The sequence below is a fragment of the Helianthus annuus genome, chromosome 13 (assembly GCF_002127325.2).
Source record: "Helianthus annuus cultivar XRQ/B chromosome 13, HanXRQr2.0-SUNRISE, whole genome shotgun sequence".
Taxonomy (NCBI): domain Eukaryota; kingdom Viridiplantae; phylum Streptophyta; class Magnoliopsida; order Asterales; family Asteraceae; genus Helianthus; species Helianthus annuus.
In genome coordinates, this window is record NC_035445.2 from 144,084,766 (window position 1) to 144,156,854 (window position 72,089).

Sequence of the window (72,089 nt, forward strand, 5' to 3'; positions counted from 1 at the left end):
TGCCAGCATATAACCACAAGCCTTCAGTGTCATCATCACCTTGACCTTCATCCTCATTAACATAACTGTATGGTACATCATTTACATTACAACTCCTCGAAAATGGTGGCCCACATAGTCCATTGTTCCCTTCATAGATAGACAAGTCATCTAGAGTTTGGATCTGATTTCCAGCTGGAATTTGGCCAGATAAGTTATTGAATGACAGGTTCATGTAGCTTAGAAAGTTCAAGCTAGTCGAACTTTGAGGAATCCGACCAGATAACTTGTTCATCGATAAATCTAAAGATTCCAATTGCTTTAGATCTCCAATGCTAGTTGGAATCTGTCCTTTTAGAAGGTTTCCGGAAAGATTCAAATTCCTTAACCCCACAAGATTCATTAGTGTATCAGGAATTTCTCCAACAATATTGTTGCTTGAGAGGTCTAAGTATGTAAGAAACTTTATTGTCTTGGTGTACACCCACTGATTTCCCTTCACGGAAGCTAATATATTTTCTTCATAATAAGACATATAATACTCTGAAGAGGATACCCATAAAGTCGTGATCATCATGCCACTTAAATTTCTGAAGCAACGAGGGATTGTTCCTGTTATGTTATTATGGGCCAAGCTAAAATATTGTAGGGCATTAAGTTGACAAAGTTGTAACGGAATATTGCCTGTAAACTTATTCGACTCAAGATTTAAAAATACAAGGTTTAGTAGCTTTTCACCAATCCAGAAAGGAATAGCACCCATGAGCAAATTGTTCCCTAAATCCATAGTGACCAAATTCTCCAAGTTTTGTAAGGACATCGGAATATCCCCCTCAAATCTGTTGTTGCGAAAGTGCAACGAGCATAGTTTTTTTAGAGAGCCTAATGAACTTGGGACAACACCAGTTATGTTGTTATTTGTAAGAACTATCACAGTCAAATTAATCAAGTTCCCTAAGCATTCAGGAAGAATTCCTGAAAACTTATTTTGTGACAAATCTAAAACCTGGATGCTAGGAACCTTGCACAAATGTACCGAAACGCTTCATGTGAAACGGTTTTTTGAGAGATTAACAACTTCTAGATTTGGGTTCATTGTTCCATCTGTTTGAGGAATATGCCCAGAGAATAAGTTATCTGAAAGATCCAAATATCTTACATTTGATGGAAATGTAGCTAGTGATCCCTCAAATTTGTTCGAATTCATCTTCAGGATCTGGTTACTACTATTGCCATGAAACCGTGGCAGCTTGCCACTGATCTGGTTATAGGACAAATCCAATTCTGAAATACGAGATAATATATTCTCAAACCATTCTGGAAGTGAATCTCTAATACTCGAGTTAGAAAGATCTAATCTCTGAAGATTTGTTTGTGTTTGAAGCCAGTTTGGGAAGTGGGGTCCAATGTTGCAAGAACTTGCAAAAAACATTTGCAGTTGGAAGGGAGGAATCCATCGTGAGCTGAAATTTAACGCTAGCGAGTTCGACGTCAGTGCCAGATAACTCAGATTGTTTAGCTTGGTGAAGTGAGTTTCGGAAAGAACCCCAACCAATGAATTATGGGAGATATCTAGATTCTTTAGCTTTGAAAGTTGGCCAAGACTCATGGGAATGTTCCCACTCAATTGGTTATTATTAAGATACAAGTCTTCTATCCTCAAGAGTAGTCCAAGGTTTGCAGGAATAGGACCAGAAAACATGTTTCTTGAAAGCTGCAGATGAACGAGGCTGCTCAAATTACATAACAGATCTGGCGTCAAAGTATTAAAGGAATTGGACGAGAGGTCGATTGATGCAAGTGCGCTGAACGTTTCAAGAAAGTCAGGAATTTTACCATGGAAGTCGTTAGAATAAAGGTTAAGATGCATGAGGCCCGTAAGGTTTGATAACCAGATAGGAATGGTGGAACGGATGCCATTTATAGAAAGGTCTAATGAATTAAGAGACGTGAAGTTGACGGATTTAATGGAAGGGATATCGATATCAGACCATGCAAGGTTTAATGTACGCAAAGAAGAGAGCATGTTAACTGGATGGAACCAATCAATATGTTTACCGATATTTATACCTGATAAATCCAAGTGCCTTACGACGATAGCGTAGACACCCATCCCAACCATCCATAATAGACACTTCTGCGAATTTCACAATGTTGCCCAGAATCTTGATAACGAACAATGAATATCACAATGAACGAAATAAACACAAACTAACCTTGATTGAATGAATACAAATCTTGAATGTATTTACAAGTGAATGAATAAGAGAGTATATATTACAAATGAATCTAACTATCCCTACTTATAGTTTCCTACGGGTACGAGTGAATAGACGCGTCTCTTCGTGAAAGGTCGTGTCTCTTGGATGTGTGGTTGAGATTGAATCTTGAAGAGGTGCGTTGAATGTCGTCCACATGATCAACAGTCGCGTCTTTCTCCTTGTTGCCTTGCATCGATTGGAATGGGTGTGTGTGTAGAGACACACCTATTCGGTTATTGATGGAAGTTTCCAACTTCCACTTTGTCAACTTTGGTCCTTCAACTTCATAACCGCCATGTCTAATATTATTTTCTAATTATATAACTAACTATCTACTAATTACATAATGAACCCTAATACTTATAGGATGTGAAGAGATTATGTTTTCATTCACCCCCTAATCTCGAACATCCTTAAGTTGCACCTTGATCTTTCTCCATGTCTTGCTTGCCATTATGTGCTTGTTGAAGTAGATCATTGCAGTCTTCTTTGATTGCCATTAGGAGAGTTGGTTCCTCGTCTTCCTGCACCAGATTTGTTTCTTCTTCTCTTTGATTTGACTCAGGACAATCTGAGGCATAATGACCAAACTTTTGGCAATTGTAGCATTTAATCTTGCTTAAATCCTTCCCGAACTTCCTTTGGTTGCTTCTACTCTTGTAAGCATCATGTGATGAATCTTCATTATCTTCTTCTTCTTGTTGTTTGAACTTTCCATCACGCCATTTGCCTTGTGATGAACTGAACCTTCCTTGTCCATTGTTCCCAAAACGCCTTCCACGACCATAGTTCTTGTCACGTCGCGTATACATAAGTCTCTCTTGATTATATACCGGGTTTTCATCCACCAAACCGGTCCTTTCTTCATAGGCTTTCAACCTTCCAATTGTCTCGTCTAGCGTCGTTGTTTCTAGATCAGCGAATTGTTCAATGGTTGCAACAATTTGAACGAACCTTTTCGGTACAGAACTCAGAAGTTTCCGTACTAAAGTTGGTTGATCAAAAGTTGATCCAAGACCACTTGCCCTCGTGACAATGCTATTTAGTCTTGCAGTGAACGAATCGATAGTGTCTTCCTCCTTCATCTTTAACATCTCAAACTCTGTTTTGAGCGTTTGAAGACGTGCCTTTTGCACTCGATCTGCACCGACGTGTCTAGTCTTTAATGCATCCCAAATTTCTTTTGCACTCTTGCAACTTGCAACTTGTATTATCATATCTTCCGGTAGTGCTTGAAATAAATAAGCGGTCGCCATCATATCCTTCTTTTCATCCGCTTGCGTATTTTCTTTTGGTTCTATCATTTCCCATAATCCGTTTGCCCTCAAAATGGTTTTTATACGGATTGCCCATACCGTATAATTTGTAGACTTTAAAATAGGACACTGAAACTGGGAGAACGAACTACCCTCTCTAATTACTACCGCGTTTGACGGAGAGGCTCCTCCTGAATCCGCCATAATTTCCTTTCCAACAATTTTCACTTTCTAAACTTTGGTTTTCTCCTAAAACCGAAGTCTATGATTCCAAAAAAATTCACACTAACTTTCTAACGTGGAATCAAAACAATTTCTAAACCTTATATAAATTCCAGAAAAATAGAACGTAGAACCTGGAATTTGCGAACCGACCGACTTCTCTTATCGTGATTCTCCGCACGGTTTTCTGACTTTTCTTAACAACCCTCTTGGCTGCGTTTTTTTTTTCTTTCTGCTTGATTCGCGACTCTCTAAATACAAACCAAAAATCAGCCCCAAACCCGCTTGATTTGCGACTAAACTTCTCAAACGAACACCCTCTTGATGCTTTGATATCACAAAACTTCTCAGATTTTGTGTCTTTTGCAAATTTCAAACAACCCAAACTTCTCAGATTTGCGATTGCTTCTTCAAACCGGAATACAAACTTCTCAGATTTGCTTCCGTCTTCTTAACCCGAATCGTAGCCTCTTGCCGTGATTTGAATTAACAAAAAACTTAGAATCCGAACACCCTCAGTGATGATCAGATCAAAATCGAACACCCTCCTGATGACCGATTAACGAACGAACAACAATCGTACCCGCTTGATGCGATTGATGTTAAAACTTAACAAAGAATAACCCAATCAACGCCTCCTGCGTGAAGAATTGTCAGGGAATTCAACCACCCGCCTGATGATTATCTTCCCGAAACTAATTTGAGCCCTAGGCTCTGATACCACTGTTGCCCAGAATCTTGATAACGAACAATGAATATCACAATGAACGAAATAAACACAAACTAACCTTGATTGAATGAATACAAATCTTGAATGTATTTACAAGTGAATGAATAAGAGAGTATATATTACAAATGAATCTAACTATCCCTACTTATAGTTTCCTACGGGTACGAGTGAATAGACGCGTCTCTTCGTGAAAGGTCGTGTCTCTTGGATGTGTGGTTGAGATTGAATCTTGAAGAGGTGCGTTGAATGTCGTCCACATGATCAACAGTCGCGTCTTTCTCCTTGTTGCCTTGCATCGATTGGAATGGGTGTGTGTGTAGAGACACACCTATTCGGTTATTGATGGAAGTTTCCAACTTCCACTTTGTCAACTTTGGTCCTTCAACTTCATAACCGCCATGTCTAATATTATTTTCTAATTATATAACTAACTATCTACTAATTACATAATGAACCCTAATACTTATAGGATGTGAAGAGATTATGTTTTCACACAAAACGGGTACCTGTCTGATGATGATCATAATCGATGCTGTCTAGGACAAAACTATTCCTGAGATCAAGATATTGTAACCTTGAGAGATTTCCTAGATGATGTGGAACTACTCCACCTAAACCTGAGCGTGACAAGTTAAGGTATTCCAAACATTCAAACGATCCTAAGAATTCAGGAATGTTTCCTGAGAAATCTTTCATGCTCAAGTCCAAGTAGCGCAAATGCTTCAAATTCTTTAACGAAGGACTTAACTCACCTTTGAGCAATTTGTCATCATATCTTTCCGTATTCAAGGATGTTGGAGCTCGAAGATCAAGTTTGACAACATGACCTTTCCGACTATCACACCCAACACCCTGCCATTCACAACATTCTACTCCTCTCCATGTTGACAGAAGATTATGTCTATCTGTGAGGCTTTGTTTGAACACAAGAAGGGACTGCCTCTCTCTTTCGATACATGTAATGTTTGAAGAAGTCGAAAGCATGGTGTTTCGGCTTGTGCCAAATCTTTGGAAGAAGAAGATAGTTAAAATGATGAGAAAACTGGTTCCCATTTTCGAATAAGGTAAAGTCCAGTCTCACCAAGCAGTGGTGGATGTATTATAGTATCTCATAATTTCCTTTTTTTTAATGTTTAAAAATAAAATATAGATAAATAATAGTAATGGATACCCGATTTTTTAAAGTCCATAAAAGACTTTTCTGTTTAGACTTTAGAGTCATTGGTCAAAGTCTTTCAAGAGTTGTTGGCTAGACACATACTTGTAGTTATTGGTGGACTTTGACTTAATTGTAGCTGGTTGGCTGCAGTTTTTGCACGAAAACTTTCCTATCATTTGCCAAAGGTTTAAGTTTCGATTGAATGACATTTTATTAATTTTTTAGCTGATTGAAAATTGTTTTCAAGGGCTAATTGCATTTGATTTGGTATCATCTAAGAATTTAAATTTGATAATCTCAATCTCATACCCAAATGTAAAATTGTATCTCATATCTGGTGGCTATATGTTAAGTATAGAGTGTACCTGATAGTTTGTTACAAATTACGTTGGAATTTTCAAGTAAATTTCTTAGTACTTTCACTTTTATATAACTTTATTACCTAAGGAATGTTAGTATACTTTAGATAAGAACAGAGAGATACATAAAAAAAAGTTTGTGGGTATGGTTTAAATGAAGGGTATGTATCAGGAGTAATCGGATTAGGTATCATCTAATACCATAACCGTCACATGTCCGAAAAACCTTTAAAAGTATTCTCATACCCATCCCATTATTAGTCTTGACTCTTGAACGATTCGAAATCTTAGATGAGTTTGAGTTTGTATGTCATCCCAGGGCCGGCTCCGTAGACTTGGCAATCTAGGCACGGGCCTAGACCCACCAAAAAATAAGGGCCTTCAAGTTTTTAGAAAGTTTTTATATATAGTATATATGTATTAGGCCCAAATAACTACGTTTATTTCAAAACTAAACTGGTTTTTCATTAAAAGAACCCAAAATGAATATTGTTTAGCAAACAAATGCCAAGTTTCAAAACCCATTTCGCCTTGATTTCCAACTATTACAACACAACAACCATCGATCTAATCATCAATATTTAGCGGCCTAAAGCCCCTAAATATAGCCGCAATCATCGCTCTCACTTCCCATCACAACCTGCTTTCAATTTCTAGGCTATCGGCTATCACTAGATGAAAAAAGTAAGGGTAATCACCCATTACGTCGGGTTTGAAGGAGAGTTTATCGGCGAAATTAGGGCCCCTACTTCATAGTTCGCTTAGAGTCTCCAAAAACGTAGGAACGGCCCTGGTCATCCCTAGGTGTGGGTGCCATTTTCCTATTCACTTGGAAGCTTGAGGCACCTCCACCAACTTCGTTAGAGCAAAAATGAAGCATCACTAAACTCTGTTTTCATACATAGTCTCATGGGGCGGACATACCTAGATAGGAGGGGTAGCACCCGTACCCTTCAACTTTTATGATGAAGTGCAAAATTTATTTATTTATTTATTTTTATATTCTATTACCCCTGAAATAAATTTTACGTTACCCTCAGATTAATTTAGGCTATAAATTTGGGCTTTTATTGAAAGTCCAACCACAAATTTATCTTCAAAAACCAACTATAATTTAAACTCAATAGCCCGTATAAATACAAAATATTAAAAGCCCATATGATTGGTTAAAAGCCCACATGACTTGGGTTAATGAGTTCTTTTAAAAGCCCCTAAAATAAAAATAAAGCTCATTTAGTTATTGAGTCCGAACTCGAGCCTGGCATGTGAAGTTCGTCATCCCAGATCCCACCATCATGTTTTTATTTTTGTTTAGTTTACATGTCGAGCCTGGCATGTGAAGTTCGTCATCCCACATCAACCATGGCCGAAGTGGTGGTGGTGGTGGTGACGTGATTTGAGGTGGTGGCGGCAGGATGAGGTGGTGGTGACAAGATGTGATAGTTAGGGTTAGGAAATTGGGGAAGATGAAGTGTATATGCAAATTTTTTGGTTTTATTTTTTTAAACATTTAAATAAAAGCATGAATTGACCAGAATACCCTTAAGTGAATAAACTTAACTAAAAATTTTAATCGGGTTAGTGCTTAAGGACGTATAGTATAACGAGTTTTACAAATAAAAATTTGTGACTGTAATTATTGAAGTTAAAGGCTATCCGTTGCAATCCGCGACAAACATAAAGGACGAAAAGTGTAATTTACCCAAAAAAAAACCATAAAAGACAAAAAAAGGTCATTATTTATAAGACCTTTCATTAATTGTTATACTAGTTTTTTTTTACGTCGCACGTTGCGGTGAAACCGAACAAATAATAATGTAAAACAATCGTGATTTGAAAATAAAGCATGTTGTTTATAAAGCCAAACCATTATAACGGTTTAGTTTATCATCGTACCGTTTTGTAATACCAAATAAATACTTTATTTTGAGTACAACTTCGTTTTTAACAAAACTTATAACGGAATGTCAGGGAAAAAATCAAGCACAACTACGTACTTAAGTTTTTTAGAAAAAAGTTAAAACGTAAATTATTAAAGAAGTATCAAATTAATAGATAATTTAATATATGTTCTAAAAGAAAAGAAAAAAGAATTATTAAAAAAAGGAAATATATGTTCTAAAAAACAATGGTAAAGGAAATATATGGTTTTATAAAAAAGGAAAAATGTTATTAAAAGTACATATAATAATAAACTATTATATTATATTAAATAAAAAATAATAACAAGCTTTATATTATTATAAAAATAAAGTTACTATTCATCGTCATATATATAATAGTTGGATTCCTCCGGCGCACGGTTGATTATAGTATCATAACGATACCGACAGTCGGTATAGCAATTAAAACGTGTTTACATGGATTGAAATCTATAAAAACGAATGCTCTAACCCGATATCGGTGTTGTTTGATCGATATCGGTTCGGTTCGTTACGATACCAGTATTACCAAAATAATATTCTTTAACATGTTTAAGGCTACAAGTAAAGATAATAATAGGATGAGGATCGTTACAGAACATTAATTATTGAAAGAACAAAAAGAACAACTCTAAATCACTAAATTTTGGAATTTAAGATTCTTATTTTTAAATTTTATGTTTCTTACATTCATATGTGTACTATATATACACATATAAAAACCATATATTTTTACCTACACATAGCCTATATATATGTAGATAATTTAACCTACACATAACCTACATATGTGTAGGTTATATGAAAACTGATATTTTTTCCCATATATTGTTTTGAATTCTAGTGTAAGAAATAATAAATCTTACATTTGTAACATTTTTATTTACTTTTTAGGTTTTTATGATTGAAAAAATTAGTGATTCATTTTTTAATTTTGTTCTGTGTGTTCTTGCAATATATAGTGTTCTGCATAGTATCTTTCCCATAATAATAAACAATTATAATATTAAAATAAAATAATAAACATACTAAAAAGCAATATACTATTAAAAAACTAAATTTACTATTCATGAAGCCTTTCCAGTTATATATAAAATATGGTGGGACTCATGCGCGCTTCACTACAGGCCTTTGGTCATTATCGTTCTGATTCATTACAGTACCAATACGATATCGGCACTCGACATAACAATCGTCGCCAATCGACACGTTTTTTACATCAATTGAAAACCCATAAAAACAAATACTCGTACCGGTATCGGTGTTGTTTGGTCGGTATCGATCCGTTACGATCCCGGTGGTTGTACAGACACTCGATATAGATTACAATACCAAAAAATACTTTATTGCGAATATTACTTTGTATTCAGTGAATTTTATACTGCCACGTCGAGATTCTATAAAAACGAATATGGTATTTTTGGATGTTATTTGGTCGGCATATGTTCGGTTTGTGATGATAAAAAATCAACTATATATGACCCATTAGAATACCGATGTTGTTTGGTCGGCGTATGTTCGGATTGTAATGATAAAAAAAATCAACTCTATATGACGTGTTCGAGTAGAACTTTTATCAAATCGTACATAGTAATACGCACATGATGACATTAATAATACAAGTTATACCAATGTTATACGGTACCGGTACCAATGTTGTTCATGTAGTATCAGTAATATTAAAAAGGAAAATCATTAAAAGTTAAAATTAAAAATATGTTTAAGGTTAAAAGAAAATATAATAATAATATATTGTAATATTGAAATGATAAAAATATGAAAAAAAAACTGTATACAATATTATAAAAATCAAAGTACTATTCATCATCACTTTCTAATTATATATATAGTTGGAATTTCGCGCTTCGCTGCGGGCCTTTGGGCATTATCGATACAGTTTACTACATGGCCAGTTTGATACTGGCACTCGGCATAGCAATCGACAAATATTTTACATCCACTAAACACCAAAAAATGCAAATATACGTGCTGGTACCAATGGTGATTGGTTGGTATCAGTTTGTTACGGTACCGGTATCATATAGACACTCAATACAGCTTACAATACCCAAAAAATAGTTTGTTGCGAATCTAACTCTGTGTTCAACAAATTTTATGCCGCCACGTCGAGAAAACTATAAAAACGAATATGGTGTCGGTACTGATGTTGTTTGGTCGATATATGTTTGGTTTGTGATGGTAAAAACAATCAACAATATATGACCCGTTAGAGTAGAATTAAATCGTACATAACCATAAGCACATGATGATGATATATTCGAATTTTATAAAATGTTAATGAAAAACATACTGATGTTATACGGTACCGATACCGAGGTTGTTTAAACAACATCGATAATATTAAAAAAGGAAATCATTAAAAGTTAAAGTTAAAGATATATGTTTAACATTAAAAGTAAATATAATAATAGTTTAAAATAATATTGAAATGATAAAAATATGAAAAAAAACTATATATTATTCAAACTACTATACATGGCCACTTTCCAATTATATATATTAAATTCGAAATTTTATAAAACGTTAATAAAAAACATAGCGATATTATATGGTATCGGTACCGAGGTTGTTCAGACAACATCGATAGTATTAAAAAAGAAAAATCATTAAAAGTTAAAGTTAAAGATTTACGTTTAACATTAAAAGTAAATATAATAATAGTTTATTATTATAATATTGAAATAATAAAAATATGAAAAAAAAAACTATATATAATTATAAAAATCAAACTATTAATGAAAAACATACTGATGTTTATAATTATAAAAATCAAACTATTAATGAAAAACATACTGATGTTATACGGTACCGATACCGAGGTTGTTCAGACAACATCGATAATATTAAAAAAGGAAAATTATTAAAATTTAAAATTAAAGATATATGTTTAACGTTAAAAGTAAATATAATAATAGTCTATAATAATATTGAAATGATAAAAATATGAAGAAAAAAAAAACTAGATATTATTATAAAATTCAAACTACTATACATGCATGGCCACTTTTCAATTATATATATTAAATTCGAAATTTTATAAAATGTTAATAAAAACATAGCGATGTTACCGACACCAAGGTTGTTAGACAACATCGATAATATTAAAAAAAGGGAAATCATTAAAAGTTAAAGATATACGTTTAACATTAAAAGTTAATATAATAATAGTTTATTATTAATATATTAAAATGATAATAATATGAAAAAAACTATATATTATTATAAAATCAACTATTAATGAAATATATATATATATATATATGTGTATATATATATATATATTATTGAAACGATTACAATATAAAAATGTAAGTATCTATAAAAAACCCACTTTAATTTAGAAAACTCGGGAAACTCAAAGCTCCCAATGTTTTTTTTTTCTTGAAAAATTTTACACATGTTATATACATGTTTTTAAGGGTTTTGGGCAAAAAAAAAAATCAAAAAAGCGCCGAGTAGATATTTTAAAAAAAATAAACAAGTTTTGGTGTAACACATGTTACAAATATGTCAGATGAATGTAACATGTGTTACACCAAAACTTGTTTATTTTTTTAAAAAATATCTACTCGGCGCTTTTTTGATTTTTTTTGCCCAAAACCCTTAAAAACATGTATATAACATGTGTAAATTTTTTCAAGAAAAAAAAACATCGGGAGCTTTGAGTTTCCCGGGTTTTCTAAATTAAAGTGGGTTTTCTATACATCCTTCCCCCAATATAAAAACTATATATATTATTACAAAATCAAATTACTATTCATACTCAATTTTCAAATATATATATAATTTTCAATTATATATATATATATATATATAATAAATTACCTCATGGAGAGATTCATACCATATGATGGGTTAATATTTTGGTAAAGGAATTATGGTTATGTATTATACTAGGTTAGAAATTGTGTATTACTTGAGTGAAATAAATGTATCTCAAAGGCATTTAAAAAAGTTTAAAAAGTAAGACTTATGGTGTGATCATATTATTTACTAAAACAAAGAAAATCATTATTATTTAATATGAGAGGAAGATGGCAAACCCGGCCCAAGGGTAAGCCAGATGAGGCAAAAGCTTTGGGCCACCATTTTTCAAGGGCCTCACTTTCTATTGTCTTGTTAGTTGAATAGTGGTACAAGTAAAACTAGGTTTGAGAAGTTGTGAAGGAATGAATGTATGAAAACCCAACCGTTCTCTCTGCAAATCAATGGATTATGATATGAAGAGGCTTTTTTATTATTGATACTTAAATGAATGAATACAAGAAAAACACAGCCATATTATATAGGCAAGACAACGATGATCTAAAAAAGAAAAACTGAATATTTGATGGCTGTTAATTTGAGAGGAATGGAAACCGAATATCCTCTACTAGAATAATGGGAGATGATGCAATTGTCCACTAATTTCGCTGATCTATATCCTTTCCTTTTAACACTCCCCCTCAAGTTGAACAGTGGGATTTCCAAAATTCAACTTGCTTAGACATTCGTGTAAGATCCTTTCATTAACGGCTTTTGTTAGGATATCAGCGAGTTGATCTTCTGACCTTACAAACGGAAGTGTGATGATCTCTGCCTCCAACTTCTCCTTGATGAAATGTCGATCTACTTCTATATGCTTTGTTCGATCATGGTGTACTGGATTTTCGGAAATTTGAATGGCTGCTTTATTATCACTCCAAATTTTACTAGTTTCTTGTGGAGGATATCCGATCTCAGTTAGGAGTCTTCGGACCCAAAGCACTTCAGTCAATCCCCTCGCAATACCTCGGAATTCAGCTTCAGCACTTGAAAGGGCAACCACCTTTTGTTTCTTGCTTCTCCATGTAACGAGATTCCCACCGACTAGAGTAAAGTAGCCTGATGTCGACCTTCGGTCTCCTTTATCCCCTGCCCAATCTGCATCAGTGTATAATTGAGTTTCTAGGTGTCCGTTTGATTTGAACAAGACTCCATGCCCTGCCGTTCCCTTGAGATACCGTATAATCCTTAAGACCGCTTCCATGTGAGCTTTTTGTGGTTGATGCATAAATTGACTGACTACTCCCACAACATATGCTATATCAGGTCGGGTGTGTGATAAGTAAATCAGCTTCCCTACTATCCGTTGATATCTCTCTTTGTCAGTTAGGTCTGCCTTTTCCTCCATGTAGAGTTTCTGATTTGCAATCATTGGAGTCTCAGCTGGTTTGCAGTCAATCATGCCAGTCTCTGCTAGTAAGTCTAGAACATACTTTTTTTGGCACATGAAGATCCCATGTTTTGATCTCAAGACTTCAATTCCGAGGAAGTATTTAAGTCTCTCTAGGTCTTTCATCTCAAATTCTTCGAACAAGTTCTTCTTTAGCTTGGATATTTCTTCTTTGTCATCCCCCGTAATGATCATGCCATCAACATAGATTATCAAATAGGTTATAAAGTTGCCCCTCCTTTTGAGGAATAGAGTATGATCTGAGTTACTTTGCGTAAACCCATAGTTTTTCATGGCTAGAGTGAACTTCCCAAACCATGCTCTTAGGGACTGTTTCAAACCATAGAGAGATTTCTTTAGAAGACACACTTCTCCTTTTCCAAACTTGTCCTTGAATCCATGTGGGGCTTCCATATACACTTCCTCTTTTAGTTCTCCGTGTAAGAAAGCATTCTTCACATCGAACTGGTGTAGAGGCCATCCTTTATTCGCTGCCACAGAACAAAGAACTCTGATGGTATTAATTTTAGCGACCGGGGAAAAAGTTCCAGAGTAATCGATTCCGTATGTCTGTGTATAGCCTTTAGCTACTAGTCTTGCTTTGTATCTTTCAATCTCACCATCAGGTTTGTATTTAATTGTAAATACCCACCGACACCCAACAACTTTCTTTCCAGGCGGTAAGACACATTTTTGCCACGTGTTGTTTTTTGTGAGGGCTTCCATTTCTTCCTTCATTGCACTTTTCCAGTTCCTCGACTTTAAGGCCTGTTCTACATTAGCAGGGATCTCATTCGAGTATATAGATGCAGAAAAAGCCTTGGCTTCTTCAGAAAGATTTCCTTTGGCTATGTTAACCATTGGATATCTACTTCCTCTGGATTCCTTTTCTGGAGAGTATCTTTTCGGTGGGACTCCCCGATTTGCTCTTGGTGGTAACACATATCTCTCGAATGTTTCTTCTTGTGTGAGATGATTCTCTTGCTCTTGTATATGTTCATTATGTTTTCCAGGAACATTATTTTCATGTTCTTGTCTATTCTCATCTTGTCCTGATGTGTTAGTATCAACAGTATTGGATATAGAGAAAGGTTGGGTGTTACTTACCTCGGGACTTAGGTTGGGAGCGGTCTGGGTGACATTGACGTTTGGATCTTCAGGTTGTGTGGAGAGATTAGACTCATCTGGAGTTTTGTGGTTCCTTCCCTCTTCATATTCAACATATCTCACCCAACTCAGTGTGTCGAGACATTCCCTCTCCCCCTGACTACTGTGTTGGGAGGCATAGTAATACTCGGTTTCAAGAAAATCACAGTTCATGGTAGTGAACATCTGGCGGGTTTTTGGGTTATAGCAACAGTACCCCTTTTGAGTCATTCCATAACCAACAAAGACACATTTCTCAGCACACGGGTCTATTTTAGTTCTGTGTGTTTTTGGTATGTGAACAAAGATGGTGCACCCAAAAATTCGTGGTTCAAGGGTGAGAACAGACGGAGGATTGGTGTATTCTGTAAGGACTTGTAATGGGGTTTTAAATTTCAGAACATGAGTGGGGAGTCGGTTAATGAGATATGCAGCTGTAACAAGGGCTTCTGGCCAAAAAATTTTTGGAACTTTTGATTCTATTAGAAGGGCCCGAGTTATTTCTAAAAGGATACGGTTTTTTCGTTCTGCGACACCATTTTGTTCCGGAGTGTGAGGGCATGTGGTTTGGTGGATTATCCCTTTGTTTTGGAAAAAGTATTTCATGTTGGAGTTAACAAATTCTCCTCCATTGTCAGATCTGAAGACCTGAATGTTTTTTTGAAATTGTGTTTGGACCATGGTGTAGAAAATAATAAATTTATCAAAAACTTCGGATTTATTTTTTAATAAATACACCCAGGTCATTCGAGTGCAATCATCCACGAATATGACAAAAAAACGAAAGTTCTGACCCCCAATGATCGGAGCAGGACCCCACACATCTGAGTGAATTAACGAAAAAGGTGAGTCGACCCTTGTATTATTAGGTTTGAAAGTCTTACGATGACTCTTGGCTAACACACAAGTTTCTCAATGTGACTTACAACCGGAAGGAAACAATTTAGGAAATAAAACATGTAAATAACTGGTGGATGGATGCCCCAACCTTCTGTGCCATAGCCATGCTTCTCGTTCTGCTGTTCCATGAGAAAGCATTACAATACCGTTTTGAGTCACCTCATCCACATAGTACAACCCCTGTCTTTCAGTGCCACGCCCAATGATCGCTCCCGTCCTGATATCCTGTAAGATACAAAAAGTGGGTTGCATAAGAACTGAGCAATTTAATTCCTTTGTTACATGGCTTATTGACAGGAGTTTGTGTGACAAAGCGGGGACATAAGACAGTTCGAGAGCTTAATTGTCGGTGATATTTCGATAGTTCCCCCATTTTTTACAATCATCTTCTCTCCATTTGCCGTTTGAATATATGACTTTGTCGGTTTGGTGGGTATGGCAAAATCTGATAAGTCATAAGTCATTGTATTTGTTGCTCCGCAATCAAATAGCCATGACAAATCCCGTCTCGTAATGTTATGTTGAACTATATTTGCCATACCACTAATAAGGGACCTTTTTTTGCAATTTTTAAAATTCTCTTATATAAAGTAAACAAAAGATGTAATACAAGGTGGTAACCCTTTTAGATTTGGTAGGGGTCCTTTTTGAAACATGAGGAAAATATCTTTTTGATGTATTGTAAAAGGAGAATGGGGGTTTCGAGACACATGGTCTCTTACCCCCTGTACCTGTTTGCACATAAAAGGAACCATCATCTTCTTCTTCACATACGGTTGCCGTTGCCATCCCTCCGAATCCAGTGGGATTTTTCTGATCGGTGCCATCGCCAGTCTCTTTGGTGGTAACCGCGGCGGAGGCTTTGCCTTTTTCTGGTGCATAATTTTTGGTGCTCTTCTTATGGCCATCGGCCCACCAATCGGGGTAGCCGACCAGACGGAAGCATTGTTCTTTGGTGTGCTTTGTCATACCGCAGTGGTCATACTTCAGGTGTGATTTATCTTATTTTCCTGACTGTCCGACTTTCTTTCCCTCAGACCGTCGATACCCCTTTGTTGATAATCCCGACCCTTCTGTTTTGGTGGCAATTAATCCAGCTGCTATGCCATTTGAATCGTTGTTAGTTACTCCCAGAATATTCTGGTGAGCGGCTTCCTTACGAACAACAGCGTAGGCCGCCTCCGCAGAGGGAATGGGTTCCATCCGGAGTATTTCCCGTTTAATGGGTTCGTATTTTCGGTTGAGGGCATTTAGAAATTGAAACAATTTTTGTTCTGACCTGATGATTCTTGAGTATATCTTGATATCCTCTGGACACTTCATGGGATTTGGGTCAATGCTGTCAATCCCCCCCCCCTACACCCCCTGTAATGCAATCCAGAAATCTTCAAGAGGGTTGTCGTCTTGTTTGATGCCGTTGGCCTTGACATGAAGGTTAAAGGTTTGTAATTTGTCTCTTCCGCTGCTGTAAGTAACCACCAGGGCATCCCACAACGTTTTCGCGGTGGGATACTCGGTTAGGTTGCCTGCGAGTACGGGTTCGATATTCTGAATAAGCCAAGAAAAGACAATTAAGTCTTCTTATTCCCACTGTTCATAATCTTTGCTTGTTTGGTCTGGGGGGTCTGAGGTTAGATGTGATAACAGAGATTTGGACTTTCCACCTATGGCGACTCGGATCATCCGAGTCCATAGTGCGTAATTCTGACTGTTGAGTTTGAGGTTGATTTGGAGATTGTCGGATAGTTTTGGGTTTTGAGGCTGCTGATTGAGGCTGTTTTTTAACAAGTTCGCAAGTTGTAATGACAACTCGGAACCCGGGTTGCCGTCTCCGGACATGGTAGCTTGGTTGGGTTAAACGGTATATGATGAGCAAGCCTGCTCTGATACCATGATATGAAGAGGCTTTTTTATTATTGATACTTGAATGAATGAATACAAGAAAAAACACAGCCATATTATATAGGCAAGACAACGATGATCTAAAAAAGAAACTGAATATTTGATGGCTGTTAATTTGAGAGGAATGGAAACTGAATATCCTCTACTAGAATAATGGGAGATGATGCAATTGTCCACTAATTTCGCTGATCCCAATATATCCTTTCCTTTTAACAGATTATCTCTTCATCTTCACTTCTTCCTCTTCACATTTATAGTCAAGAAAGGTATCAATCAATTATCAATGGATTATCTCTTCATCTTCACGTCTTCATCTTCATCTTTATCTTCACTTCTTCCTCAGGTATCACACGAAACTAGTCTTGATCGTGTATATTTTTTTATCATATTTTGAGGATTGTGTGTTTTTAGTCATGATATGATGATTTTGTGTTTCTAAACCTAATATGTTGTCAATTTTAGGGTTCTTGTTGATTGTTACTTCGATGACCGACCCGCTTCTTGTTGATTGTTCACTTCTTCCTCAGGTATCACACGAAACTAATATGTTTGTTATGACATTTTTATGGATCGTTACTTTGGTGACCGACCAACTTCGTCTATTTTGCATGTTATATGTTTGCCCAACTCATTATAAATTATAGTTTTCTTTTTTTTTTTAAAGAAAAAATGCCCTAATTCTTGACTTCGCTTTAGGCCTCTAAAAGGGTTGAGCCGGCCCTCGAAGACGGGAAATCAAAATCTAGAATTTGACAGATGTCTGCATGTGTCATCCAACATTTAATAGGAGAGATCAACGGGAAAACCAACTTTTAGATGACCTATAAAACTGACACGTGTCCCCCATTATTTTTATTTATTAGAGATAGAAAATAGAAGAAGAAGATAGAAGATTTTATTCCTGTTTTAGCTGATGGTAGAGTCTTTTCTCTTTTGCCTTTGAGAGAGAGGGCTATTGTTCGATTCCTGACATGTGATATGGACGACTTGTGAGAAATATGACGTAATTTAGGAGTAGAAGCAAGGTAACATTACATGTGCGTTAAAAATGCATTTTATATTAAATAAAATTTTGAAAATCCCGTTGTCGAGTTCAATGTGACCAATAAGCCGATAAAAACGGTTAGTTCAATCACTGGTATAACTTTTTTTATCTTTTTTAAACATTCATGATAGGTGAACATGTCGAGGGTTTACCTACCTTTTCCTTCTTGGTTTTACACTTTGTCCCTCAGTTTTATTGTAAAGAGGAACGAAATTTGTATTAAAGTTTTTTATAAAAAATTATTTAGAAAACTTCACTTCCACTCAAGGAACCAAAATAAAGGGTAGTGGTTTATAATTTTTCTTGTAATTAATTGAAAAGTTGTCCCTTTTATTGTAAGGCTTAAATTCTAATCGGTTTTTTTTAATGAGATAACTATAAAACAATTAACTTTTTATCCTTTCAATATCGTGAAATATTTATTAGTTTTCATTGGATTTCTGTTTATTTTATCTAATAACTCAAGTTAATCAAATTTCCCCCTTTTTATATAATTCGTTATATATTTTTCTTTTTCTAATGTTCCTTCTTTTGAGGACAGTTTCTCCTTACGTGATTTAATATGTTTCAAGTTCACAAGAAGAAGAAAAAAAGTAACGATACAAAACCGTGCACCATAGTTATGCGGTGAATTTCATTTCATCTTATTAAGTTAAGTGAACAAACAAAAGCATGGAATTTATAGACCTTTGATTTGTTACCCTTGGCAACTTGATCTAGCCCGACTGAAATAAACCAATCTAGATCCGAACCAGTTGGATTGTGACCGGTTTGGTCTTCGGTTTAGGACTTTTCATGTATATGGTCTTGACATCGGCCTAGGTAATGTCAGTTTGGTCCAGTATGACTCGTGAACAACCCTATGGATTCAGGTTGCAACAATATAAGAGAGAGTAAAAGATAATTTAGCTGAAAACACATATATTATCATCTATTTTTTTCTCCTTAATATATTATTTAATTATACAAATACTTTTTATTTTTTTAATTTATTTACATATCTTCATTCTCTTTGTCTTTGATACATTTGGGTTTCTTGTCTTTGAAGCTGTCGGTTTCCTAGGCAGAGTGTAGCGGATCATCATCATGCACAACAATTTATCGACGTCAAAGATCCATAGCTTTGTTTACTGTAGGATCAGCTTTGTTATTTAAAAGAGGGTTGCAATGCAACTTGTTGTCCGTTTACCTGTTATTCTACTGTAAATTTCTGATTGTTTTTATCTAATAAAAAAATTAAAAATCTAAAAAAATAGTTAAATGAGGATTCTCATACAAAAACAGTGTTATGTATCATGGTAATGTAGTTTACTATCTCTTCTCATATTTAACATGTGCCAAAAAATATATTTAAAATGGAAGGTCAAAATTTAAAGAGAAAAATGCCTGGATAGTCCCTGTGGTTTCATATTTTTTCACCTATAGTCCCCAACTTTCTAAAATTACCTGAATAGTCCCCAACTTTTCATTTTTTGTTCCCGGATAGTCCCTGGGTCTAACTTCAGTTTGTTTTCTCTGTTAAGTGGGTGTGAAATGACCAATTTACCCTTTCCTTTAAAAGGCCAAACCACAGGGACTATCCGGACATTTAATAAATAAAAAAAATAAAAATCTAATTAATAACTCAAATTTCAAGTGGGCCCACAACTTACCCCACCCTCACCCTACCTCTATCATCATCTTCTTCTCAAAATCTATCACCCACCTGCAAGTTTTGATGTGGAAATTGATGAATTTAAAGCCTCTGGGTTTGGCATGGATTCAACAGGAAACCAGTTAGCTTTTTGAAACGAATTTGACAGTTAATAAAATCACCCATAATGCCGTTGAACCAAATCCCCACAAGCTCTGTTTCAATTGCTGGTGAGTATGCTGTTCACTGTGAGAATTTCTTCATATCTATACTCACACAAGAGTTGAAGTCCAATGCCGGATTACTACCATTACCGTTAGTCTGTTACCATCAACTGACGATTGATGAAGTGTTTTGTAACACCGGCGATGGTGAAATGAGGTGGTGTGGATGATCGGAATTCAGGCGGTGAGTTGGCCGGAGAAATAATAAGAGTGAAAGTTGATGATGTCACAAGAAAGAGAGACAAGAGTATGTAACCGATGTCTTTTTCAGCTTGATTTCCACGTGTCTGGTCATACTCATGTAATCCTTGTTCCCCACAACCTACCCCACCCTCACCCACAGGGACTATGCCGTTGAATCGGAGGTTGGTGATGAGTATGTGAAGGAATTGGAGGTTGCTGTGAAAGTTGTTCATGTTGCTTGTTTGCTTTGTCAGAAAGTTCAGGAGGATTTGATATTTAATGAGATGTTGAGAATTTTCAAGCTAAAGATGATAATTCCCCTGTTACAACAATTGCTGGTGAGTTTCAATGTGAAATTTATTTGTATTGAATTGAATTTAATATTCTGAGTGTTATTTGTTTGAAGATATATGATATGATATGATTTGCCATTGAATCCATGCCAAAACTTGCAGGTGGGTGTTTTGAGAAGAAGACGATGATAGGGGTAGGGTGAGGGTGGGGTAGGTTGTGGGCCCACTTGAAATTTGATTTATTAATTAGATTTTTATTTTATTTATTTATTAAATGCACGGATAGTCCCTGTGGTTTGGTCTTTTAAAGGAAAGGGTAAATTGGTCATTTCACACCCACTTAACAGAGAAAACAAACTGAAGTTAGACCCAGGGACTATCCGGGAACGAAAATTGAAAAGTTAGGGACTATTCAGGTAATTTTAGAAAGTTGGGGACTATAGGTGAAAAAATGCAAAACCACAGGAACTATCCGGGCATTTTTCTCAAATTTAAAACAAGGACTCTTGAAGATCTGGGACGGTGGTCTCATCACCGTGCACTATTAGCCATTGATTATATTTGAAGTTTGACTTTACCTAATGTTGACTCTCATCCAACGGCCCGTATGATTTAGTTCAATCCTTGATGTACCGCTTGATCATCCAGAAAAGTGGTGGTGTACTATAGAACAATGGAGAAGCACCCAGGGGCTTGATACTATCTATATACAAAAGGTTATTTTGCACCCTGTACTATGGGTTCATGGCTTTTTTTGACCTATGAACTATATAGTATTGAAACTTTTGGCTATGTAAGCTCTAAGTTAGTAAGTTGTAATGTAAATCCAATGCTACTTTATAATTGTGTAGGAGTGAATGAGAACTACGCTAAGTAGCTAAACTGGTTGACGACTTGACGTTATTCACGGTTAGTTCGGTTTGGATAGTTGGAAAATCACGATGCATGCTCTATGAGGCAGTAGTGATGTGATGTTCAAGAACTTAGCACAAACACTGTGAGGTCAATGACTCACTATAACACCTAAGAAAATATCATATTAGTCATTATTATGAGTCATGTCAGGTGTTAACATGTATTGGAATTGTGAGCCAATTTTGATACTCTTGGACAAACCATACAAGATGGTGGGGGGGGGGGGGGGGGGAGGGGGTTACCATAAACGACATTGTTGTTAAAAGTAACGGGTATATACGTGTCATGTTGAAAATGGTAATTTTCTTAAAATATAGTACGAAACCAAACTACAATGACTTGTTTGTCATTTTGCTTCCCAATTTAGACGTATTTAGTTTTGGTTTGAGGAAAAGTCATCCATTGTTCAATTTAGAGTTTTCGAGCAACTATATATCTAGGGCATGCTTGGTAAGCTTTTTGAATCAACTTATTGACTTATTGGCTTTGTAAAAAATCATAAGCTTCAAAATGATGTTTGGTAATGAGGGTGTATGTGAAGGGAAAAAGTCAATAAGTCACTTCATACTGACTTTTCCAAAAAGCCAATAAATCAATAAGTTGTTTCAAAAAGCTTAGCCAAACATGCCCCTAGTTTGGTTTCCAATAATTTTTATTAATGACTTTGGATCAGGCGGTCAATGATCTCTCTATCAAGTGGTGAAAGACTTGCATTTCTCTTGGGAGATGCAAATTCTACTCTCACTTGGTGCAGTGTGAGGCACTAGTGGGCAATGATAAGAGGCATGAGGAAACCTGGGTCGATCCTTGAGCCAAATGTGTTTTACCGCTAATTTCACCGTCGTGCCTACGGGTGGGTTACTAGGTTTTCCCCGAAATTGGCGGTGGACTCGGGTTACTCTCAGAGTACTCCGTTTGTTTCAATGGATATCCCGAGAGTGCTTAGGATTGATACTGTTGGTCGTTAAAGGAAATGACTTTGCATCTGTCATAGGCCATTCAAAACCGAATTCATATCTTCTATTAATTTATATCTAGTAGTTATTAAAATAGGAGAATGTTCATTTTAGAAGAAAATTAAATTAAGAAGAAAAAGAACAAAGGGTACAAATGTAAAATATTAAATAGTTTTTTCTCTCAACTTATTTATTATTATCTTTGACTATTTAACTAGTCATAAAAACTATCATCCTTCATACTTAAATTTTTGCTTACAGTTACACACATCAAAATTTATCCTACACGTTTTGAAATTTATCTTACAGAACTCGTAATTCACCCTACACACCTCGTAACTTATGCTACACTTTAAATTATATATTTTTTCTTTTTTTGAAAAGTATGTTTTTTTTTATATTAAGTTACAAATTTAATGTAGTTAGCTATTAAAAAGGAAGACTACCAATTAATGATTCATCTAAGTTTATCAATATAGCCTTACACTAATACTAAATAAAAAAAATGAAATGAAGTAAATGAAGCATTCTTATTAGTTGAAACTTCTTTTTTATTCTTACAAAAAATTTCTTCTCATTTGAATTCCCCACTATTAAAATATCCGATTATCTTTTAGCTATCCAAATCAAATACAATAATTTTGTTTTTAAGATGTCACACAATACCTTTTGTTTGAGTCACCTCAATTAAATATAAAATTCGTTATTTAAGGGATCAAACAAAGACCTCAAATATCTCTATTGATAAATATATAATCTTTGGAGACTCAGGAAACTCTACAATGCCCATGAACGTTCTCATTAGAACAATAACTATAATGAAAGACTCACGTACTTGACTTTTGATCTATTCAAGTAAAAGTTTTTGAAAAAAAAACCTGAAAAAAAATCAAATTATTTAATAACTTACTAAATCACGCAAAAAGTCATTAAATTTGACTTATTTGTTCTTACGTCAATAAATCTCATTTAAAAGTGCATTGTGCAAAAGATATAAACCCACAATACTTCTGTAAACGGCAAACACCATACCACTAGACTACTAGGTCATCGGGAAATTTTTATCCGTCTAAAATTACTTTTTTTTTTAATTGGATAAATATGACATGATAGTTCGATTTCAACTTTCAAATGGTCCAAAGTTTAAAAAACCAAACTACAAGGACCAAACCTACAAACAACCAAAAGACCATTTCTGCAATTCACACACTATTTATACTTGTATCTTCAGCAACAGATATATACCCTAACTCAGATATTATTAATCTTTTCTTTCACATATATCTTCTTCATCCTCTTCTTCTCAACTCAATAACTTGTTCTGCAAACTTTCACCGATGGCGACACCTGATCAGGAATCAATCAACACATTCATCAATATCACCGGTGCATCTGAATCGATCGCCATACAAAAACTCACGGTAATTTTGAATCTAAATCACGTCACTGATGTTACACATATTTGTTTATATATCTATCGCCGCGTGATTGATTTTGTTATTGTTTTGTTGAGTGGTTGATTGATTACGTAAACATCGTAAGTGATAATTCGTGTTTGATATGAATTATATGATGTTTAGTGATTCTGTTGGTTATACAGTGGAATGCAGGGGTTTTGTGGTTAACTTTGCCCTAATTTGTGGTTTCGGTTTGTTAATTGGTTGTGTATGCCCTAGGTTTGGTGTAATTTTGTTGTTTGTGAAGAGTTAGGGTTTTGATTTTGAGATTATGCTTGATACATGAAATTTATGTGAAGTTGTTCATTTTTCTCGCTGATTAATTGATATTGTTTCGTCGATTGATTGATTGATTGATTACGTAAGCATCGTATGTGTTGGTTCGTGTTTGATATGAATTATATGATGTCCAGAGATTGTGTAGTGATTCTATTGGTTATACAGTGGAATGTAGGGGTTTTGTGGTTAATTTTGCCCTAATTTGTGTTTTAGGTTTGGTTAATTGGCTTATGTGAAGAGTTAGGGTTTTGATTTTGAGATTAGCGATTGATACATGAAATCTATGTGAAATTGTTCCTTTTTTCTCGCTGATTAATTGATATTATTTCGTTGATTGATTGATTACGTAAGTATTGTAATTGACAATTCGTGTTTGATATGAATTATATGATGTCTAGAGCTCTTTAAATTGATTCTAAGTGGAATGTAGGGGTTTGTAGTTAACTTTGCCCTAATTTGTGTTTTAGGTTTGGTTAATTGGTTGTATGTGCCCTAGATTTGGTATAATGTGGTTTATGTGAAGAGTTAGGGTTTTGATTTTGATATTAGTGCTTGATACATGAAAGCGAAATTGTTCCTTTTTCTCGTCAATTAATTGATATGGTTTTACTGATTAATTGATTACGTAAGTATCGGAAGTGTTAATTCATGTTTGATATGTATTATATGATGTCTAGAGCTTGTTTGTTGATTCTACAGTGGAATGTAGGGGTTTGTGTTTAACTTTGCCGTAATTTGTGTTTTAGTTTTGTTTAATTGGTTGTGTGTGCCCTAGGTTTGGTGTAATTTGGTACATGTGAAGAGTTAGGGTTTTGATTTTGATATTGGAACTTAATACAAGATTTTCTTATTTAATTTCGATTAATCAGTTGCACGTGTGTAATCTGTTATATGTGAAGAGTTAGGGTTTTGATTTTGAGATTAGTGCTTAATACACGAAATTCATGTGATATTGTTTGAAATTAGATCCGTAATACTGCTTGTTATGAAGTTTAATCGAGGTAGCAATCTTTTTTTGTCCGTGCTTTCTTGGATCTTGGGAAAGTAACTTGTTTTGTTTGGGATAAAAAAGTCAAAACGGGAATCTTCCAGTTTTGCATAGATTAGATAGTAATTAATGGTTTTGGGGATATTTTTTTTACTTCAGCTGATAGATTGAAGTCTGGTGGTTTTCAAAATTTGGGCTTTACTTTGTATAGGTCTGCGTTGGGTCAAAAAATAATGGAGATATTTTCCATATGTATTTTTTTAAAAATTTGATTCAACTTGTGATAATGTTGGGGATTGCATAAATAGGTATCGGATATAATTCGTAGTTGTTAATAGCGACAAATAGCGATAAGCTACCTATATGCTACACAACGATAAATAGCGGGCACTATTTTATAAATAGCGATATACTAGATTTAAAAAAAAATTATATGTACATTATATCAATATACCCTGGTATATACGCTATTTTACATGTATATTTAATAAAAATCTAAAATCCAGCTATTTTATAGCTCTATTTAATCGCTATTTATATTTGAAAAAACTGAAATCCCGCTATTTATGGCTACATACCGTGTAGCGACCTTCGACCTATACGCTACACTATTCGCTATTGCGACCGCTATTGACAACTATGGGGATATATATGTTTTCACCTACCAACCAATAATGTTACCTCTTTAGATCAGAAGGTTATGGGTTTGAGTAATCAAGTTACAAAAGTGTTGTCGTAAATGCAAATGAGAGGGCAATGTATAAAGATGTAATATTACCTTTATTGGATCCACATGCTTTTTCTTTAAAACTTCACTGTAGAAGACAGAGGGTGTCAATGCACATTTCACCAAATCTTGTATATAGATATTTGGAAGTTATTTGATATATCAAGTAGAATCTTGTATATAGATATTAACTTCTTCATTTACTTTTTATCAGGAACATGGTGGTGATCTCAATGAGGCTGTCAATGCACATTTCACCGAAGGAGATAGAACCACGTTAGTTCATTCTTTATTCCTTAAATTTCATACGTCACAAAATAATAAAACACTAATCATAACTTTTTCTTCATCTTCTTACTTTTAAAACATTTCTCTATACTATTTTAGAAGACACGAAACGTCTGTTGCTGCTCCACAAGATGATTTCATGGACATAGAAGATCCATTTCCAAGTGCATCTCACCGACCCGGTTTCCCACCTTTTCCTTTAGCTAGAGATATGAACCCATTCTCTCTTCTTGACCCGAACTTCACCAGAAGTATATTCGATAGTGGACCACGGGTTAGAACCGGTGAACCATTCGTCTCCCATCCAAGAGAGGTGAGACAGATTCCCATTGAGGTCAAGGATGGGCCCAGCTCCACTACAGAATCAGAACGTTCTGGACATGCTCCGAGAATCGAGGATGTCACTGACACTGCAACCGAACATGTCCCGGAAACTCGTGGGGTCGTGATTGTTGATGAAGATGATAATGACGACGATGATAGTTTTCCAACTTCTGGTTTGAGACCGAGCGCTCCACAAGCTGCTGATTTACCTGATTATGGCATTGAAGAAGAAATGATTCGGGCTGCTATTGAAGCTTCCAAACAGGATTCCCAGATGGGTCTAGGAGATGAAGCTTTACCGCAACCAAGGCAATCTCAGTTGGAGGATCCGGAATTGGCACAAGCAGTCTCTTTATCTTTAAAGGTTTACATCTTTTTACCATTATTATTATTGTTATTAAAAAGACAAGGTGGAATTCACTGTAGAACACCAGTGGACTTTGATGTTTTTAAATGTGAGCACACAAGTTTCTCACTTTATACACTTTTAGTCCCTAAACAAAAATTGAATGTAGACGTTTGTTGTCAATGTCATGCTTGGTATTGTTTGCTTCTTGACAGATATTTTAAAATTGAAAGCTTCGTATTTCCAAGTTTGATCATATTTAATGTCTTTGATTAATGTATTATTTAAATTCAATTATTAGTCGAGTTTAAAGTTTGATTATTTAACAAATATGATTTGTATACAAATTAATATATTTGAAATAATCATTTACAAAGTCAGTATCGATGTTACTTTTATAATATACATCTTGCATTCGTTGTTTTTTTTAATTAATACGCAATTGTGTAAACTTTGTTTTTCGATATTGCGACATATATTTTGTTAAAATCATAGTTGTAAGCTATAGCGAATGCGGGTGTCGTGACGTGACGTGACGAACGGACCCGATATCGACATCGGTACCGGTGTTGATGTTATCGTAACCCACATCTGTATTAGTTTTTATGGTTTTGTATCAATGTAAAGCACACATCAGTATATTTTTTTGTTCTATCACGACTTTATTTTTGAGTTTTCTCTTTAAGTTCTACTGATATAAAATACCGTTTTTATAGCGGTAAAGTTATGGCACGGACTGAATCAACCACGGGCCTAGATCCCGCCGAGTAGCGCGGGCCAATCCACTAGTTTTCATAATGTGATAAAGCACTCGTGCTATGTTTTTCTCCTTCCTCCTTAACATTGATCTTTTCCAGACTGCTGAGCAAGAGAAAGCTTTACGCCAACAAGGATCTGAAGTGGGACCATCAGAACCCAGGGGTTCAAAGTCGGTTGAGGTGGAAGAAATGGAGACGTTGACATCATTAAACGGAAGGTAAGGTTCTAATCACTTATACTAACCGTGGAAAAGTGGGCGTGTTGGGTAATGGAACATATGGGTTTGTGTTAATACAGGTCATTTTTATTGCCGGTTGTATTAGGATGGGTTTTGGTTGACCTGTATAGGGACGGGCCACCCTCACGGGTACCCTCCCTGCATAGTTATTAAAGGTGCTAGGCGCACTCAAGGCGCTTAGGCCTCGCTTAGGGCCTAGGCGCAAAGCGCAAAAAAAGCAAGGGCCTGAGAAAATATAAGTGCAAGATGAAAAAATATTAAAAATATATTATATATTAGAAAAATAATACTATTCTTCAAATAAAATAAACAAACGCCTTTATATAACATTTAATGTGATCTATTTAGTGCCAAAAGTTCTAAAATTAGTACCAAAAGTTCTAAAATATTAGCGTATTAGTGTAGAAAGTTAGTTTTCCTTAGATAAAAGTAGAAATCTGGCTGGAATCTTGCCGGAATTTAAAGAATTTGGCCGGAAACTCTCCGAAATCTAGGAATCTGCGCTTGAACCATCACTTGAAGGATTAAAGCGCAATTGGCTCGACTTAAAGCGCAATTGTCTCGCCTCGCCTGGAATATGGGCCTAGGCGCAAGAGGCGATGGCTTTTAACAACTATGCCTCCCTGGGCAGTTGGTTCTCCGTTAAGGTGAACCCGTGCAAGCGTAGGAGAGAAGGGGTTTGAGGTGGGGTCCATCTCTTGAAAGGTGTGCGTGATTGGTGGGTGGGGTAAAAGAGTGGGGTCCATGGTTCAAGGGTACATGTTTAAGGCGAAGGTAGGGAGCCGCCAGTGTTTTGTGGCTTAAGGGTAGTTTCTAAGAATTTTGACATGGCGGGATTTGATTGATCGGGGCAAGGATACTACCCTTGGGTGACCCTTCCCCCCTAACAATTCATTATACTCTCCTACCACTAACAAATTAACCTTTTGCAACTTGCAAACCACTGTCAATTGTAGCAAGTAGGAACTGATTAAGACTTAAAATACTAACATTTAACACTAACTATTAATAATTAAGACATAAAACACTATTAGCAGCAATAAGAAGAAAAACGAATAGTAGAACTAAGAAGAAAGGTACTGCTATCGGAAAAATCGGTGATATATTGGTCAAATATCGGTCAATATTGCCGATAATATCGGTGCCGATATTTGACACCGATATTTTACGTGGGGACGGATAACCGATGGTTAAAAATAGAATTGAATGACTTTGAACGTATTTGACTTGTTCGACCGTTTTTAGATAAAAAATACAACCCAAACCGGCCCATACATTAACGGGTTGAAATTGCCAACTCTAGTTTATACTATTCTTGTCAATCCAACATTCTGCATATTGCTGACATCTTAAAACCGGGACCCACAAAATAAGAATGTTAAATAGTTTCTTTGTAACTTACAATAGGGTGGAAGCTGGGAGCTCATCGTTTCCAGATGAAGTTGAAGAAGCAGAAGAACAACCTCTGGTTAGAAACAGGAGTCGACTTATACCTTCTCGGTCTATTGATTCTGCTGAAGACGTTGAAGAAGTAGACCTAAACTTATCATCTGGTCTTCAACAACCACCAAATATCAATCACCCTGCGAACAATAGGAGTGACTTCCCATCTGACGAAGTATTCTTATACATTTAACCCATTTTAACTAATAATTATGAGTAAAATGCCATTTCCATCCTTGAGGTTTGGCCAGTTTTGCGACTTTCGTCCAAATGTTTGTTTTCCGCGTCGGGGTCCAAAAGGTTTCAAATCTTGTCATTTTTATCCGGCTCGTTAACTCCCTTCATTTTTTCTCCGTTAAGTCAGGGGTATTTTTGTCTCTGTCATTAACTTAAAAGGCAATACAGTCTTTTTCACTTTATGTACAAGCATTTAGCATGATGTACTTAAATGGCAATTCAGAAATTGTCCTTTAAGTTAACAAAAAAGACGGAAATACCCCTGACTTAACGGAGAAAAATGAATAGAGTTAACGAGATGAAAATGACAAGATTTCAAACCTTTTGGATCCAGATGCGGGAAAACAAGCCTTAGGACTAAAGTCGCAATTCTGGCCAAACCTCAGGGACGAAAATAGCATGTTACTCAATAGTTATTAACATCTAGTTTATATACTAGAGTACTTGTTTTCGATAATAATTTATTTTCTTTTAACAGTGGGGAGGCATCTCATCTATGGAACATGATGAAGCAGTCATGCTTGAGGCTGCTATCTTTGGCGGAATTCCTGAAGGGAGTGGATATCGTGTACCATTTGCACCTCATCAATACATGCAGAATGGCTTAGATGGAAATCTTGGACCGTATCCTAGGTCAACACCTCGTCCTCCATCACCGTCTCTAACTGCTCAGCGCTTAATAAGAGAACAACAGGTAAGTTGAAATACAGTTAGATTATTTAACACGAAACCGCAGTCTGCTTTTAAAAATATAGTTTTGGATCCTTTGATGTGAGTTTTGAAAACTGCGTACAGGATGATGAGTATCTTGCGGCATTGCAAGCTGACAGAGAAAAGGAGTTACTAGAGCAGTCGGCTAAAGAAGCTGCTATGGAAGAAGAAAGGCGTAAGGAAGAAGAAGCACGCATAAAGCTAGAAGAAGAACAGGTGACTTGTGTTTAAAGTGTTTTTTCAGTAAATTGTTTATGCTACTTAGAGTGTGTGTCCTCTCTTTTGGTAGCAAATTTCTTGCTTTTATCTCTCTTTTGCCATGTAAGTGCAATGCAATTAATCTTTCTTTTAAACTAGTACAAAGTACACTACTCAGTACTCACACTAAAGACAACAGATGACAGGTCAGCTTGAAACTTCTTAATAAAAGAGATAATAAGGGCATTAATGCCTAATTCCACCTCAAATAATTTTGTTTGTAGACATCAGTATGGGCTTGAGCTAAGGGCATGCTAGTTGTTAATATGCTTTTGAATCTAATATAATGTTTATTTTGTGATGTTAACCGGATGCTGTCTGTTTACCCATGTTAATATTAGTGTTTGCTTGTCAATTAATATTGTTATTAGTTTTTGAAGGCCTGAATGGTTTCTTATTATACATGTTATCAACATTACTATGCTAGTGTTCTATTATGTTAATGATACTTGTTTTAAAGTTCTATACTTCAGGGATATATCTTCCGTCCCTTCTTAACGATTCTGTTTGTGTACGTACACACACATACACAAATCTTTACATATACATATAAATACAAGTGTACGTACATATACATACTGTATATATACACAATTTATGCATATAGATACATGTATACAACATTTACACGCCATATATATGTGTGTATACACATCCCTTCTGGCCAAGAAATTTATACACATGCAGCTACATGCATACATCTCCATAATCAATATATGTATATCTACTTATAATCTTTTGCTCAAACTAGCACTTGTTCTTTAGCCTCATCTGTTTTCTACAATTTTCGCACCTTGGTGTTCATGTCATCTGTAATACTGCTTTGTCGTGGCACAACTTCAATCATCCAAAACCACTCATATATTTTTTTTTGTTTTGCAGGAACTGGAGAGGCAGTTAGCAGGAAAAGAAGCATCCCTTCCTCAGGAACCTGCATCTGATGATGAAAACGCTGTCACGCTTCTTGTGCGCATGCCCGATGGAAGCCGTCGTGGACGCAGATTTCTCAGGACTGACAAGTTACAGGTATAATAATTTCTAATAACATTAACCTTTTGTGTTAACCTAATTACCATACTTTCCAAAATGCCAAATTAGAGGACTCTTAGTATTCTAGCAATGTTACTACCACTCTCATTTGAGTTGTTTTACCTTTTATTTTTTGGCAGCATCTCTTCAGCTTCATTGATGTTGCCCGAGTGTTCAAGCCTGGCACATACAGATTGGTAATTCACTAATTCCTTACCTTTTCTTATCAAAACATTTTTCAAATTTTTTTATTATTCAGTTCATGTGGTGGCTTGTATCTGATAAAATTATTTGTTAGAAATAGGGTGTAAACGAGCCAAGCTCGGCTTGTTTAAAATTTAAAGCGCTCAAGTTCGAGCTAGACACGCTTCGAGCTATGTGTCTAAAACTCGAGCTCAACACCCTTTGAGCTCTATGTCTGAAACTCGAGCTTGACTCACTAATTATTTTCCATGCTTGGGTTGACTTGTTTGTTATATATTAAAAGGGGGTTGCGGCGCAGCTTGTTGCCCGTCCGTTTACCTGCTATTCTTATGTAATTTTCTTTAAACTGAATCCAAACAAAAATATTGTAGGCTTAAAAATATTTAATTGTACTACATATATATATTATATTTTTCTAATTATAATTATTCATATATCAAAAGATATATTATATATTTCTGGTTATTAAATCTTAATTGTTATATATAATAATAATAATATTCGTTATATAATTATATAAAATCATATTTATTGTTTTTTTTTATAAATATCAAGGTCAGCCTAGTCAAGCTAGGCGTGTGAAACTCCGGCTCGTTTATTAAATGAGCTTCAATTCAGGCTGGAGCTTGCGCGAGCCTTTTGCGAGCTGATCCTGACTAGCTCATAAGCGGCTTGGCTCTTTTTACACCCCTAGTAACAACATGCTTTTGTCCAAATTTTTAAGTTTCCTTACAACGATGTAACGTGATTGGTATGTTGAATGTGATTACAAAAGTTATGTGTCTGGTAATGACCTTAAAATCTTAAATAAAATGATATGATAACTATTCAATAAAAACACCCTTGGAACTTCTGACCCTTTTGGCTCATTTGATATGTTTTCTTATAAGCTGACTATTATTGTTTTGCTCTTACACAGGTGAGACCCTACCCTCGCCAGGCATTCAGTGACGGGGAAAGTAACTTATCGTTGAATGAACTTGGTTTGACTAGCAAACAAGAGGCGTTATTTCTCGAGCCTATTTAAAATATGGTATCAAAATAGTTTATTGCTCAGAAAACATAGATACTTAAATTACATATAAACTTTGTTCATGGTTCAAGGGTTGTGGTCTATTGGTTGGTTTCTACAAGTCGTGGAGCTTGATTGTCCGAGCTATTAGACGGTTTGGGCTGGGTTTGTGATAACTTTTGTATTTACATATTTCTTCTCTGGTACTTTTATATGACACCAGTTCTCGTATTTTAAATGGTTGGTCTAATCTGCTCTTGGTTGTTGTTGACTCATTGCAACAGAATTATTTCTGTTTGTATTGTTTGATTGAAATACATCGACCTATCGATCCTCTTCGTTATGTGGTCTTCACTGGTGTTCAGATGGGGCGATGGTGTCGTAATGTGAGCACAAGTGCATGTAGATACACAACTCGTTCAATGTTACCGAACATGGTACTGTGAACCGGAACATTTGTTATGTTTACTTGATCATCAATACTTGTCCTAAAAAAGATTCTAGGATTTTTTAGTGGGAAATAACACTAAAGCATATTCGTTTTTTAAGGCTTTCTCGTATAAAAAGATGTTCCAGAAATTTTAGTACGAGTTGACATAAAAAAGCATATTTGCTACCATTTGAAAAGCCAAACCTATGGCGTTTTGTAATAATCAATACTCACTTGAACCATTTCATAAATTTTAAAGAGTAAATTATGATTTTGAACCATTTCATAAACTTTAAAGAGTAAATTATGATTTTGGCCTCTGTGATCATATCACTTTTACCATTTTAACCCAAAAAGGAATCTTTTAACATCTGAGCTCCTAACGTCTTTTTTTCTAACCCATTTATTTTGATACTTATAGTGAGGGTATCAACAGGTGTATGAATTATAATTAATGATCTAACTCTGAAACATTTCAAGTAATATTTTTTTTTTTCAAAAATGTGATGATAAATGCTTATAAAAGAGATTCCGGTAATTTTCATCTTTCGGAATAACATTACTTTGCAAAGATCCAAATATCCCATTATCGGGACATCTGTCACGTATTATAAGAACAAACAAAATTGTGAGAACAACCAAAAATAATCGGAATGTTCCTTGTGGATAAATTATTCGAGCTTTCTAACTTTTGTATATACCGACAACCTTTCATATTAAGTTACAATCTACGATACTAATTTACAGGGCCGACCCTGAAAATTCAGGTGCCCTGTCCGAGCTCGAAAAAATGTGCCACTTAGGCCTTAACAAAATACATAATGTAAACTATTTTTTATACAACGATTAAAGTTATAGCATTAAACAATTCAATTAACCATTGGGTGTCAGCCCAATGGCCACCAGCCCGCATTCTAACCCGGAGGTGGCGGGTTCGAGTCTTGCTCGTTCCCAATGCCCCTACGGTAGCGGATTTACCCCTAGACTCAGGCTTGCTGGATGGCGGTCTGCGAGGTGGGATCACCTCGACGGTTGGGAGGACCGTGGAATATCCCCCCCCCCCCCCCTAACAAAGTTTCTAACAAATTAAGGCCTAAATAATCGACAAATAATGTCAAATAACACACAAATAGTCAACACTTAACGCCAAATAACACCTAACTAAATAACTAACCGACAATTAACTCTACGTAAAATAAAATGATAAAAATCAAATAAAATGGTAGATAACATATGAAAACAATAACCTAAACATTAAGAACGCGTGAGTTCTGTACGTCTTCTTCTTCCCTTTAACCACCGGTGACCTGCAGTCCAGCGCTTCGTACTGCCATCGCCGACTGCCGATTTTTTTTCCCGACCGTTTTTTCTTCACCTTGTTTATTCATTTAAACGATTTTCAGGGGGTGAAACAGTTAAACGGCGACTACGGCAGATTCCCTGTAAATATAGATGTGCCCTTTGGAATCACGGGCCCTGGCCGGTGGTCCTCCCCGCCCACCCCCAGGGCCGCCCCTGCTAATTTAAAAAGGATGGTAATTTATTACATAATTCGAAACATAACACGAAAAGAATCAGGTTGTGAGTTGTTCAATAAATAAGTTGTGTTTAGGTTGACTTGTTTTATTAAACGGGTCGTGTTCGAGTATACCTATTTAATCTGTTTAATTAAACATGTCAACTCAGGGGCTGTTTGGCAATTTCTAAATGAGTAAGTGTTAAACCAGTAAAAGGTCTGAACTATTAAGTGCTGAACCAGTAAGAGATCTGAACCATTAAGAGCCACTATAATACTTAATCGTTCAGAGACAAATGTCTGACCAATTCAGATAAAAGATCTTAACCATCCAGACTCAGTATAATGCTTAATCATTTAGAGGCAAATATCTGAATCATTCAGACATTTGCTCGCAAAACAAACAGTCTAAACCATTAAGTGCTGAACCAGTAAGAGGTCTGAACCATTAAGAGGCTCATTAGGAGCTAAACAAATAGCCCCTCACTAACTCACTTATCCCACTTTTCATAATCCACCAGCCTGATCAACTTGTTTACAACTTGATTACCAAGTACCACCAACCCATGAATCCAATTGACACATTTAAATAAATGACTCGTGCTTGGGTTACACGATTTTAAGTGTCTGTGGGTTAGGATTGATGTTTTCAACACAAATAAAGATATGAGTTATGTTCGGGTTGATGTTTTTGACATGAATAAAAATATGTGGCATGTTTGGGTTGAATAATTCAACCAAAACTCGACACGATTGACAACCACATATAAACTATTTTTTCATGTTACCGATTTTGTAGCATAAGATTTATAACAGTTAATCTAATTTTCGTTTGGAATTATTCATTTTAGTAATTTTGTTGAGTGTGTGGTATGACCTGTTAAATATGATAACTATAGAAGTTTTTGTTGTGTGGTGAGTGTGTGGTGTGACCTGTTAAATATGATAACTATAAAAGTTTTTGTTGAGTGTGTGGTGTGACCTGTTAAATGTTACAACTATAAAAGTTTTTTGTACTACCCGTATTAATCTTTTTCTGAAAAATATCATTCATAATTATGTTTTCTAATTATCATTCATAATTATGTTTTCTAAAATACTTTCGATGATCATAAACCTCAAAAGTTTCTTTATAAAATTGTAGTTCGTTGTTATAACATGTAGCCTTTTTTATTTCTTTTTATCTTAGAGAATTCAAATCTAACCCTGTATTTTTACCTTACATTTTTTCTCCTTTTCAATGAAATAATATTTTTAATTCTTTTATCATTATATTTTTTTCTAATCTCTCTTTCATTCACATGCACTTTCAAAATATATTAAAAACTAGGTTAGTTCCCCGTGTGTTACACGGGTTGAACAATTCTAACTATATAATAAATCCTATGTATTCTAATACATGAATTAAATATATGTAAAATTACTTTTATAATTTATAACCCGATTAGAAGGTTATAAACTAATGTTGATCATAATTTTATCACAATTAAATATAGTCATATTTTTTTAATGTTTTTAAGTGATGGATTATCTTTATAGCACAAATATTTATTATGATTATCACAATTAACCAAGATTATTTATAATTATCGTACTAAATAAGTCCTAAATCTTATATAGTTGATTAATACCATATGTCCTCTAGTTTACTTTATTATATAGTAAAGATACAGATTTTAATTGTTATTTGTATATATATAAATAATAATTAACTATAATAATTAGGTTGAAGAGATTAAACTAAATAATATTTCATAGGAGATTATCTATAATTAATTAGAAGAAATTAAAGTAAATGATAATTATCCATAGAGTACATAGCCTAATATCATGACAAGTGTCCCAAACATGGTTTCTTTTATTATATAGTATAGATTATAAAAGATGAACACTATCCTTTCAAATTTACATGTGAACAATAATATTTTTTCTCTCCTCTACTCATAATCACTTACAACCAACTACAATAACTTTTCATAAAATAAAACCCCCTTGTATAATTTGGGAGAACGGATGTGAATACTCTTATAATGTGTACCTTTTTTAAAGTTGCTTAAAATTTATGGGGTATTCTTTTCTCTCAAAGAAATATTGTATTTCATAAATGGAATATTGGATTATAATAACTGCAACTATTCGTCGTTAGCTGTCAACAGTTCTATCTTCAAAAACAACTACTGACAGTCTCAACTATTAACATACTAGCCTCCAATGGACCATAACTAACATAATTCCAATGCCGTTAGTCAACGGTCGCCGAAAAAACGCTTTTTAGCTAGAAAAAGGTTCCTAAAGGTCCGATTTAAGGTTACAGAGAGGTTTGAGACGAAAATGTTGAGTTTTCCGGCCAATAAGTTGAGTTTTCCGGTGACCTCAATAAATGAAGATTTTACTCCGAAAAAAAAGAAGGTAAAAAAAAAAAAAAGAATGCGTAGTCTCTTGTGATATGAATGGAAAATTTTAATTCAGAAATATACTTTTTTATTATATTTTTGTTGGTTATAAACCTTTCAAGTTTCATTTTAAAATTGTAGTTTGTTATTCTACTTTGGGTATGTTTGGCAAAAATAGCTAGTGGCTGGAAGCTGTAAGCTGGTAGCTGGTGGCTGGAAGCTGATAGCTATAGCTGGTAGCTACTAGCTGTAGCTTTTTAGATATATTTGGTGTTTGATAGAGTAGCTGGAGTTTTTAATAAAATGTATAAAATGACCAAAATGGACATAACTAAAAATTTAGAAAGTTGGTGCATTAAAAAGTCCTTTATTTTTAGTGGTTAAAATAGTCATTTTTTCCCTAAAAGCTTGTAGCTCCTTCTAAACGCTACTAGTAGTAGCGTTCAACCAAAAGCTTCAAGCTTCTAACCTAAAAGCTTAAAGCTCCTTCAACCAAACAGAACTTTTTATTAAGTAGGAGCTTTTTCTTAAAAACTTAAAGCTAGAAGCTCCTAGAAGCTCCTAAAAGCTCCATGCCAAACATACCCTTTGTAGCTATTTCTTTTATCCTAATTAAAATTGCAGTTTGTTATTCTACTTTGTAGCTATTTCTTTTAGAGTAAATTTCAAAGTTCGTCCTTTATGTATGTCTAATATATCAAAGTATGTCCTTTGTCTTTAATATCTTCAAGGAACATACTTAATGTTTGAAAAACCATTCAGGTTATGTCCTTTACCCAAAACCAGGTTTATTTTCCCAGTTAAGTCAGGTCATGTGAGAAGCACATGAGGGTATATTAGTCATTTTACCCTAAACACTAAAAAAATTATAAAAAATTCAGATCTTCTCTCTTTGACTCTAATCTTCATAATCTGCACATTTTCATTAATAACCCAGATCTTCAAAACTTCAAAACACATTATCATCAATAACCCATATCTTCAAAACCCAGATCTTCAAAACATCAAAACACAAAGAAAAAATAAAAATTTATCATCAATAACCCACATCTTCAAGACTTCAAAACCCAGATTATCATCAATAACCCAAATCTTCAAAACGCAATGAAAAAATAAACAATTCGAAACTTCAAAAGACAAATCCATATTTTGAAGAACAAATCCTTTCTTTCAATTTCAGTCTTAATACCTTACAACAACATACTTGTGCAGCCGTTAAAACATCCGTCTCTCTTCATTTTTCTGCGATGAACAAACTCAAAAACCCCAAATTCAAATTTAACATTCAGTCCAATCTGCTTCTACCCTCCACCACTTCTCCGATGTCATTCACCACCGGATTCCGTTTCTTCCGATGCTACACATCCAAACCCCAGGTCAGCTACATCAGACATCAGCAACAACCCATCTTCATCGGATATTCACACTCCGAACAACTCCAAACAGTCGACAAGAATCATACACCTCACCATCAAATCTGAACCCTATCTCTCTGCATCTCCGTCGCAACAGAACCCCAACCTCCGAACACCACCGTCGCAACAGAACCCCCATTCATTCGTCGTCTACAACCCTATCCACCTTCACTTTCAGATCTCAGATTCCTAGATCTGTTTGTCTCTTGGTTGGGGCTCGATTTTAGTGGGGTGGGTGGTTGCGATGGTGGTTGAGGCTCGATTGCAGGTGGTTCAGAACCACAACCGCGATGGTGTTAGTTAAATAAGAGGTGGATGGTAGTAGGGTGGGTGGTGGTGGTTCTAGAGGGAGAAAGTGTGCGTGAAGAGAGAAGAGAGAGGAGACAGATCGGTGGTGGTGGTGGCAGATCGGTGGTGATGTGGTGTGCTTGAGGGTGTCGACTGCTTATGTCTTTGATTAGGGTTCTCAAATGTTGAATGGATAGATGGAGAGTTATTGTGTTTAGAGAGAAAGAGATGAAGGAGGGTGTCTGGTTCTGTGTTTGAAATCGAAGAAGAAGGAGAGTAGGGGGTATTGTAGGGTTTACAACATAAAAGGAGTATTTAGAGTAAATGACATTAATGCCCTCATGTGCTTCTCACATGACCTGACTTAACTGGGAAAACAAACCAGGTTTTGGGTAAAGGACATAACCTGAATGGTTTTTCAAACATTAAGTATGTTTCTTGAAGATATTAAAGACAAAGGACATACTTTGATATATTAGACATACATAAAGGACGAACTTTGAAATTTACTCTTTCTTTTATCCTAAAGTTTCTTTATAAAATTGTAGTTTGCTTGTGTGTAGGTATTATTTATTTTGTTTTTACCACAAAAGGCAGAATCAACGATTTTACTTGTATGTCTAAAAAACAAATTCTAGAAGGATGTTTTTTAGTCACATTACTTTGCATATATCCCATTTTCTGGACATCTGTCACGTATTATAAGAACAAACAAAATTAATGGAATTAATGTTCCTTGTTGATAATTTATTCGAGCTTTGTAACTTTTGTATTTATGGACAAGGTTTCAAAGTACTGTTTGCTTGATTTTAAAAGTTTGATGTCTCTACATGGCCAAAAAAAGGCAAGCATTCACATACTTGGATATAATGAGTTAGTTATGGGAAAATTACCCAAATGTCACTTGACCAACTAAAATTATCAAAATATTACCCTCTTGTGTTTATGGACGGACTCCTGTGATATGGGATGCGTTTGTCTGTCAACTTGAAGAGTCCATGAATGAGGAGGTTACACGTGTCCGACAAAGGTGATGCGTCGACGGCTGACTCCACCCATGTACTTGGTAGACTCCTCCCATTGTACTTGGCCAACTCCTCCCATGTACTTGGCCGACTCCTCCCATGTACTTGGCCGACTCCTCCCATGTATTTGGCCGACTCCTCCCATGTATTTGGCAGACTCCTCCCATTGTACTTGGCAGACTCCTCCCATGTACTTGGCAGACTCCTCCCATTGGCTCAGCTAACTCTTCCCAACGGCTTGGCGGACTCCTCATACTTTGGCTGACTCCTCACATTTCTTTTTAATTCTATCAAATATTTATATCTATTTAATATAACATTATACCATAAAACATTAGAACATAACTTAAAAATTAGAAATATAACATAAAACATTACAACATAACTTAAAAATTAGAAATATAACATAAAACATTACAACATAACTTAAACATTACAACCTAAAAACGTAACATAGCATGTTATTAAAAAAAAAGAAGACACTCAAATATAATTTTTAACAGCAATATTTCGAGGTAAATTTTACATCAATCAACTCGTATCCTCGTTCTAATCAAAAACCCTAAAACATCAGTTTGTAATTCAGAAAAAAAACATAACTCCGTTAAGCTATTTTTAACGCAGACTATTATCAGTCAAAATTGGACCACTTCAGATTATTATCGGCATATAACTAAGATGAAATTATTATCGGCCAAACTGAGAAAATTGCGATTATTTAAATTCAATTTGTCATATAATTACGCCTCTTGAACACCTTTTGGTGTGTGAAATTTTGAAAAATTATATTTACAAGTCTTTTTTTAATAACATGCTATGTCACGTTTTTAGGTTGTAATATTTAAGTTATGTTGTAATGTTTAAGTTATGTTGTAATATTTTATGTTATATTTGTAATTTTTAAGTTATGTTCTAATGTTTTATGTTATAATGCTATATTAAATAGATATAAATATTTGATAGAATTAAAAAGAAATGTGAGGAGTCAGCCAAAATATGATGAGTCCACCAAGCCGTTGGGAAAAGTCAGCCGAGCCAATAGGAGGAGTCAGCCAAGTATATGGGAGGAGTCTGCCAAGTACATGAGAGGAGTCTGCCAAGTACAATGGGAGGAGTCTGCCAAGTACATGAGAGGAGTCGGCCAAGTACATGGGAGGAGTCTGCCAAGTACAATGGGAGGAGTCTGCCAAGTACATGGGAGGAGTCCGCCGTCAACACATCACCTTTGTCGGACACGTGTAAGCTCCTCATTCATGGACTCTTCAAGTTGACAGACGGACGCATCCCATGTTGCAGGAGTCCATCCAAGGACGCAGAAAGATAACATTTTGGTAATTTTGGTTGGTCAAGTGACATTTGGGTAATTTTCCCTTTAGTTATTTATATTAGATGTAACAACATTTTATTAATTTACTAGTATTAAGCCCATGCGTTGCAGCGGTTGTTATAAAACTGTGTTAAGTAGTAGCAATACTATACTATTGGCAGTGACCACCAACACCGGAAAAGCTTGTAAAAACAAAATAAATAAAAACGGGAAAAAAATAACTTTGAGCGAAAAGCAGACGTAAAATCTTTGAATCACGCACTCTCGTTGCTGAGAAATTAAACTGAAACGTAAAACATAGAAAAAAATAACTAAGTCCATCCAGGACCCCGCGTGTTGGATGAACTTGTCAAACACAGAAAAATAGATGTGACGCGAAGGGCCAGTCAAACGGGAAAAAAATACACGAAAAAATATTGAACCCCACGCGCACGTTGCGGTTCGTTAACTCACAAAATTTAGAACGAAACGAAAAACTTGGGAAAAATGAAAAAGTATGGAGGACCAAAATTGAAAATAAAAAAGAGTTGGAATTAAATTGCAAAAGATGAAAAATTTTGGGTTAAAAGTAAAAAAACAAAGGGTCTAAATTGCAAAATTAAAGTTATTTATTAATTTTAGATAAAAATAAGAATAAAAATAAGTGATATCTATATATTGGTTATTAATTAATATTAATATTAAAAAAATTATTAAACAAATATAAATAAAATTTATGAGGTTGAAGGAGAGAATGTCATGTGGCATTATTTGGAGTCTTTTATTATAAGTTAGATAAGATTAGATTAACTAAGACCATGGGGTATGGTGGGGCTTGGGTTGAGCTTGGGTTGGGGGCATTTGTTGACATGTGGAATGGGAGCCCCTCCACCGACTAGTTACGTGTCCGCGGGGTATGGCGGGGCATGGGTTGGGTGCACCGGTGGCAGAATATTAAAAAAAAAAATTACAAAAAATTTATAAAAAATCACACAACATTTATAAAAAAAAAACTACAACTTGATTAAAATTTAAAATTACACAATCCTAAAAAATTACATAATTTCTAAAAATTACAAAATAACAAATCTAGAGCGTTAAATAAATTTCAAAAAGGTCGATCTTGTCGAACGCCTTTCGCTCCTTACCTATGTTCGCCACCGCCACCCGGTCCTCGTGGCTCAACTCGCCGCTCAGAACGGCTTCGTAGTAACCCTTGAAACGCTCGAGCTTGGGCCGTAGCTCGCGCCATTTATGTTGGCACGCGTTGAGGTTGTGGCGGTCGTTACCGACGTTATGTTGGTAGGCTACGAATGCTTCCACCCAATATTTTGTTTGGCCCGGTGGCCGTCCCTTCATAGCGTCAACGACGCTTGTCACGAGAGCCATTTCTTCTTCATGGGTCCAGGATGCCATAGCGGGTTAGCCGGTGGGGTTGGGTTCGTGGGATGGGGGGACCAGTGGTGGGTAGCCGGTGGGGTTGGGTTCGTGGGATGGGGGGACCAGTGGGTTGGGGGTTACAATATATAGGGGTTGTTGGGTGACCGGGTGGCGGTTTGCTTTTCCCCCAATCGTTTGAATTTTAAATTCAAAATTTGAAACCCCGCTATGACGTGGCGGGTGAGCGAATGGGAGGCAGCCACCTAGCATGGCCATACCGCCACGCCCGGCTTGAAAGCCAAGCCCCAACCCAAACTTACCCGGGGTGGTGGCTTGGGCGTTTTACCCCAACCCACGCCCCAACCCAAGCCCCATACCCCATGGCCTAATATCATGAATTTTTGTAAGTAGTTTTGGCTCTGTTTTTCATGTTTAAGGCATACATAAATTTTTTTTTTATGTCCACATGCTGATCAAATATAACGTATCTGGTAGATTTTTTTTATGGTCTTGGTAAATATGCTATGTTCTTAATAATGATTCAAATAAAGAATCAAGCAATTCTGATTTTCCGATTTGTTAATTTTAATGAATCATAACCTAAAATAAAATATATGTCGTCTCATTCAATGCAAATCGTTTATGACTTAAATCTTAATGTAAGTTTAGCGATGATGGTTGATATTTTTTCCTTTTCTAAACGGGAAAGACGATTTATAGAAAACGGACATTCTGAACGGAAAATTACATTAATGAACATTTTATGTTTATAAAAGACTCTAAAAAGTAGGAGTGAGAGTAGCTAGCAATAGAGGATCGAGTAGTAGAAGTAGCATGGGTAGTAACAAACTTACAATACTAGTATGGACGATAGCTGGTTCACAATAGATATATATCGCTTCGTATGTACAGTCTTGACTTTCTTTTATTTTTAATTACCAGCAACCATGATAAAGTACTTATTGGCTCGTGTTGTTGGAACTAAATTTAAATCACATAAATCTATGTGAACTATAAGTTTTTCTCCCAACCGAACAATATTGTGAACTATCAACTATATCAATATAATTTCTTTCTTTGTGTAGTGTTGAGTGATTTAATCTTTGAAATTCAACGTATAATGATAATGTGGGATTATGAAATGTACATCAATATCATGATTCATGACATGCATTAATCAAATAATATGGCTTTAACCTGAAGCAAAACAAGGAATATATACGCCATCAAATAATGCAAATATGGAAAAAGACTTGGGGTCCCTGGAGGCTTATAAATAGGGGCGACACCCATGCATAAATATTCAAACAAAACAACAACTTCCTTTGTAATAACACCACTTCATATCAACAAACAATGGCAGCAACCGCGGTTCGTGTGTTTGGCAGACCAATCACTCAAGGAACTCGTACCCAAAGGGCCCAAGCAGCCAAGAACTACCAAAATGCCGATGGCAAGCTCGACCAGGTGTTGCAGGCTTCAATCCACTCTCAGAAAGCGGCTGTGGGTGGGGCCACTGCAGCTACCGTTAGCACCACATTTGGCAGGGTTTACAATGCCACGGGTGACCCTGTAACTTATGTGACTGCATACGATTGGCAGGGAAATGTCGTTGGGCAGTACCCGGTGAACATCCAAAATGGGCAGTGGGCTATTTTTGAGCATGTTGGCACTCGTGGCACTAACCGCAAAGGATCAGTCGCTGCTGTTGTGTTCAACATTCAAGATTGCAGTGATTCAATGATTGCTTGGAACAACCCTTGGAAAACTTCAACTAGTGGAAACAACACTGTAAGCCATATTTCTTGTAATATCGATCGATCCTAATATATTGTATAACATGTAACAAATTGAAAAAATGTTAATATAAATTAATGTTTGCAGGCTTATTGTGAGATGAATGATTCGGGATACTTTGATGACCCTACTGTTTGGGATGCAATCTTGGAAAAGCTTATGTCTTCTGGTACTGAAAGTCAAGCAAGTATGGAAGGTTATGCTACAAAAGTGAGTATCGACGCAGGAGGTAACACTCCGTCTTACAGTGCCATTTTCTATCTAGACGTCTAGATAGATGTAATAATAATAATAAGGCAACGTGATGGAAACCTGCAGCCGCTGATCCAGTATTCCAGTACTATGAGTGGTGTGGTTGTAGTAATATACAATAAGCCAACTATATAATAGGTGATGATTGGCTAAAGTTTCACATGATTAAAACGTTGTCTTGATCTGTACTTGTTCGACATTAGTTTAATTATAGTGTTTCACTTATGTTATATGAAATGTTTTCTTTTGTCCTAGTGATTAAGGTTTTTCAGTTGCTTCAAAACATAGATAAATATTTTCTATTCTAAGTAATTTGAAAGAGAATCTAGAAATATGCAGTCTTTTGGAATCTGAAACTTCAAAGATCCTATTATCATGATCAGATGTATGAGAATAACTAAGAAATGGGAATGTTTTTATGTGGCAAAAGATAACTAATTATATTTTTTAGAATCTTTAAAAGATCCACATCGTTACACTTGAATGCAACTTTGCTTGGCAAAGATTGATATCTTGAGTTTTAAATACAAACAAATAACATTAACAAATATATGAATGGTTATACAACAATGAAGAAATTTAAAACCTACTAGATATGTAAGCGTTCAACTTGAACCCTTGGCCGGACATTTGAATAGAACGTGAAGCCATGGACATGTGAATGATATTTAATTTAACATTGGATAAGTATATAGAGTTTTCTGTATTTACAGGAAACCTTATTCAAGCTTTCTTAATTTCTGGAAACTTATTGTTCCATTTTGTAGTTCAACGAAGTGACTTATGTCCGTTCTTGCGATGCTTCAGTTTTAAATAAAATTACACAGAAACGTAGACAAAAATAAGTGTTCCGTAACGATATATTTGGAATTTTATAAAACATTATATTTGAAAAGAAGCAAAATATGTTACATCCATCAAAATCCTTAAAAACAAATATCGGTACCAGTTCTGATAATATCGATACTAGTACGGATGTTGTTCGGTCTGAATCGGTTTAATACGTCACGGTACCGGAAACAAAATATATTTAGTGGATAGAAAAGTATAGAAACGAATACGGGTAACGTGTATTGTCATGGCTTGTGTTTTTGTTTTAGAAGTTGGTGTAGTGGCTATTTGGTGTTGCTTTGTTATTGTTTTTTTTTTCATTTGTGATGCACCATTTTCTAGTTTCCCTAAAAAAACTAGTAGAATTCCTCGCGCTCCATTGCGAGCTTTCGGTTTAGTTTGTTACATTATTGGTATGATCTCAGTACTTGGTATAGCAATCGAAAGAAATACAAGAGGATATCGATACATTTTTACATGGATGAAAAAATATAAAAACGAATATCGGTATCGGTACCAATGTTGTTCGTCCGTATTGGTTCGATTACTGGCACTAGCTCTTACTAACCAAAAAATATTCTACCGTGATACGTTGACAAAACCATAAAAACGAATATTGTACCGGTACGGATGTTGTTCGGACAATATTGATTCAGTTCGTCACGGTAAAGAACAAAAAATGAAATATATTTGACCCATTCAAATTGAACTTTTATTGAATCGTATGTTAATAATAAGCACGTTGCAACCATATAATCGAAATTTTATAAAAGGTTATAATATATTACTAAAATAACAAGAAAGGTAAACATCACTTTATACAAAAAAAAAATAAAATACTAAAAGGTGAGACAACTTTGATGACATGTACGTTTGTGCATTGATTACTTGTACATTACTATTTACAACTTGTTTTAATTAAACTTTATATGTAGACGTGTCACACCCCAACCGATGACGGAATCATCAGAGTGAGACGAAAACGAGATTGCAAGAGACTTCATAACGCTATTTGTGACATTATTTAATAATCAAAATTTTTATTTCATACTAAAAAAAGTACAATGTTAAACAAAGTTACAACACTTGAATCAAGGGAAATAAAATAAAACAAGTACTAAAATAAAAAAATGGGTTTCTAGTCTCCCTACTAGATTTCATTCCTCCTCCTCCTCCTCCTCCTCATCATCATCATCAATTTCCTGCAATACGTATAATTGTTATCTTAAAACTAACATACGATACTAGCATGCAACTATAAATTTCAACCCAAAGATTCCCGCTAGCGTAATCTTATCGTAGCAACGATAAGACCATTTTGTTTAACTTAACATGACCTCAAGAATACGGGCGGTGCGTTAATCCTATAGCGCTATACATGTTAAGAGAGGCTCGTACGAAGTTAATGAAAAGTATAAAGCATAAAGAATTCTAGCATATATGAGTTCAAGTATAACGTATTAAGCATGTATGTTGGATTGTTTGTTTGTGATTTAAGCATAAAGTATGTGATTGCGTGAGTTTAATAGCATATACATATTGCACCCAAAAGTGTTAAAAGTAAAAAAAGGGAGTAATGTATACTCACGGTTTTGCAAAGTGTTCCTAGCAACCGAGAGTTTGACGAGCGTTTGAGTTTAGAACACCGAAGTTACCCTACAAGGGGAAAACGGAGGTGTTTGAGTAGTTGGATTTGGTGAAGGATTTGGATTCAGCTGTGAGGTGTGTGTGTAGCCAGAGAACAGCCGCCGCCGTTCAAAAGTCACCGGTGACATTTTTCTTGTCGGAATCGCGTAGATCGGAGGGGGGGGGCTGTCGTGACGTCATATCTCTGAGAGTAACCACCGCCGGTCCGCCGTGCTCCGATTGGAGCTCCGCTGGTGTCGCCGGTGATGAAATCCGGTCATCGGTCAGAACCACGAAGAGGGAGGGTGAGGTGTGGGAGTGGAGAGGTTTGTTTGGTGTGTGTATTTTAGTGAGGATGATGATGTTTTAGTTCTCATTTGAGTGTATTAGGCTTTCATTTGAAGGGGATGAAGATGTCTGATGATTTGTGTTGTAGACAAATGAGGGTGTTTTATAGAGATGTTTGAGATCTTGTAAGATCTTGTGTGTCCAACTTTTGAGACATAAAATCTCTTATAGAGATTTTATAGAGATTTGAAGAGATTTTATAAGATTTGTAGAGATTTGGTAATATTTTGTAGAGATCTTATAAGATCTTATATATTATGTGCAGGTTTAGGCTTGTGAGTTTTGGGCTTGGGCCTAGGGCCCACAAGCCCATCTCATGTGTAAGTGGCCCGAGACACGTTTTTAAAACCGAAATCACCGTAGCCTAGTAAAATAATATTTCAGAGTTAAAAACGTTTAAAAATAATGTTGGTATTCGTCGTAGTCGCGTTGATAACGGTGATAATCGCGAAAAATTACATCGTCGCCGTCTTTAATCCGTATTTGTCGGCGTTATCAGTATTTCGTTCGTTGCCGTTTAATATTCCGCAGATTTCCGCAGACCGTCATACGCGTACTGTAGAACCGCATAGGCGTTCCTAAGCTTACCGAGGGACTAATTAAGTTAATTTGCGTCGTAAACACTATTTATTGTCGAGTTAATCACCTGTTAATCACGTAATTAAGGGCCGTAAATCACCGGTTGTCACATTCTCCCCCTGTTAATGAAATTTCATCCTCGAAATTTAGACTACGTTAACTCCTTAGAGTTACGTTATGCGCAAGTAAATACGAATAATGTCAAAGGAAACGAGACATACTGTCCAAGTTAAGAAGGGTCCAACAAAAGAGGAATTTCAACCAATAGAATTCCAAGTGGACGTTTACAATATGCTAATGAATTCTAGAAACGATAACATCCACTAAATGGAACTTAGAATCAACAAGTTCAATGAAATATTTTTGCATGAAGCGCTTGATCATGATCAGCCCAAGCTGCAAGTTCTACCGACGCCACAAGGTGTCGTAGTGATCAGAATAATTCAATAATAGCGGTGATCGAACAAGTATCACCTGTGTTTTGCATGAAATGAACGTGCAATGAAGTAAATCTGAAATTTTGACTCAAACGACATCATAGGATTTTCAATTGAATATGGAATATCAAAGAGACACTGTTTTCGATCGACGATGAAAAAGGCAATAAATATCGCAAGGTATTCGATCGATAATGAAAGAACCGTTAGGAGGTACACCGGAATATGAACTGAATTTTGTGTACCATTGTCTAATCACACGATTGTGTTAAGACTGCTGTGACATGATAAATCGAAACGGATTTAAAGCAAATCAATAAATGACTTATTGGAGTCGTAGACCAAGCAAGTCTACTACGACTCGGAACAAATGAAGTGCTTATTAAAACGAATTTGAATATGATGTGTTCAATACATCATATGGTGTCTTGAATTGAATAAGCGTAATGAACAAGTTCAAACAATTGAACTTGGTTTTGGCGCAAGCCGACAATAAATACACGTATCGTCAAGAAAACTTTCGGCATGGTCACAACGAAAAACCATGTATGTAACTTGAAAAGAAAAGAAATTTCAAGAAAATGTGTTGACTTGATAACAAAGAAGCCAACAATTACAATAATGTGGGTCATTCGAATCACGAATCAATAATTAGATTTAGCGAAATAATATTTGAACTTTAATGAAACGCTTTATTCGAAACGAACCCACATGCGTAACAAATGATGCATGCGTAACATATGAATTTTCGAGAAATGAAGCAAACGAATATTCGCTATAATGAAAGAAATGATCGTGATACAATGACCATTAAGAAGAGTAGAGATGTGAAAATCTACTTATTAGATGCAAAAGTCGGAATTTCAGTGAAAGAAATTTAAGGACTTTACCTGGGGTTTCATGTGATGATCGGTTGTTAGGTGACATTACCATGGAATGTCGAACATAGCGTATTCATCGTTAACTGAAATAGGGGGAATACGGTGACTTGCATCTTTTCCTTGCTGTGATTCGTGTCGCTGCGGGATCGCGTGACAAGCTGTCGCATCCTGATCGGTAATTCTCCTGCTGACGGGATTAGCATCGTCGCTTAAGTGCTCAATCGTGTCTTCTCAAAGACCTTGTCTCGAAAGTTGTATGTGATGTACTTCAACCTCCGTTGATGCATCGTTTGAGTCTCGTAAACTCTTGCACGCCTGTGCTTCGTTTTGCGTAGGTTACCTGCTCGATTAACTAAAATAGCAAAGACGACATAATAATGGCATTTGTTCGAGTTAATGGACGTGGTACCTACGTGATGACCTTTAATGAACTTCAACATAAGTTTCCAAAGGTTTCATATGCATGTTTCCTAAGCTCTCAAAGTTTTGTGCACTGTATGCGACTGTTTTGTGTACCGTGTGTAAAACACAACTTTAGAGTATGTTTGAAAAAAAAATCTTGACTGTTTGTTTTTCGGCAACGGATGGAGACCATATTCGAGTCTTAGGCGTTCTATACGTATTTAAAAGTCTTAATAATCTGAGTTCCCAGAGGAAGGTGAGGTTAGAGCCTAGGTATCTCTACAGAAACCCTATTCGCTGTAACCTATAGCTCTGATACCAATCTGTCACACCCCGAAATTATCAGAGCTGGCGTGACTGGACTGGTATCTTCATTGCACAGCGGAAGCAAATAAGCTAAGTCTTTTAGAAAATGAACGCCACTAAGTACTCGACTCCACTTGGTTCTCCTATTCTAACCGTGCCATGATTTCTGAAAAGTAACCTGAGAAAGAAACATGCGAAAAATCAACATAAAGTTGAGCGAGTTCATAGTTTGTTTGTAAAAGATTTGAAATAAACCATTTTGATAACCGGTTTGTGAAATATTATTGAGAAAACGAATTTAAAAATCATTTTCTTGTCAAGTTATATGGGAACTTTGTATTTGTAACGCATTATGTTCGTAGAACCATGTATTTGTAAAGTTTGTATAACCGTCAATGCCCACCCTGACTTTGACTTCATGCCCGCATAATCCTATGCTTTGAATTTGTATAAAACATGGTATGTAATTTGTATGAAACATGTATTTCTGTAAATATAAGGAAATCAAGATCACTAATGGTTTGCAAGGCCATTAACATGTGACACGACATAGGAAGCATCCAAACCATAGGCATTTTTCGTTGTCGATTCACGACTAGAGACACAAAAGCACTGCTTGGTACTAGTTATCACCAAGAGTGTGGCTGCCTGAAACCCATTAGATCTAACATTTTGTTCCGCGTTCTTAGTATGTACACGATTAATGGTGCTTCTGGTACCCTATTAGTGACATGATCTAAAGTATCATTCCTTAAATTTTGTATTCAACATACCATAACACATGTATTTTCCCCAAGTTTAGAAAGCATATAAAAGTTTTAAAAGTGGGGACATGAACTCACTGGGCTGTCTCGTTTTACGTACGCAGACCAACCCAGCCCCGTATTATAACCCGGACGATCCCGTCCTTACTCATGAAAATCATTCACATTTCGAAAATACCCATTTGTTTTGTAAAACTGGTATCTTTAGTACAAATCATTCGTAAACCATTTGAGTTCTTTGTAATCCATTCGTAACATGGTTTAGAAATATGAGTTTTCGTTTATCGATAAATTGTTTATTTTTGCAAAACTTGCATGTCTTTCCACCCCGAAAATATTTATAAAATGTAAAACAGTGAAAAGGTGGGGTTATGAACTCACCTGAATATTCCTGTGCAAAGCTAGCTAAATACGACTTCGTGATGTCGTTTCCAAGATGAGACTTGCTAGCGTTCATTCTACAATATTCCTAACACGGAATATCTTATAAGTTCTGAACCAAAAGCGGTAACTAAACTACGTGTTACCGAGCTCTACCGAATCGTTAACCGAACGATTCAACGGTAAGTTGTTAACTTAACGAAAATGACTAAGTTGAACTTCGCTTAATTTGTTTATTGTTTGGTACTAGAAATAAATATATGAAATATCTTTATTTTGTAAAAACGAATGGGTATCACTTGATCTTTGGAATAAATATAAACCATATTTAAGTTTACAAAAGAACCATTGTCTTGTTTGATATTCGAAATAAATATATACTCTATATTTATTTGTAATTAACGAATTCGGGTTATCGTCGTTTAAAACAATATAAGTAATTATATTGATTTTTATAAAGGATTTGTAGAATTTTCAAGTTTTGAAATAAACATAACTATATTCATTTATTGTAAATAATTTCCGAATAGTCGTTTTTTGTAAGTTTTAAAGTGTCAGTGAAAGTTACTATATAGTTGTTATTGATTTTCATAAAAGTCATTTGATACCGTTAGTTGTTGTTTTTCAATAAAACAAGTTTTGTTTTTACGAATTTCTCGAAAAACGGGCAGAGTTTCCTCTGTTTTTGGACGCCCCAACAACACAAGTTGTCGTTATTTTATCAAAATTCAATCAAGATTCTAACAATATATCAATTTATTAAATCTTTCAAAACGTGTAAACCATAATTAAACTGTTTCGAGCTCGTTTGTCACGTAACATAAACTATAAAAATAACGAAATAATCGCGCCGTAAAATCTTTACCAATCCTCGCGTCGAGACGTTGACTGAGTTGACCGAGTCAACCGAGTTGACTCGCCGAGTTGACTGAACCGCATTCAAAACTGACCCGAGCCTTCTTGTTGACTGCCTTTAACTCTGTTGACCCGGACCCGAACTGAGTTGACTCGTCTTGGTTGTGTGATGACCGAGTCAACTCGGGTTTGACCGAGTCAAACCGAGATGGACCAAACCAAACCTGAAGCCTGACTTATTGTACCGAACCGAGAACCAAAGTCGAAGCTGAACCAGTCCCGAACCCAACTCAAACCAGGACCCGACGTGAACCCAACTAAAACCCGAACCAAAACAGAGCCTGAACCCGTGACTGCTGAAGTCGTCGCCGGCTGCCATCAACGCCGTGACCCCACCGTCGCTCCGCCGCAGACGGCGGCGCCGGAAAAACGGCACCTCCGCCGTCCCTGTCTCTCTCTCTTTCTCGATTCAGCTATGAGGTGTGTGTGTAGCCAGAGAACAGCCGCCGCCGTTCAAAAGTCGCCGGTGACATTTTTCTTGTCGGAATCACGTAGATTGGAGGGGGGGGGGGCTGTCGTGACATCGGATCTCCAAGAGTAACCACCGCCGGTCCGCCGTGCTCCGATTGGAGCTCTGCTGGTGTCGCCGATGATGAAATCCGGTCATCGGTCAGAACCACGAAGAGGGAGGGTGAGGTGTGGGAGTGGAGAGGTTTGTTTGGTGTGTGTATTTTAGTGAGGATGATGATGTTTTAGTTCTCATTTGAGTGTATTAGGGTTTCATTTGAAGGGGATGAAGATGTCTGATGATTTGTGTTGCAGACAAATGAGGGTGTTTTATAGAGATGTTTGAGATCTTGTAAGATCTTGTGTGTCCGTCTTTTGAGACATAAAATCTCTTGTAGAGATTTTATAGAGATTTGTAGAGATTTGGTAATATTTTGTAGAGATCGTATAAGATCTAATATATTATGTGCAGGTTTAGGCTTGTGGGTTTTGGGCTTGAGCCTAGGGCCCACAAGCCCTTCTCATGTGTAAGTGACCCGAGACACGTTTTTAAAACCGAAATCACCGTAGCCTAGTAAAATAATATTTCAGAGTTAAAAACGTTTAAAAATAATGTTGGTATCGTGCGTTGATAACGGTGATAATCGCGAAAAATTACATTGTCGCCATCTTTAATCCGTATTTGTCGGCGTTGTCAGTATTTTGTACGGTTTCGTTTGTTGCCGTTTAATATTCCGCAGACCGTCATACGCGTACTGTAGAACCGCATAGGCGTTCCTAAGCTTACTGAGGGACTAATTAAGTTAATTTGCGTCGTAAACACTATTTATTGTCGCGTTAATCGCCTGTTAATCACGTAATTAAGGGTCGTAAATCACTGGTTGTCACAGTTAGTATCACGAATTCTGCTAGAGATATGTCACGACCCCCGACCCGGTTTTACCCGATTCAGAAGTCGCGGGATAGAAACCCGTGGTAATGGTGTTTAATTAGGCAGCGGAAATTTTAACAAGATCGTTTGAACTGAAAACACCCATTTATTTCATTTCAAATTTCGGGACAAACCCCGTAATTTAAAATAAAGGAATTTCACTGGGAAATCCCCTGTTTACAAAAACATGTTTATTTATTTACTGAGCCACTTTATCCAAGCTGGTAGTGCTACGCGTGATACGTGGTCGAAAACCGGTGATCGTTTGTGCTTAAGTTGATGTTTTACATAGCTTTTAATCTTGAATAGCCTACTTTTAATGGGATTTGTGTTTTACAGGTCTAAAAGAGTTTAAGGAGCTAATCGGGAGCTAAACGGAGCACCGGGACGCGAATCAGATCAACCAGGGATGTGAAATGAACAAAATCGGGTTAATCACGAAGATTGGATGTGTTTTGTGGAATATTAATGGATTTAAAATGAATATATTGGAAGATGGCATGATAGAGGGCTGAATTACGAGAACGTGGGCGAAAACGGTGAGTAACGGAGCTATAACGAAGAAGTTATGAAGAAAACAGTTTCGGACAAAACTGGCAAAACCAGAGGCCGTCGGGGACGCCCCTATGGCCGTCGGCGACGGGCCTCCGTTTGCTGAGTCGCGAAGTCTTGTTTCTTGTTGATCTTTGACGAGTTATAACGTTTTGTTTGACCATTTTTCGGGGGTTACGAACCTTGGGAGGTAAAAACACCTCCTTGGAACCATTCTTGATCATCCAATTCATCCCTAATCAATCCTAACACAACCACTAACACCATCTTCATCCTAACCCTAATCAAATCACCATCTCCATCATTCCATCATCACCATCATCCTCTTCCGCCTTCATCTTCAAACCCTAACTTCCACCTCTCCTCAAGACTTGAAGATTATGGTTCGGGGTTCGTGTTCATCCTTCGGTGATCGTGCTTCTTCGACTATGAACGGCTAGTCTCCTTGGTTTCACCCCGGTATAGGTAGTTGTTTAATTTAGGGTTTCGAATTGTTTCTTGCTTCAACTTTGTGACAAATTGTGTTTGATTTTTGAAACCATTGAAAATAGTTTACATTTGTTTCGTATTCGTAAATTGTCGAACGATGTTAAAAGTTATGACTTTACGAAATGGTTATGTGTAGTTATGCATTGTCGTGGTTAGGTTTTACTTGTGTTGATTACAAAGTGCATTCTTGTCCGTTTTTCGAAACGTTGATAGTTATTGGCACCTAAGTCACGGTACACTAAATCCGCTAATCGTATGCAATTGAGTTGAATCTAAAATTTGTAGAAACCCTAGGTTGGCAATTACCGAAACCAGGTGTGGAACTTGTTTCTAGTTTCTTGTTTCAATCATTTAGTAATTTAGTATGCAATCTTAGTTAATCAACAATAGTTTTAAATAATATCAATTTGTCGGCTTAGTCCGTCTCCTTTTCAAAACCTAACAAACAAATAAAAATAAGCAAGCTTCATAATCAATTTGTACATTTTTGTAAATAGTCTAACTAGTCGAACAGGTCATGCGATACTGACCACATGCTCTTCGTGGATTCGATACCCGACTTACCCTAGCTACCTAGGTTTAATTGGGTTTTTGACTGATCGGGACGACACGATCACGTCAAAATGGCGCCTTTGCCGGGGAGCTAGTGCGCTTAGTATTTCATTGCTTGTTCGATTTTAGTTTAGTTTATTTTCTTTCCTTTTTCTTGTATATTCGTGATTTTACTTCGGGTGGTCGAGCTTGTTTGTGCAGGTACCATCTTTCAGTACATATTGGGTAGATGATGATCCGTGTGAGTGTTGCGGAAGCGGAGAGCACTATTTAGAGGATTGCTCTGTTTTCAATGAAAAAGTTCAAGCCAACAAGGAACGGGAAGACTACCTCAGCGGATTGTTTGAATATAGGAGGGCGGATTATGAAGATTTCAATGGTCCATCCTCACATTATCCATACACTAGACCACCTCCACCACCGGAGCAAGAAAATGACGCTTATCAGTCATGCCCTTGTTGTGGAAAAGTTCACATACATGAAGATTGTCCAGTGTTTTGGAAAGATCCAGTGTTTTGGAAAGGAAAAATAAAGTCTGGTTACAAGCCACATTATCAAGAATACTACTATGAACCCAAATCACCATATTTCTCAAGTTACCGGGAGGAGGAGTATGATGATTATTATAATGAATACCTTCAACCGGCATACGAGAAACCACAAGATTCGATGCATTCCAAGCTTGATGCTCTCATGAACATGGTGAAAGAATATTACCAGGATATCAAAGATATGAAGAAAGCGAATGAAGTGAGAGATAAAGCCCATGAAGCATTGGTGGTGCAAGTGGGTCAATTAGCGGAGGAATTAGCCCAACTTAAACGAGACCAAGAGGTTTGGGCCAATGGTACAATAGTAGATGGTGATGTGGTGGAAGAGGTTATCGATCTTCCCGAGCAAGAAAATGAATGTTTGAATCGAGCGGAAGACATCACACCGCGAGACGAGTCAGATCCGAAAGATGCCCACGTTCATATCCATCCTTCTCCCATACTTATCACTCCAACCAACAAAGTTGGGGATGCGGGTTCGGGTATAAGGATTCGAAGGGTGGCGTTGTAAGACATAGGCCAGTTTAGTAAGAAGCGACCCCAAAGTTGTACAATATGCATGCCGAGCAAAATAAAAAGAGAATGGATCCGGCATGCCGAATACCGAGCATATGTAGGCAACTCGGTAGGAAAATGTGCACTTCGACCACCATGAGAGGCAAATTAGGTATAATTGTTGTAGAGTTTGTACTATTATTCGTTTTTTTTCTTTTCTTAGTTAAATGAACTTTGTGGGTGTGTTCCCTATATAACCCTCACGAGACCTCTCGTCCTCCCGAGCTATCGGGGGGTTTAAAAGGGCTTGTTGCATAAGCTAAATGCAACCGTGATTTCTACGAAAGTGAGTTAGGATTGTTATTGTTGTAAATTATTTTTCCACATAAATCAAGGTAAATTAACGCATAACTTGGTAACACTTTCATAAAAATGGTAGAACTAAGTAGCTAACAAATTTCAATGGTTGTGAGAAGCATGCTTCTACACAAGGGTTAGAATTTGTAGGTACAACATGTTCGCGGGACAACCGTTTTTATGGAGAGAAGAAGAAGATATGAGCATCAAGCGACAAAAATCAGGTGCATGCGTTTCCTTTTTACCTTGATTCTTAGTTTAGTAATAAGTGGATTGTATTTTGTATTTTATTTTTCCGGGGTGAAATTTTGGGGAGGTTAGTCGTGTCACATCCCTTGTGCGTTTTAAAACTCTAGTTCTTACACATTGAGGACAATGTTTACCTCAAGTGTGGGGATGGGGGAGTAGTAAAAGTTTTCGATTTTGACCCGTTCATTTAAACACTACACATTGAGGACAATGTTTACCTCAAGTGTGGGGATGGGGGAAAATTTCAAAAATTTTTCAAATATTTCTTGTTTCAAAAGCGATCTTAAAAGCACAAGTAACTAAGTCAACGAGGGATTGCACAACCCATTTGGTCTTTTGTCATGGTCAAGTTCAAATTAATAGCATGACGGGTATTTAGCGGGTGGTTATTTGGGAATAATCCGCCTAAGAAACTAGTACATTATGCATGTCACATACCACACCCTTTATATACGTGAGGTTTTGAGCCACTTTTATATCATAGATTTACATATACATGTTTCTTTGTTTGAGTGGACCATTGGTCGCGTATTGTAGAACTTGCAATTTTTGATACATTCGAGACCATAGACCGAATACAAGCACGAGAATGATTAAGGCATTAGGTGAACCTTTTCCTTTAAAACCATTTATCTATCCTTACCCAAACGAATCCCCTAGTCGCCCACTTTGAGCCTAAACCTTTCGTTTGACCAACCCAATTAGCCAATAACCATAAGCCTTTTCTTTTTTAAACCCGTGTGATGAAGATTCGATTATAGGAGTTAAGTTTGTATAGTTGTGATTTTTATTCATATATAAAAAAAATTAAAAAAAAGAAAAAAAATCAGAAAATGTTATGAAAAAAAAATGAAAAAGCGTTGAGAAAAAAAAAAGATGTGTTAGTAGTTGTTGAATAAAAGACGAAAGTTGTTGCCTCATAGTTGATGTTTATAGTTAGTTATGTTTAGAATAGTTGTTTTGTAATAAAAATCAAATTTTCATCACCTTAGCCACTTTAAATATCCTATTTCCTACCCTTCTCCTAACCCCATTACAACCCTTCAAAGACCTTATGACTTGTACTTAGTATTCGTGTTCGGTGGTGGAGAACGATTGAGTTGCAAGCCTATGCGGGTACGTGTTCTAATCGGTATTGAGTGATTACTTGAAAAGTGCTAATTCATTATCTATTAGCCAAATTTTAAACTGAGTGGAGAGAACATTGTGAGGGGTGTGCATGATTTATTAGTGAAAGGCGGGTTAATCTTCGATAACCATTTTATATGTGATTATTCACTTTACCGTTATATATTTCGTAAATTGTAAAAACTTTGAACCGGGTATGACTTTAGACCTTAACTTTAGTCTCGAGGATGGGATGTGTGTTTCTCGTTCGACCCACGTGAAAGTGAAAAACAGATTTGCTTGAGGGCAAGCAAAAGACAAGTGTGGGGATGTGATACGTGGTCGAATACCGGTGATCGTTTGTGCTTAGGTTGATGTTTTACATAGCTTTTAATCTTGAATAGCCTACTTTTAATGGGATTTGTGTTTTACAGGTCTAAAAGAGTTTAAGGAGCTATCGGGAGCTAAACGGAGCACCGGGACGCGAATCAGATCAACCGGGGATGTGAAATAAACAAAATCGGGTTAATCACGAAGATTGGATGTGTTTTGTGGAATATTAATGGATTTAAAATGAATATATTGGAAGATGGCATGATAGAGGGCTGAATTACGAGAACGTGGGCGAAAACGGTGAGTAACGGAGCTATAACGAAGAAGTTATGAAGAAAACAGTTTCGGACAAAACTGGCAAAACCAGAGGCCGTCGGGGACGCCCCTATGGCCGTCGGCGATGGGCCTCCGTTTGCTGAGTCGTGAAATCTTGTTTCTTGTTGATCTTTGACGAGTTATAACGTTTTGTTTGACCATTTTTCGGGGGTTACGAACCTTGGGAGGTAAAAACACCTCCTTGGAACCATTCTTGATCATCCAATTCATCCCTAATCAATCCTAACACAACCACTAACACCATCTTCATCCTAACCCTAATCAAATCACCATCTCTATCATTCCATCATCACCATCATCCTCTTCCACCTTCATCTTCAAACCCTAACTTCCACATCTCCTCAAGACTTGAAGATTATGGTTCGGGGTTCGTGTTCATCCTCCGGCGATCGTGCTTCTTCGACTATGAACGGCTAGTCTCCTCGGTTTCACCCCGGTATAGGTAGTTGTTTAATTTAGGGTTTCGAATTGTTTCTTGCTTCAACTTTGTGACAAATTGTGTTTGATTTTTGAAACCATTGAAAATAGTTTACATTTGTTTCGTATTCGTAAATTGTCGAACGATGTTAAAAGTTATGACTTTACGAAATGGTTATGTATAGTTATGCATTGTCGTGGTTAGGTTTTACTTGTGTTGATTACAAAGTGCATTCTTGTCCGTTTTTCGAAACGTTGATAGTTATTGGCACCTAAGTCACGGTACACTAAATCCGCTAATCGTATGCAATTGAGTTGAATCTAAAATTTGTAGAAACCCTAGGTTGGCAATTACCGAAACCGGGTGTGGAACTTGTTTCTAGTTTCTTGTTTCAATAATTTAGTAATTTAGTTTGCAATCTTAGTTAATCAACAATAGTTTTAAATAATATCAATTTGTCGGCTTAGTCCGACTCCTTTTCAAAACCTAACAAACAAATAAAAATAAGCAAACTTCATAATCAATTTGTACATTTTTGTAAATAGTCTAACTAGTCGAATAGGTCATGCGATACTGACCACATGCTCTTCGTGGATTCGATACCCGACTTACCCTAGCTACCTAGGTTTAATTGGGTTTTTGACTGATCGGGACGACACAGTCACGTCAACGCGGCACTTTTCCTTGTTCACAGTAACTCACCTGAAACATGTTTAAAAAGATTTTATCAGCGGGGAAATACTGGCGAGTCATTCAATTTGCATAAAATGACACATTGTTATAAATTATAGTATTAAGAGCGATTACAATTGCCCCTATCTTATAATTAGCTGGTTCAGTTGTCACTCGACCAGATCTATCACTATGGTCATACCACTATTGGGTCCATTCATGTCACGGCCCCCGACCCGGTTTGACCCGTTCCAGGAGCCGCGGAACAGAAATCCCGCGGTATTTAATTTAGGCGACAGCGGAAGTCTTTTTAAAACAGGATCTTTAGTAGTAAAACTGCTCATTATATAATTTAGGGATAAAACCCAGTAATTTACAATAATGTGATTTCAATGGAAATCTTTATTTTCCAAAACATGTTTCTTTATTTATTTACACTGAGCCACTTTTCTAAGCTGGTAGTGCTTCCTGGCACTTTTCTTTGCTCACAACAGATTACCTGAAACATGTTTGAAAAAGGTTTTGTCAGCGGGGAAATACTGAGTGAGTTCATTCAGTTTTTAGGAAATGACTCATAGTTATAAATTACAGCATAAGAGCGATTACAATGGTTCATATCTTATTTTTATCTGGCTTTCTGTCACAATGGTGACAAGTCACAATGGTGACGATGGTCATACCACTATTAGGTCAATGAACTCTAATAGTGACGTTTCTCCCTAGTAGGTCAATGAACCTAACTGGGAGAAATAGTAATGTGCACAATACCCCACTAACCAATAAATTAAGATATCCACGACTTAGTCCCTGTAATTATAACACTTTGAAAATAATTTGGAGTATTGTAAAACAGTTGATAAAAGAAGAATGACTCACATTGCAGATTTAACGAGCAGTGTATAAGCCTACTGATTAGCCTTGATTATTTCTAATTTCACAATAATGCACACAAAACAGGATTAGTGATCAATACAACGATTATGATAATTCCCCGAGATCAATTTTTGACAATGAATGTCCAAGTGCAATACTTCGGCTCATTTATCAAAATGACAAACGATAAAGTATAGTACTTCAACTCGTATATCGAATTATCGACAACGACAAAGTATAATGCTTCGGCTCATTATCGAATTATCGACAACGATAAAGCATAGCCCAATGTGGGCGGCACTTAGACATTCTTTGGGTATATTGATCCCGGAAACTGAATCGTAATAACGATCGACTAATTACCCTGTTTTGCGGCAGCGATTCGATAATTGTGTGTGTGTGTTGGACTGTTTTGCTTATAACTCGACCTACGTAACTCCGATTTTCGTCGTTCAAGTGCCAAAATTCAAGTCCCAACCCCTGCTATTTATACTGAAAATTTGTCACCGTAGCGTAGCGCGAGGGGTACTCCCTTAGCCGTCGCGCTACGCGAGTGACCACCCTATTTTCATAGGGTAGCCCTTCGTGCAGGTAGGCTTGCTGTGTTGTCAGTTTCTTAAAATTCGATTTTTACAATTAGTTATGAAGATAATCGTTGGCTAGGGTTTATCCCCCCCTGAGTTTTAGGGGCCCTGATCCTGATTCTGAAATTTCTGAAAATTTTAGGGTTTGTGTAGAATCACTTGGGTGTCTCAATTAAAGTTTCCTTAATAGCTAATTACTATCCTAATTAGGGATTTTAGTGACAGTTGTTACAATTCACCCAATAGTGACGAGTATCACTATTTAGGTCCTTTCACCTAAAAGTGATAAAAGAGCAGTAATGTGCACAATACCTCACTTACTGCCAGTAATTTAAGATAACAAAGACTTAATCCCTGTAATGTATAACTGGAAAACATTTAGGTATTGTAAAGCACTTTTGATAAATGAGAATGACTTACATTGCAAGTTTTTTGGACAGAGTCCTACTGATTAAGATTGGTAACCTAGTTAAATAACAATGCACACGAAATTAGGTTAGTAACTTAATACAACATTTACGATAAGCTCACGAAATCAAAACCCTCACGATGAATGACAAAGTATAGCCCGAATTCGGGCAACACTTAAACATCCATCGGATCGGTTTCAGTCGATCGGACATTGTATCGTAGCATGATCGAGTTGTTATCCTGGAATCGTAGCAGCGTTTCGACACTTAAATACTCGATTTAAGCAGAATATTGACGTTTTTGAACTGATTTTTCGAACACAGAAGAAAGCCATGCAACGTCCCATTTATAGCAGATTTTTGAGTTTTACGCGGCCCGCGTAAACTCAAAGGAACACCTATGCGGCGCGCGAGGGCCACCCTAGCTACGGATAGGGCTGCCGTGTCACGGGGTAGGTATGCCATGTGTCTGACACGTGGCCTAAAGCTTATCCGGAGAACCTTCAAGCTGCCGCGCTGTCACACCCCGATTTCCACGTGTCTCACCGGTGGGCCCGGTGGGGGATTACCGTGACGATGTTGGCAACAATATAGTCAAACCACACAATTATATAATGCACAGCGGAAGCATAAGATAAATATATATAATTTCAACCTCTCATTGTGATATCAGAATGTATTACAGAAGTTGAATATCCACAGTGGATCGTAAATACAGATAAAGTATTGTTCCATTAGATACTGCAATCAAGCTTGCGAGGCTTATCCCGACGCTAGGGAGCTAATACCAGCCAATTACGTTTAGGTACCTGCACTTAATCTTTTTGGGGAAAATACGTCAGTTTACACTGGTAAATACATTCAACTGACACATTTGAAAATGTTTATTAAAATTGATTTGAATGCACAAGGCACAAACTCTTTTATAACTTGGGAAAATTCATAATGATCTTGTGAACGTTTTACATGTTCTTTTATGCGTTCAGTAGCCCGGGTCGTGCCGGGTTAAAGATTTATAGACACACCACGTTTGCGTAAAACCGTAGTACAGAAACCAACGGCTACATCTTTTAGTTTTAATGTCGACACTTTATACCGGGTGTACGCCTACACCGGGATGTCGATGGTCGTGGCCATTTCGTAAAATGATGCCGAGGATATCCGGGACAACGGTCATTAAACCCCCCAAAGGCTTATAAGCAACAAAACTGTTTAAATGAGCCGATCATATTTAATCAATTAACCACCTAAGCGATGGAATTATATAATGCTCAATCAAGCGGTATTAATATACCGTAACCCAAGCCCATATAGGGGAAATAAGTCAAAAGTATTTACCTTTGCAAGTATAAATCCTTAATTTAGATCAAGTCACCGATAGCTTTTACTGGGGCTCCTAATCTGGAACGAAGGTTTTAATTAACCTCTTAGAATCCTAACGGTCCTTGTATTAGCCGTAGCTTAAACCGGTTGATTCCGATATATAGATATGGTTAATTCGCACGGAAAGGCGAAAACCGAGAATGGAGTATGATTTGGACCCAACAAGTTCAGAGACTTGTTTTTATATGGGTCAATGGTTCATACTCTGGATTTTGGGGTTCAAATAGTATACTTTGACCCATATCGGCTATTACACGAAAACTAGTTCCATGAGCCGTACCGTGTGCGCAAATAGGCGAAACGGTTAACCATAAGAGTCGTACGCTTATTTCCTAAGTCAATATGCCTTAAAAGTATTTTGGTATCAGTAGGATACCTTCCGTAATGCCCGTAACGAGTTTAAGTTTATATTATGCCCTGTAAGGGCTTTTCGGTCATTTTAAAGACTTTAAAAGGGATTTTCGAGTTCTACAGGAAATCTGAGTTTCCCGAACAGCTTATAAAGCTTAAAATACTTTATTTATTATTTAAAACCAGTAGCAACTGGAATCGGGTCAAAAGACCTTGTAGAACTCCCGTTTTGGCCAAAAAGGGCATATTCGGTATTTACCGAACCGTAGCCATAACCGCAGGTTATGAGCAAGGTAAAAATTATTAAAAATCTTTAAAATTCCCAAAATATTATTTTACCACAGTGGGTAAAAGTTTTGGTGACGAACACTTGGGTTAGATGGGCGTTATGCTAATTGCGCCGTTAAATACAAAACTTTCTTAAAAGTGCGCCTCTTAGCATAACTCTCATTCTAGACCTCGGATTGGCGTGAAACTTTAGGGACATGCTTATAATTTAACAAGCAAGGTTTTGGTCCGTTCACGTGTCCGAAATACTCGTTTTAATTTTAAAAGGCCGTTACGGTCAACTTTTAGGCGAATGACGGAATTGCGTAAAAGACTCGGGTAACTCATGAACCGACCACAGAGGCTTATACCAACATGTGACCTGGTCCTAAGAGAGTCCTAAGGTATATTTATACCTCACTAAAACGGGTCAGAACTGAAGTCAAAGCAAAAGTCAAACTTATGCGACTTTCGGCTCCGAACCGGTTCTATATAGTAAATGATCGATTCAAACGAGCGCAAATAAGTTTATATACTTATTATCATGTTTTATGATTTTCAAAACAGGTTCCATAACATATATCTTACAGATTATGCATAAATCGCCAAAATAGCTTTCTGTTGACTTTTTAACCGCACGTTTGACTCGATATTTGACATAGTTAGAGTGGTGATCAGGGGGAACCATTTTAGAGGTTTAATACCCACATAAATACCAACTCATAACCATTTTTGATTCGTCATAAGACTGAATCATTTGCAAGATATTGCAATGACAACCGTTAGTTACGACGGTTGCGTTTTTAGGCTATAACTATGGAAATGTGAAACCAAAATGGTTATGAACGACTTACAGAAGTTAACTCTTGATGAGAGAACAGAAGGGAAAGCTAGAGAGCTCTTGAATGATCAGATATAAGTGTTTTTGAGTTGTGTGAATTGTTATGCTTAAGGCATGCTATTTATAGCCAATGCCAAGCTTTGTTGATCATTGCAAGCACTACCATCTGACCAGAGGTAATGGTAGGTGTCCCCTAAGTGATATGGGTCATTTGTAGGGTGCCCATGCCTCTTTGTTTGTGGTTTGATCGTTCACAAGTTCCAAAAGTCAAGAAAACACAATTTTTCTGCATCTGGGCACTTTACGCGGCCCGCATGAGAGTTCCATGCCATTTTAACGCGGGTCGCCTAAAGTTCAAAAATCAGACGCGAAATAGAGGAGGCTCGCGGCCCGCCTCAACTTATGTTGAAACCTTACGCGGGTCGCCTAAGGTTATATTTTCTGAATTTTTAAATCTTTTTGTAATTATTACAGAATCTGGCCATTAATAACGAAATCTTTCGTAATGATTCGCCTGACCTTTCGGTTTTGAAGGGGTAACTTTGCGGTTTGGCCCTCGGTTATTTTCCGATAGGGGCCTCGTGTTAATTACCCGCATTATTAAGTCCCCGGTTTATTTATTAATTATATTGGAAAGCCTTAACTTTCACTGTTGACGCTTTTAACCCTTCTTCCACGAATTTGATCGTAACTTTCTCGTTTCAAATCGAAACTTCGCGAAATTCATATATATTATTTTAGTGAGGGTATAATACCGTTACAAAGTCTTTGGAACGTTAAAGGGTCACTCAGAGGTATTATTAAACATGTTGACACAGTTAACCCCTGTAGTTTGTAATCTCTCACTTTCTTTCGCGTTTTGTGTTTGTACGATTTATAATTTATTCGTTTGAAGGTTTAAGCATTATTTAGGGATACTATACAGTATATTTACCCTTGTTGACATTTATAACCCTCGAATTTATATACTTTCAAGGTTTGTCAAAATTAGTCCTTTATTTATTATAGATGCCACGTGTAAACAAATGACACGTGTTAACACATCATTGGACACAAAAATTCGAGGTGTTACACGCGCCCCGCGTAAGCTTTCCTTAAGTCTTACGCGGCCCGCGACAGATCAACAAATTTTGAATTTCTTGATTTTTCACAAGGATTAGGGTTTTAGGGGTCCGGGTTTTCACTTACGGAGTGTCGTGGGACATTTTTGCAGGTCCTTGCATCCTCCCCACCTTATTTAAAACCTCGTCCTCGAGATTTACTAAAACAGGTAAGGGTACTTCCGCTTCATTTCTGATTCCAGTTCCCATGTGTACTCAGGTCCTCTTTTTGAATCCCACTTTACTTTGACCAGCACCAATCTTGTTAGGACCGGTTTTGACTCCGAAACGATTGCGAACCGAACGTGTGACGTGCGGAATCCGTACACAAACGTGACCGAACACACGAGACGTACTCAATCTGTGATTCTATAGAAATTTATAAAATCGTACAATGCACCACAAATCACCTTTTGCATTTCTCTCTCTAGTTTCTCTCTCTAGCCTCTAAGCTCCAAATCTCCAAATGGCAAAAGTTCTAAACTTAACATCTAAGCTTCCTACTTATAGGCCAAGGGGCTTTAATGAGATTCCTCATTATTACAGAAATTTCATCTTGCCTTTTCCTAGATATCTCTAACTATTACAATATAAGCACGTAAATTTCTTCTATTTCAGCTACGAATCGGATTGACGGAGGCGATAGACATAAATGCACTAACAGACTCCCCCTTGGATATTGCCGTAGCCAATCCATAGTCGAACTCGTAGCGACTTGTCTTTCTCTCTCTCTTGAGTCTTCTTGAAGGTTTGACGTCTTCAGCAAACACAGACTCCCTCTTGCTCGAACAGAATCCCCGTGGATCTGTCTTCAGCTTCAGCTCCTCCTTTCGGTCGAATCTTTCTTCAGGCTCCCCCTTTCATCAAGCTTCCGTGCTTTTGGGATCGACACCTGGCTTTCCGGATACAAGCTCCTTCAGGATAGTTTCCTGGCACCTTGAATGCACGCTTCCTCTTGCGTTGAGCTCGTCTTCAGACTCCCCCTTAGACTCGGCTATTGGGATCATAGTCTGGAATATCTGCAATCCTCAAACATTTATAAGTACAAACATTTCAAACATTCAATTATCCAGGAATTGTGACCTGGCTCTTTTAAACTTTCTAAATCAAGATCCTGGCTTTAAGATATAATAATATGAATATATCCAGGATTTCTTGAATCTCTCCCCCTATCAACAAACTTCAAAGATTTGGCAGTATTTAAGCGAACAAGATTGGAAACTGGCTCTTTTATAGTATAAGAATCCAAATCCTTCACGGTAAATCATCATGTTTAGCACTTGGAATGTTGAAAATCAGTTCTCCAACATCAGTTGTCGAAAATCTTTTTGGATTTTCAAATATTTATGCTAAAAAAACAATATTTTTGGATTTTCGTTTTTAACGGAAAGCAGAAAAGAAATATTTACAAACAATCTTTTTGTGAGTCTGTGTAAGAGGATCATATCAGTTTTTGAGACATATCAGCAACACCGTTGATCTTGATTAATCATTAAACCTTAAACAAATTTACTTCTGATTGTCAGTATTGTTGTCCACTTAAACTTCTACACAAGTTTCAATTGATTCGATATACGAATTAGTGTTTTAAGAACTAACTTACTCATGTGTTCCACCTCAGGATATACTCCTGTAACAAAATTCCCTAGATTCAGTCTTACAGGTGAGTATACCAATCTGATATCTGTATTCAGGTTAGTGCGAGACCTTGAGAGCTCAGGTACGAACTACCGTTCGGTCAAAGAGATGAAGGCTCGACTTTCGTTGTGTTCCCTTTAGGGAATCTTTTCTTCAACTGCTATTGATTCATATCTTTCGATATTTTCTCAATTTTTTGCAAAGGGGGAGCTTTGAAAGCGCATTAAAGTATTATACAAGGTCTAGGCCATTGCTTTCGCAATATCAGAAGACCAAGTATAATACCCCAGATATCAAACAGTATAAAGACCTAGTATCTCAGAATCAGGCAACCTCTCAAACAAGATTTCGGGGGTTACCCATATATTCGAGAGATGTTCCCCACGAGATAAGCAAGTTTTGATATTTAGGTTTATATCTTGAAAATAATTTACTAACTGTGTGAAGCCTACTGGCACATCATTAGAGAGACTTGTTTAAAATCATTTTTTACTTTCCATTTCTTTAGCATGTTGTGATAGTCCACTGATGTACTATCATTTCCTCTTTTTGCAACAAAACTCATTTTGAATTTTTCAATGTTTTTGACCTTTTAGATTTTATCATGTTTTTGTATTTTTAAAATTTTCAAAATTTCTAAAAATTTTCTTACTCCCCCTAAAATCAAAATATGTTTCAATTTTGATTTTCCGGGAAAATTTAAAAACAATAGACTGTACAAATAAAATGACAAACTGATGAGAAATGCTTCAATTCGCCATCCACTTGGCATAAACAATCAGAACTCCCCCTGACAACAAACTATTTTCCCATTATGATTTCAAAACACTTAAGTTTGTTTTAATCAAAATGGTTTTTTCCGGAAAATAAGTTTTGTTTAATTCACACACACGGGGTTCATTCATCACCTTGTTCTTTCATCAACTAGTACGAAAGTTAAATCAAGTACAACTTAATGTCCTTGATAAAACATTTCTCAAGAAAGATGCCGATTCCTACTCCCCAACTACCAACCTGGGAGTTCCGGCAAGTCAGGTTTTTCATTTAAAGAGATTCACCCAAGCCTGACGACCCTTGGGTGATTCCAAATTTGCAGTCCGTAATGATGGAAAATTATCATTATCCATTGACAGAACTGACTTCTCATTTTTTTAACTCAACTTGTGGCTCCTCTGACTTTGACGAGTCAGATTCATTGCCAGAAAGTGGCTCCTTTGTTTTCGAAGAAACAAATTCATCGCCAGATTTAACATCTGATTTTTTAACATCCCACATTTGGTTGTTAAGACTCACATTTCTTTTGTTACACCTTTTAGAACTTTCACCAGCCTCAAATTTTGAATTTTTGAACATTTTAAATTGTTCAGTTGGTGATTTAGTTTTATTAACAACTTTTTCTTTCTTTATTCTCTCTTTTGTCCTCAGATTTGTATCTGATGAATTCGTTTTGCTTGAATAACCATTTTTTGTTGAGCAAATCAATTCATCATAACTTTTATCTGAATTACCAGTTGTACCCAAGGACAAAATCTTTTCCAAACACTCCCTCGCTTTCTTTCTTTTCTTTCTCAGTCTATCTTTCTGCCCTTGTGAAAGTTTCACTTTATGTTCTCTGGGCTTTTCTTCAATTTTGACTGATTTCTTTACCTTTCCATGAGATTCAGCCCTCGATCTTCCCTTTGATCTCATTGGGCAATCCCTGGCAATATGACCTTTGATTTGACATTCATAGCATCTCCTCGTCTCAATTCTCTGACTCTGGCACTTAACAGCAATGTGTCCTTGAAAACCACATATGTAACACACTCTGTTGTCATACCATTCTCCACTTTCAAACCACACACTCAAATCATAGCACTAATTTGATTTGTAGTACTCATTGTAATGATTTGTCTTTGAAGAATCTTCATTCCATCTTCTCCTGGAAACTTGATTTGACTTTTGAGCACTGTGGTCAAACCTGCACCACTTATTACCAACTTTTTGTGAGTTTTGATTTTCAACTTTTTGTGGTTTTTTATCATGATTGGATGATTGAACTGATGATCTTTTATTGTTGTTTTGAATATTTTTCGGCCTTTTAACATTTTGTTTTTGTTCCACATTCTTCTTTACATGTTTTTGCGTTGAGCATTCACCTTTTTCAATAGAATGTAAAATAGTTTCTTGAAAATTTTCTTTTAATTTCAAAAATATTTTCTTTTTCTCATTATCATCATCATCAGTTTTATCATCACAATTAGACCTGGCAAACGGGTCGGGTCGGGTCATGGGTCAAAATGGGTTCGGGTCAAAACGGGTTCGGGTCAAAACGGGTCAATTATAAAAAAGGGTTGATTTGGTTCGGGTCGAAACGGGTCCGGGTCAGAACGGGTTTCGGGTCGGGTCAGGTCCGGGTCAGAACGGGTTTCGGGTCGGATCGGGTCAGTTTTTTTTTTTCTTCCTGAAGCTTATTGTTGCATCACAACTACACGTTTTCATCAGATGAGTCTCAAATTAGTGCTTTAAATCCGTTTGATTATTTCTAGACTATAGTTACATTACATATCTTGACAAAAAATTGAAGCTGGAATAAATAAGAAAAAAGTAGGTAGCAAAACTGATTGCATCAGCAGAGGAGAATGATGTTTATGATGGATTAGGCTAATATTTATGCTGGAATCAACAAGTATCATTTATCAGATTTCGTAAAGCAGTATACGGCATCAAATAGCAAAGGTTCAAACTTTTCAAAATAAAATAATACCCAGAACTTTAAACTCTTGAAAAATGAACAGAATCATCCTGTCAATTTAACGACGATGAATTTGAATTTAGGGCAAGTATTAGTTTAGAGGATATAGACTGATTACCCGTTAACTTAATTCTTGAAACGGGAGAAACTAGAAGCGATCGGCGAAAAATGCATTCTCACTTGCTCAATGGGACGAGCACCGCACCAACAGCTAGTAGATCCAAACTTGACAACTTGAACCAGTGTGATAATAATCAAACCAGAACCATAAAACTAAATATAATAATCATAGAAGTCAGGTTACAAATTACTAAAGTTGCAAACCGTTAAGTAAACTGAAAATTACAAAAGATCTAGTTCGGTTCCTTGCATTTACAAAAGATCTAATTCAATAACATACAAAACGTCTTGACGAATTGCGCTTCTTCACGGATGCTTCCTTTAAAGTCCCTATGTTATAACAGTTCAAATTTATCGTAAATATATATAATAAATTGTTTTAACATAGTCTAAATTAATTACCTAAAAGTTGTCAAAAGTTGGAATCAATGCTTCAATGTCTTCAACAAGATCTTCATCCATTTCGTTCTCGTTTTCATCTAAACACGTAAAAAAATTAAAGTTCAATTATTAAATAATTTATAATTATACAAATTAAGTTGCAAAGAGAATGAACTTTAATACCTTTTAAATCAAATAACCAATCACGTGTGCATAGCAATGCTTCAACATTTGATGATAGCAATGAAGTTCGATACTTACTTAACACCCGACCTCCGATACTGAAAGATGATTCGGAAGCAACAGTAGTAATTGGGATGCTCAATATATCGCGAGCCATTATAGCCAGTTTTGGATACCTTACTTGATTTTCCTTCCAATATTGTAAAACATCAAGTTCTACTTTTCTATCAACGTTTTGTTCCTCCAAATACAATGTCAACTGTGACTTTTCATTATCAGCAACTTTGAATTGGCTTTGAAATGTATCGAACCCATCCATCTCATCGAGCGTATTGCCACCAACATTTGAACTCTCGGGTATTAAAGAATCATGCATTGTCTTCGATGGAATATTATACTCCGTATCATATAGCTTATGCATACCATCCACAATACACTTCAATTTCATTTCACGCTCTTCAAATGTCATGTTAAGCTTTGAAAAACCATATTCAACAAGCTTAACCTTGTACCGAGGATCTAGAATAACCGCAAAAGACAAAATCATGGAATAATTTTTCCAATATTTATCAAACTTTTCTTTCATGTCTTTCGCCATGTCACTAATAACTTGATCCGCATTGCACATCTCCTCTTCAATATACAACTGAATTCTCCACACGTGATGAAAATATAAGTTCGAGGTAGGATAGGAGCTTCCAGAAAACAAAGTAGTGATTTCATAAAAAGGTTTCAAAAGTCGTGTGATTATTTCCACCCTTGCCCATTCCTCTTCTGACGGAGAAGTTTTATAAACTGAATCAACTAAGGCTAACCGAGTATAAGCCCGTCGATAAGCTAATGCACAGTCAAGCATAAGATATGTAGAGTTCCATCTCGTTACAATATCTTGACGAACATGCTTCCCACATTTTAGTGAAAGCATTTGTATGCATTCCGCAAACTTATACTTCCTAGCAGCACTTGCTCTCACATATTTCACCGACTCTCGAACCTTTTCAATGGCCCCTTCAATTGCTTTCAATCCGGCTTAAACGATAAGATTTAGCACGTGCGCTGAACAACGCACATGAGTAAAATCTCCATCACACACTAATGCGTTATTCAAACGCAAATGACCTTTCAAACGATCTACTAATATGTCATTGTATTTTGCATTGTCTAGTGTGATGGTAAAAACTTTTTTCTCGATGCCCCAATCTACTAAAAAAATTGATCAAGTGCTCTGCTAAAATGGAACCACTGTGTGGAGGGGGTATAACTCTAAACTTTAGCACTTTTTTCCTTAGATTCCAGTTCTCATCAACATAATGAGCTGTTAATGCCATAAATCCATCTGTCGTGATCGAACTCCATAAATCAGAAGTCAAGCATATCCTACCGGTTACCTTTTCTAACTTGTCTTTAATAATCATCTTCTCTCGCTCGTATATTTTTAAGACATCCGCCTTTGCAGTATTTGCCACTTTCTTGTTTCCTCATGTTCAACATAGCTGAAAGGGTAGTTATGTTTGATAATTGAAATCGCCAACATCCCCCTGTACATCGCTTGATCTAAAGGGGCGCGTCTTTGTTTTTTCGCCGGGCCAGGCCCATCAATATCAAAACACTTAGGGATATGTCGTCTTAAGTTAGATGTTCCCGAGCTTGCATTCATAACATACACTTGTCCGCAAGCACTGCATTTTGCTTTTTTGTCCCCATTGGGTGCAACCGGTAATGGGTCAAAATAGTCCCAAACATAAGAACGATGTTTACCCGAACTATATGAATTGCCTTCATCCTCATGTTCCCCTTCTACACTATGTTGTCCAAATTCCGAGTTGTTTGACATACCTTTCAAAATAATACTCAAATTTAGTT

At 36.4% G+C, this 72,089-nt stretch overlaps 4 protein-coding genes across 7 annotated transcripts; 3 read left to right on the forward strand and 1 right to left on the reverse strand.

Moving 5' to 3' along the window:
- Window positions 1-1,024: 1,024 nt before the first annotated feature.
- LOC110901885 (receptor-like protein EIX2) lies at window positions 1,025-2,101 on the reverse strand. Its single transcript, XM_022148647.1, has one exon. The coding sequence runs from the start codon at window positions 2,099-2,101 to the stop codon at window positions 1,025-1,027; it is 1,077 nt and encodes a 358-aa protein (XP_022004339.1).
- Window positions 2,102-15,812: 13,711 nt separating this feature from the next.
- LOC110899617 lies at window positions 15,813-20,591 on the forward strand. Of its 3 annotated transcripts, none has more exons than XM_035981613.1 (4): window positions 15,813-16,139; window positions 17,268-17,394; window positions 17,514-17,578; window positions 19,865-20,591. In XM_035981613.1, exons 1-4 carry the CDS (start codon window positions 16,050-16,052, stop codon window positions 19,874-19,876), a joined length of 294 nt encoding a protein of 97 aa, XP_035837506.1. In that variant the 5' UTR covers window positions 15,813-16,049; the 3' UTR covers window positions 19,877-20,591. The 3 variants fall into 3 exon arrangements, with proteins under 3 accessions (XP_035837506.1, XP_022002194.1, XP_022002195.1); XM_022146502.2 differs by lacking the exon at window positions 19,865-20,591 and adding an exon at window positions 17,748-19,118; XM_022146503.2 differs by lacking the exon at window positions 19,865-20,591 and adding an exon at window positions 19,145-19,560 and having other exon boundaries at window positions 15,822-16,139.
- A 1,655-nt stretch (window positions 20,592-22,246) lies between these two features.
- Window positions 22,247-32,855, forward strand: LOC110899615 (plant UBX domain-containing protein 8). Of its 2 annotated transcripts, none has more exons than XM_022146500.2 (10): window positions 22,247-23,721; window positions 25,966-26,027; window positions 26,139-26,727; window positions 27,567-27,685; window positions 29,114-29,324; window positions 29,865-30,080; window positions 30,182-30,313; window positions 31,238-31,381; window positions 31,525-31,581; window positions 32,508-32,855. In XM_022146500.2, the coding sequence occupies exons 1-10, from the start codon at window positions 23,638-23,640 to the stop codon at window positions 32,613-32,615; spliced, it is 1,722 nt and encodes a 573-aa protein (XP_022002192.1). In that variant the 5' UTR covers window positions 22,247-23,637; the 3' UTR covers window positions 32,616-32,855. The 2 variants fall into 2 exon arrangements, with proteins under 2 accessions (XP_022002192.1, XP_035837507.1); XM_035981614.1 differs by having other exon boundaries at window positions 23,535-23,721; window positions 26,142-26,727.
- Window positions 32,856-43,638: 10,783 nt separating this feature from the next.
- Window positions 43,639-44,656, forward strand: LOC110899614 (23 kDa jasmonate-induced protein). Its single transcript, XM_022146499.2, has 2 exons — window positions 43,639-44,144; window positions 44,238-44,656. The coding sequence occupies exons 1-2, from the start codon at window positions 43,710-43,712 to the stop codon at window positions 44,421-44,423; spliced, it is 621 nt and encodes a 206-aa protein (XP_022002191.1). The 5' UTR covers window positions 43,639-43,709; the 3' UTR covers window positions 44,424-44,656.
- Window positions 44,657-72,089: the final 27,433 nt, after the last annotated feature.

Excerpts from the sequence above, each read along its gene's own strand:
- LOC110901885 (XM_022148647.1), bottom strand. The coding sequence starts at position 2,101 with ATGGTTGGGATGGGTGTCTACGCTATCGTCGTAAGGCACTTGGATTTA.
- LOC110899615 (XM_022146500.2), top strand. The coding sequence starts at position 23,638 with ATGGCGACACCTGATCAGGAATCAATCAACACATTCATCAATATCACC. Across the intron at positions 26,728-27,566 it reads CAGTCTCTTTATCTTTAAAG|ACTGCTGAGCAAGAGAAAGC; the intron begins GTTTACATCTTT and ends GATCTTTTCCAG. Across the intron at positions 27,686-29,113 it reads TTGACATCATTAAACGGAAG|GGTGGAAGCTGGGAGCTCAT; the intron begins GTAAGGTTCTAA and ends AACTTACAATAG.
- LOC110899614 (XM_022146499.2), top strand. The coding sequence starts at position 43,710 with ATGGCAGCAACCGCGGTTCGTGTGTTTGGCAGACCAATCACTCAAGGA. Across the intron at positions 44,145-44,237 it reads CAACTAGTGGAAACAACACT|GCTTATTGTGAGATGAATGA; the intron begins GTAAGCCATATT and ends TAATGTTTGCAG.
- LOC110899617 (XM_022146502.2), top strand. The coding sequence starts at position 16,050 with ATGGCCATCGGCCCACCAATCGGGGTAGCCGACCAGACGGAAGCATTG. Across the intron at positions 17,395-17,513 it reads TATCTTCACTTCTTCCTCAG|GGTTCTTGTTGATTGTTACT; the intron begins GTATCACACGAA and ends TGTCAATTTTAG. Across the intron at positions 17,579-17,747 it reads ATTGTTCACTTCTTCCTCAG|GCCTCTAAAAGGGTTGAGCC; the intron begins GTATCACACGAA and ends ACTTCGCTTTAG.